The sequence below is a fragment of the Elgaria multicarinata genome, chromosome 11, assembly GCF_023053635.1.
Source record: "Elgaria multicarinata webbii isolate HBS135686 ecotype San Diego chromosome 11, rElgMul1.1.pri, whole genome shotgun sequence".
Classification (NCBI taxonomy): Eukaryota; Metazoa; Chordata; class Lepidosauria; order Squamata; family Anguidae; genus Elgaria; species Elgaria multicarinata.
In genome coordinates this window covers 44,835,140-44,896,702 of record NC_086181.1, presented here as the reverse complement: position 1 = coordinate 44,896,702, position 61,563 = coordinate 44,835,140, and the positions used below count along the sequence as shown (strand labels likewise).

Sequence of the window (61,563 nt, the reverse complement as noted above, 5' to 3'; positions counted from 1 at the left end):
CGGCGACGGCGGCAGAGCCCAGTAAGGGACCAAGGGAGAGGGGGGCCTTACCTGCCTCCGTCCGTGGTCCGTCGCCGTCTTCAATTGAGCCCGCGGTTCCACCAGGAAGTCTGGGCCGCAAGCGGCCCAGGCTTCCTGGTGGAACCGCGGGCTCAATTGAAGACGCCGACAGACCGCGGACGGAGGCAGGTAAGGGAGAGGAGGGCGAGGAGGGGGATTACCGGGCCCTGCCGCCGTCGCCGCATGGGCAACAGCGGCAGGGCCCGGTAAACCCCACTTACCTTTCCGGCGGAGCTCCGGATCGAGGCGAAGGATCCGCCTTCACCTCGATCCTCTTCGCCACGCTCCGCCGGCCCCCCAATCCTCTTTGCCTCCGCCTTAAGGGCAGGCGAAGCCCCCCGCTCCGCTCCTGCTTCTACGGTCCGATTAGAAGCGGAGCACATCCCTACTGATTAGCAGTTTGATTTCTATTTTCTTGTAAATTAGGAAGTTGCTAAGATAAATGAGATCATCATCGTCATCATCAAGACCAAAGGCAGAATCCAACGGGCGTTTATACCCTAGGTGATTTTCTTCTGCCCCACTGATCGTGAGTTCTGCTGACGTGCCTCCTTCCAGAAACGAGCATTTCTGCATGGTTCGAGGCTGCCCCTGAGCACTAAATCTGCCTTGCGTACGCAGTGGGTCATGCTCCTGCAACAGAATTGGCCAGACCCACCACTTGCAGAAGGGGATCAGTGGGGCAGAAAAAGGGAGACACGATAGCACTCTTCAAATACTTGAAAGGTTGTCACACAGAGGAGGGCCAGGATCTCTTCTCGATCATCCCAGAGTGCAGGACACGGAATAATGAGCTCAAAGACAGAAGTCGGCTGGACATCAGGAAAAACGTCCTGACTGTTAGAGCAGTACGACAATGGAACCGGTGACCTAGGGAGGTTGTGGGCTCTCCCACACTAGAGGCCTTCAAGAGGCAGCTGGACAACCATCTGTCAGGGATGCTTTAAGGTGGATTCCTACATGGAGCAGGGGGTTGGACGTGATGGCCTTATAGACCCCTTCCAACTCTACTATTCTATGAATCTCTGAGGATGTAAGCACCCTGTTGGAGTCTGCCCTAATAAAACAACACATTTTATCTCAGACTTTCTTGTAACACAGTCGTGGCCTCCTGCACTTCGCCATGCAGTGCACAGATACCGAGTGAAAAAGATCAAAGACGCCTTAGGCAAATGTAGAGGGAAACACATACTGCCCCATTTCACGTGCACGGAAATGGATGCACAACAGAAAATAAGAGTTCATCATGCATAGCTGGCAAAAGATTGCTAGTGCCCGGAAGCCAGTGTTCAGTCTCGTGGGGGAAAGGCTACATATTCTCAGAGCGCTTAAACCATGGTAGGCTACGAACAGTAGATGCTCAGAACGGACAAGTAAATGTCGGCCGATTGATGGCAGAAAACGGCTGCTACTTATTTTAGAGGCATTTTCTTTGCCTCCCCAGCCAGAAAACAGCAGGGCTCCAATCCAGCACACTCCGCGCAAGCGGAGCTGCAAAGGCATCTTTGGAATCATAGCTTTTCATTTGAAAATTCCCCAAAGGTAAAAAAAAAAAAGCTGTTTGGATTGAAATATTTACATTTTATATTTTTTGAAATAGCTTCTTTTTTTTTTAAAGTGCCTTCACCATGTCGTTTAAAAATCTCACATCTTGCCCCTCCCTGTAAATTTTAAGAAAATGTGGCTTTATAAACCACATGGCCGGTTTGTAACCTGGAGATCCGTAATTGTTTCTTCTCTGGTTTCATTTCACCCGCCACCCCGTTCCCACTCTCTTCAGAGCCTGTGGGAGAAGCAACAGATAAAATTACTGGGGTGGAGGGTGGGAAATATACAAGAGATGCTCCACTCCCTCATCTCCTACTTCGTGGGTGATTTTAAAACTGTTGTGTGAACCTTCCAGTTGCAACCTGGCAGTCTCTGTTGCCTTGATGCAGGTTCCGCTGTTGCGCTGTGCTGAATACAGATCATACATTGCTCTCGATATAGCTCTCTATAAAGGGATTTGCGTGGTGGGCCTACTCTTAAGGGCCTCCCTCTCAGAAGGAATAGGGCAGGGCAAGAAGCTCAGCGCACAATCACTGTGGTCCAGAAACATGCACTGGATGGCAAAACCGGGTTTCTATATTGCCGTGCTGTTCTCTATGTTGGGAGGATAGAGGTACGTGTAAGGCAACTTCAGCGACTCATTCCTCTTCAGAATTTCCTCAGAGATGTGTGCCAGTTGCTCTTGGAAAGCTGTTATGAGCCGCTTCGGGTCTTCCTCAACGTAATGCTCCTCGTCGTATTGGCCCAGCGGTTTCTGAAAAAGGGGAACAGAGAAAGTCAGAGTAAGCTTACACTAGACTTGGGTTCACCAGAGTTCAGCTCTGGAAATTGTGGTGTGGGCGTCTAACCCATGTACAAAGCATGTCTCTGTCCTACTCTGTCTCCTTCACTGCTGACATTTTCAGAAATTAACCACAGGAGAAGGCAATAGGCGGAGTTCCTTCTACTCTATGGCCATCCTGACCCTAGAGTGACAGAGGTATCCTCCTGTTATTACCTCCATGGTAGCTGCTATCCTTCGTAACCAAAACCTACCTATTGCCAGTCTGTGAGCCAACATCACCCTACTATTGGCTGTGCTGCTGTGATGTCACAGAATATTTGCAACATTCTAACTGCTGTGGGGCAAAGGTTGGTTGCAGCCACCCAGAAATCTAGGCTAATCGGACAGAGCGAACCATTTCACAGAGAACTTCGGAGTAAGAGCTGCCGAGTGCTCAGGAAACACAGGATTTTAGGAAAAGAGTCGTTGAGGTCATAGGTAGAAGGAGGCCCAGGAATCAGGATTCAGGAAGAAGACAAAATGGGGATCATGGACATGCAGGGCTGTGCAGTACTGCTATAAGAAGATGTGCAGAGGAATGAGAAAGGCTGACTTTCACATGAAGCGGCCGAATCTCCAATTCTTGCCACTAAAAGCTCCATCCGACGAGCGTTTTATTGCACGCTCGTTACTGGGCACTCACGGATTCCTCGGAGGTAGCTCACAAGACGTCGTTTGCCTCTCGCACCCCTTCTGCCCTTTCTGGTCTTCCTTGCACCGCAAGAAAAACCAGAAAAACTGCGAAATATTTTTTAAACCGAAATTGCTGATTTCTCCTGCTGTGTGTGGGAGAAGCAACAAGGGACTGAATGGCCCACGTGGACCTTGTTTACTTCCTGTTTGAAAACAGGAAGTAACAGTGTCCACGGAGAAGCAACGGTAGCCAGCGTTAGCCAGCATTTCTTCCAAGGTGTGATGGAGCTTAGACATTACTAAGAACTGTAGAGGAACTTTACTGTGGCTGTTCTCACCATGTCAAAATCCTCATTGCGCAAGACCCAGAGGACAGAAAGGACCTGGCTAGTGGTGTTCATCTCAGGAATGGTGTCCAGGAATTCTTCCAGTGTCACTGGGGCTTTGGCTTGGGGTGGAGGCTTCCTCATGGATGAAGGCAAGTTGGGCATGAAGGCCCCCAGTTCAAACTGCAGCCCAGAGAAGAGAGTACAAAATCATGTTAAGCAGAACCCATCTGGGAACTTCGTATGTACATACATATTTAAAAGTGAAGATCATATGCTGTCCTTTTATTCTAATTCACTCATGTGAATGTGTACACATCTGTATCCCCAAAGCTGAGGAGTGATTGCTAACAGGTTATACCAAACAGCTTCATCTCAAACAGCCCACCAGCAAATCTAGTTGCTGATAATGGGTCTAAATTAGAGTTGGACAGATCTGTCCCTTTCGGCTTCTCTCACTTTCTCCTTTTTCCAATCATAAAGTTGGTTCATCCCAAATTCTGAGAATGTTTTTGTTAAATTTGCATGAAAATCGCAGGTACTTTTGCTTGCATTTCTCCTAATACGTGCGTTTTGGTAGGCAATTTTGCTGAATATATGCGTTTTTGCAAGTAACTTACCTAATAGCATGCACTTTTGAACATAATTTTCACTAATATAGGCACGTTTGCGTATACTACCTCCTAATACATGCATTTTGTATTTGTGCATTACAATTCACATTGAAATGTGAACTGAACGAATTGCTCTCCCAACTCTAGTCTAAATACTGCCACCGAATCTACTCCTGTGTCAAAGGAAAAAGCCAAATGAAATTGCATGCTATTCAGTGTGCAAAAGCTCCCCCAAAAAACACTGGGCTTAAGAGGGATGATGACGTGCGTGCAGCACATCCACCCGCCAGGCACTCACCTGCCCACTATTTACTGCAGCATGGTGAGCTGAACAGGTAAATATCGCCATGGTCAGAAACTTGATGAGTTCTGGGACGGAATGGATGGAGGAAGGAATGCCTGTTGAGAAACAAGGGAAGAGGTCCTCCATAAAGTATGTCACGCATCAAGGGAAAGTCAAGGGGATCGCAAAGTTGTGGTAATTTACGATGTGGGAGGAAGGAAGTAGTAGTAAGCCTATGTGCACATGGGGAACATGGGTGGGAGGGTCCTGTTGCACCAAGTCCTGCTTGTTCATCCCTGACCGATGGCTGGTTGGCCACTGTGTGAACAGAGTGCTGGATTAGGTGGACCCTGGGTGTGATCCAGCAGGGCACTAACTTATGTTCTTATGTTCTTCAGGAGCTATCAGATGAAATTGCATGCTATTCAGTGTGTCCAGGAATCATACAGTGCATTGGCTTCAACACACTGCGATTACAGTTCTGGGCTCCACAATTCAAGAAGGATGCAGACAAGCTGGAGCGTGTTCAGAGGAGGGCAACCAGGATGATCAGGGGTCTGGAAACAAAGCCCTATGAAGAGAGACTGAAACAACTGGGCATGGTTAGCTTGGAGAAGGGAAGATTGAGGGGAGACATGAGAGCACTCTTCAAATACTTAAAAGGTTGTCACACAGAGGAGGGCCAGGATCTCTTCTTGATCCTCCAAGAGTGCAGGAGACGGAATAACGGGCTCAAGTTAAAGGAAGCCAGATTCCAGCTGGACATCAGGAAAAACTTCCTGACTGTTAGAGCAGTACGACAAAAGAACCAGTGACCTAGGGAGGTTGTGGGCTCTCCCACCCTAGAGGCCTTCAAGAGGCAGCTGGACAACCATCTGTCAGGGATGCTTTAGGGTGGATTCCTGCATTGAGCAGGGGGTTGGACTCGATGGCCTTGTAGGCCCCTTCCAACTCTGCTATTCTATGATTCTATGATTCTACCCGATTGGGGCTCAATTCAGTGGTTTTTACAACACTGTTGAGACATGTGTTGTTGGGCGGGGAAACTCCACCCCATGGTGGATTTTTTTTTGGTGGGGAAACACTACACTCTGTGCAGAGGAGAGTTCCTGCACAACCCTTCTGTAGTGTGGAGGGCTCCATGAAGTTTTCTATTGTGTTGAGTTGACTTTTCCCACTGGCTACAGAGTTCCTTGGCAAGAGTGGCGAAAAGAGGGAGTGCCGCTCTAGGAGAGCCGACGATTGTTCTTTTGCAGCAATGGCTGATGGGATTCCATTGGAAGGACCGGGGGAGGAGAGAGGGGGGAGGAACTGAAAATCAAATGTCATGATGGATTTTACTCCACTCCACGGTAGCCCACAGTCACACAATGGTGGAGTTAGAACATGTTGTGCGGGGAGTGCCCCCTACAAACTCAACCGTTGAGTGCAATTTTCACACTGCGTTGACTAATGTGTTGTCTGAACTGAGCCTGTTTCTTTGCTCTTCCTGGAACCTCCCTTGGACACAATTTATTTATTTATTTAAATACATTTATATACCGCCCCATAGCCGAAGCTCTCTGGACGGTTTAGAAAAGCTAAAAACAATGAACATTAAAACAGATATACAAGATTTAAAACTACTAAAAGTATAAAAACAACAATATCCATTTAAAACAACTATTCTCGGGTCAGTTATGAAATCAGCATACGCTGTTAAATGCTGTTAAATGCCTGGGAAAAGAGAAAGGTCTTGACCTGGCGCTGAAAAGATAACAATGTTGGTGCCAGGCGAGCCTCGTCGGAGAGATCGGTCCATAATTGGGGGGCCACCACTGAGAAGGCCCTCTCCTTTGTTCCCATCCTCCATCAGCAGCTCTTCAAGCTACCTGGAAGAGCCTGGAACATGGACACTGACATCTATCACCAGGGACCAGAAGACTCTTGACGCATATCCCACCCCTGTGCAGACTTTTACAATGGTCGCTTTTTGTGGGTTTTTAAAATGCTAAGTTGCTTTGGAAGCTGAACCTAGTTGAAGATTATAACAAAACAAACAAATATCCTGTGATGGGTTTAGATGTTGGTTTGGAGACGCTTTCAAACGCCCCTTATACCTCCGCGCCTGTGACTGCAGCGTTTCAAAATCCCTTTCAACTCGGTAATTCTTGACGCTAACATTTCTTGACTCTTAAGATTTGATGAAAGACCGTTGGTAGCCTGGCCTTCTCCAACGGGTGCCTTTCCAGATGTGTTGGACTGCAACTCCCATAATTCCCAGCCAGCTGGCTGGGAATTATGGGAGTTGCAGTCCAACACATCTGGAAAGGCACCCGTTGGAGAAGGCTGTGATAGCCAGTCACATTCTAGTGATGTCTTTCAATGGGTGATAGATAGATGATAGATAGATAAATAGATATAGATAGATAGATAACGGGCCAAGTTTACTTCTCTTTCTCTCCCCCCTTCCCCGCCATTATACAAACAGAAGAGCCGAGTGAAGTCTCGGTGTGTAGAAGGAAGTCGGTCTGTGGGAACTGGTCCCGAAAAAGGAGACAGAGTGCTGACTTTGCTCTCTGCAGGAAATCCTGTGGTTGACCTAGCAATCTAAAGGGGAACAGGAATTTGTCGGAGAGTTCATGTTGTGAGACCTGATCTTATGCCCTAAGTCTGTATAGGCGTAAATAAACATCCTCTCACAGAAAGGCTGTCAGACTCCAGTGCGCACCTTCTGAGGCACGGAGTCCCAACCTTTCTGGACCTGTGGGCACATTTAGGGATTTGAGGAACTGCTGTGGGCACTGCCACAAAATGGCTGCCATGGAGGAAGTGGCTGGTCACATAATTTCTGCTGTGGGGCCCTGGCTGGTCAAGAGGTATGTGGGTCGGTGGATAGGGCGAGAGAAATAGTGAGGCTAGAGCCGGAAAGGAGGGGAAAATGGAAAGAGTTGCTTCCTGGCCTGTCCAACCTTCTTCTGCCCACATAGACCTTTCCTCTTTGCTCTCTCTGGTTCAGTTCAGACAACAAGTTAGTCAACGCAGTGTGAACACTCCACTCTACAGTTGAGTTTTTAGGGGGTACTCCCCACCGTTTTAACTCCACCGTTGTGTGACTGTGGGCTACCTTTTCGGTGGTGGGCCCCAGACTATGGAACGATATCCCTGACGAGGCTCGCCTGGCGCCAACGCTGCTATCTTTCCGGCGCCAGGTTAAGACTTTCCTCTTTGCCCAGGCATATGGCGGCACATCTTAATCACCCACATGTTTAGTTTTTAACAGTTTTTAATGCTTTATGTGTATAGGTTCTGTGTTTTAGAATTTTAAATTTTGTATACTCGTTTTTATCTTAATTTTAGAATTTCTGTAAACCGCCCAGAGAGCCCTGGTTATGGGGGTGGTATATAAGTGTAATAAATAAATAAATAAATAAATAAATAAATAAATAGATTAAAATCCATTGCGATGTTTGAGTGACAGTTCCTCCGCTGTCCCTCCTCCCCCCAGTCCTCCCGACGGTATCCCATCAGCCATTGCTGCCAAAAGACCCAATCCCAGCAGCTCTCCTAGAGCGGCACTCCCTCCTTTCACCGCTCTTGCCAGGGAACTCTGTAGCCAGTGGGAAAAGTCAACGCAACGCAATGGAAAACTCCACGGAGCTCACCACACACCACACCACACCACCATTGTGCAGGAACTCTCCTCTGCACAGGGTGGATATTCTGCACGGAGTGTATTAAAAAACCAACAACTCCACTGTTGCATGGAGATTTCCCACCAGACAACACACTTCTTAATGGTGGTGCAAAAACTCCACCGTGGAGTTCCAAAATCACCATGGAGAAATGTGTTGTCTGAATTGAGACTCTCTCTCCGTTCCCAGCTTCTAGCCTCGCTCTTTCTCTCCTTTCTACCCCTTTGCCTTGCTTTCTCCTTCTGCCTGCTAAACAGCTGATCAGCAGCAGGTTCAGGAACAGGAAGGAGAACTTCCCACTCCAACGTTTTCCCACTTTTTAATTGGAATTTTTTTTTTAATGGGTCAGGGAGTGAAGAGCTGTGTGGACACCAGTGGAGATGCCTGCAAGTATCACGACGTCTGTCAGTACTGCACTGGGGTCCCCTGTTCTAAAGAAACTGTATTATTATTATTATTATTATTATTATTATTATTATTATTATTATTATTATTATTATCATTTATATACCGCCCCACAGCCGAAGCTCTCTGGGTGGTTTACAATAGTTAAAAATGGTAAACATTAAAAAGTATACAAAATTTAAAAACCATCAAAAACATAAAAACAACAGTATAAAAACAACAGAATCCATTTAAAAACAACAGTTCCGGGGTCCATTAGAAAACAAACTTAACGTTGTTAAATGCTGTTAAAATGCTGGGGAGAAGGGAAAAGTCTTGACCTGGCGCCGAAAAGATAACAATGCTGGTGCCAGGCGAGCCTCATCGGGGAGATCATTCCACAGTCGGGGGGCCACCACCGAGAAAGCCCTTTCCCTTGTTGCCATACTCCGAGCTTCCCTCGGAGTAGGCACTCAGAGGAGGACTTTAGATGTTGAGCACATTGTATGGGTAGGTTCATGTCGGGAGAGGCGTTCCATCAGCTATTGCGGTCCCAAGCCATGTAGGGCTTTATAGGTTAAAACCAGCACTTTGAATTGGGCTCAGAAACGTATAGCAGCCAATGCAAGCGGGCCAGAATCGCTGTTATATGCTCAGACCTCCCTGTTCCAGCTTTCAATCTGGCTGCCGCATTTTGCACAAGCTGCAGCTTCCGGACTGTCTTCAAAGGCTGCCCCATGTAGAGGGCATTGCAGTAATCTAATTTGGAAGTTAGGGGTCCCCTGTTCTAAAGAAACTGAACCCTCAGTAAACACGAAAACTCCTGAAAATTCTTGCCTCTGAGAGGTGGCGTGCACTCGCATAAAACAACGGAACAGAGAATTACAGTGGAACGAGCGCTGGAGGTATTCTGAGATGTGATATACTTTCTGGGGACTTTGGGGAGGACTTTACTACCACGATCACAAGCTGCGATCAGAGGGAAGGAGATATTCTAAAAAGGCTTTCGAAAGCGTGACAGATCGTATAAACAGTCCTGAAAGGAGGAAAGCAGCAATCGTAGGCTAGCTGGAATAAATTGTTTAATTTCTCGGGGTAGCAGAGTACCTGATGACCGCTTGGCCAGGAAACCCTTCGTGAAGATGTCAGAAACCCAGGCCTGCAGCTCGCAATCTCTCTGGACAGCTAAATTGTTTTTGTAGTAGACTTCAACAATGCCGGAGACGAAGCTACGGGGAGAGAGAAAGAAGTCAGGTCTGCCAAGACAAAATAACATCAACTCACAGGCAGAGCAGTTCCCTGTACCTAATTCTTGAACAAGGAATAAACCAGCTAGGTTCCTGCCTAGGAGCTGTGGGGCCCATTATGGGCTTTTCTACATGAGCTTTTTAACTTGCACCTTTGCCGAGGCTACTGCTTCCAGATTCTTTGCGGGACTATGATCTGCTCCTTTACATGTGTTTCCCCACTCCGCAGGCTTTTTCTTTCTCTGCCTTTCTATATATTCCGTTACACAACCACTAGGTGGCACTGTGGTATAGCAGAATTGCACAAAGACACTGGCGTTTCATGCTGCCGTTCACAGAAATAACAGACTTTCCTCGTTAGGAAGAAACACACACACACACTAAAATGATTGCAAAGCATGGGAGAGGCCCCGGAGGAGGAGGATGTTGCGTAAAGGCCCCACAAACTACCATGAGTGAGAGATTACAAGCACATAATAAAAGCTTTGTGTAGAAAGGTTCTGATTCTTTCCGCAATCAGACCTGGAAGTACTTTCTCCCTAGTCCCATCTACCTGTCAAACTCTGAATTCCCTGAGGGAAACTTGCAGGGATAGCCTGGGCAGGTGTGCGGGAAGAGATTTAGAAAGCCTTGCTGAGTCACACGGCCCAGATCCAAGGAACGATGTGACAGGCTTCATGTAGACTTTGTTATGGAAAAATAACAGATTTCCCACTACTCCCTTCGCCCATCTCTTTCTCTCCCGTCCTTCTTCCAAGACCCCTCATTTCCCTTTCCCAAAATGTCACCCTTGGGTGATTTCTAAGTGATTTGGATGAGTAGAATAGACCCCCTACTCCCAGGTAGGAGAGAAAAGTCCAATTATCTATTTGAGTAAGGTCGCTTACTCAGGGGTAAGGACGAGCCCTAGCCGCTGGTTGGATCGCCGGGTGCTTGACACCCCCCCCTCTTATTTCCTTTCCCCACAGCTCAGTGGGAAACCAGGGAGAGAAATAAGAGGTGGGCGGCTCGCCCATCGAAAAGAATGTCTTCTTCCCTGTGGGGAAGAAGAAGGACCGAGGGGACAGGAGCAGGCAGAAGTAACATCGGGGCCTGCTCCTGCTGGACTCTTCCCCCCCCCCACAGGGCAAACTGCCATCTTGGCCCTGTGGGGAAGAAGAAGGACCGAGGGGACAGGAGCAGGCAGAAGTAACATCGGGGCCTGCTCCTGCTGGACTCTTCCCCCCCACACACAGGGCAAACTGCCATCTTGGCCCTGTGGGGAAGAAGAAGGACTGAGGGGACAGGAGCAGGCAGAAGTAACATCGGGGCCTGCTCCTGCTGGACTCTTCCCCCCCCCCACAGGGCAAACTGCCATCTTGGCCCTGTGGGGAAGAAGAAGGACCGAGGGGACAGGAGCAGGCAGAAGTAACATCGGGGCCTGCTCCTGCTGGACTCTTCCCCCCCCCCACAGGGCAAACTGCCATCTTGGCCCTGTGGGGAAGAAGAAGGACCGAGGGGACAGGAGCAGGCAGAAGTAACATCGGAGCCTGCTCCTGCTGGACTCTTCCCCCCCCCACAGGGCAAACTGCCATCTTGGCCCTGTGGGGAAGAAGAAGGACCGAGGGGACAGGAGCAGGCAGAAGTAACATCGGGGCCTGCTCCTGCTGGACTCTTCCCCCCCCCCCACAGGGCAAACTGCCATCTTGGCCCTGTGGGGAAGAAGAAGGACCGAGGGGACAGGAGCAGGCAGAAGTAACATCGGGGCCTGCTCCTGCTGGACTCTTCCCCCCCCCCCCACAGGGCAAACTGCCATCTTGGCCCTGTGGGGAAGAAGAAGGACCGAGGGGACAGGAGCAGGCAGAAGTAACATCGGAGCCTGCTCCTGCTGGACTCTTCCCCCCCCCACAGGGCAAACTGCCATCTTGGCCCTGTGGGGAAGAAGAAGGACCGAGGGGACAGGAGCAGGCAGAAGTAACATCGGGGCCTGCTCCTGCTGGACTCTTCCCCCCCCCCCCACAGGGCAAACTGCCATCTTGGCCCTGTGGGGAAGAAGAAGGACCGAGGGGACAGGAGCAGGCAGAAGTAACATCGGGGCCTGCTCCTGCTGGACTCTTCCCCCCCCCCCCCCACAGGGCAAACTGCCATCTTGGCCCTGTGGGGAAGAAGAAGGACCGAGGGGACAGGAGCAGGCAGAAGTAACATCGGGGCCTGCTCCTGCTGGACTCTTCCCCCCCCCCACAGGGCAAACTGCCATCTTGGCCCTGTGGGGAAGAAGAAGGACCGAGGGGACAGGAGCAGGCAGAAGTAACATCGGGGCCTGCTCCTGCTGGACTCTTCCCCCCCCCCCCCACAGGGCAAACTGCCATCTTGGCCCTGTGGGGAAGAAGAAGGACCGAGGGGACAGGAGCAGGCAGAAGTAACATCGGGGCCTGCTCCTGCTGGACTCTTCCCCCGCCCCCCACAGGGCAAACTGCCATCTTGGCCCTGTGGGGAAGAAGAAGGACCGAGGGGACAGGAGCAGGCAGAAGTAACATCGGGGCCTGCTCCTGCTGGACTCTCTCTCTCTCTCTCTCTCCTCCCTCCCTCCCTCCTTGACTCCTTTTCCTTGTGTGTCATGTCTTTATTAGATTGTAAGCCTGAGGGCAGGGACTGTCTTTTTTGCTAAGTGTAAGCCGCTCCGAGAGCCTTTTTTGGCTGAGGAGCGGGGTATAAGTATGATAAATAAATAAATAAATAAATAAAATAAATGTCAGGCACCAAGGGAGGGTGAAGCAGGAAGGTTTCTGCCACGTAGGCAAGGTGGGACCGGAATGTCCCAGGGTGGGGAACCAGGGAGGGAGTGGTGAACAGGGATTAGTTAAAGACAATGGAATATGTGACAGGAAGGTCCCAGGATTCATCACTGAGGGAGTCATGTGATAACGGAGTTTGCAAAGTCAATAGGGTCTCTCACCCATCTGGGCATGTCAAGAGAACAGAGAGGAGGATCAGCTGGGACGATCTGAGCAAGCAACCAATTATTTGCAGACAATGTTTCCCCCCTGTATAAAATGAAACGTTCCGGGCCTTTTCCCTTACATTGACGAGGGAGAGGGATCTTTGTACAAAGAGATTTTTGGTACCTGAGGTGGAAATAAACTTTCCTTTTGAAACTGCATCTGGATGCCTTTTTATTTGATTTAATTGGGTTGTAATCCACAATTTTTCTAAGAACTTGAGCAAACCCCATCCCCACCATCTAGGGTAGCAAACTGAGGTCTGCTTCTGTGGTGGGACTCACACACACGCACACACACACGCACACGCACACACACACGTTGTTAAGTGCCCTCTCCAGGGCCGTCCCAAGATATTTTGCTGCCTGGGGCAAAGAACAAGATGGCACCCCATCCCATTCCATGTGTGAAAGCTGGCAGTTGAACTTTTCTTCAACACCGGTGACGGGACAGTGTCCCCCACTGCACCTGAAGGCAGCAGATTAGCGTGGGGAGCAGCTGCCAGGCCATGTGGCACACAGTTCTCTCCTCAGTCCAGCACCTTGCTGACACCTCCCAGCTCCTGCTGCGACTGCCTCACTCTGCCTCATGGTAGGACCGGCCCTGGATCTCCCCAAAGAGGCTCGCCTGGCATCTACGTTGTGATCTTTTTTGAGCCAGTCAAATACCATTTTTTTTAAAAAAAAAACCCCACAACCCCAGTGTTTTCAACCTTAAAACCTGTGTAGCGCTTTCTACATCATTTGCACGGTTATCTCCTGTTGCTGGTTTGATTTTGGTTTAAACTTTACATTTATATTTTATTTGTATTTGATTTTTGTGGTTTTAAATGGTTACTATAAAATCCCGAGAACCTTGATTATTGGGCCATATATAAATATTGTAAATAAATGAATAAAATAGAATAAACTGGGAGGACACAAGCCCTTAGCCTGGCATGGGCAATGATTGGGGATGATGGAAGTTGGAGTGCAACATGTGAAGGGCCACAGGTTTGCCACCCCTGCCCTATGTACACCTAAAGTCGTCTTTCTTTCTTTTCTTTAGATTCAAGCCAATATCTGGTTATACCTCCTTTTTTCTCTTCCCTCCCCATCCCTTTTTCCTTGTGTGTCATGTCATTTTAGTTTGTATGCCTCTGTCTCTCTCATTCTCTCTCTCTCTCTCTCTCTCTCTCTCTCTCTCTCTCTCTGTCTCTCTCTCTTTCTATTGATGTGAGCTGCTTTGGAAGAAAATAAGTGTCTGAAAAGCAAGCTAAAAATGCCACAAAGAAAGAAATATTTCCCTCACCTCTTAATGGCATCCCATATTTTCAGCCCATCATCTCTGTAGTAGTAATTCAGAAGAGAGCTGACGCCCCGGGCCTCGATATCATCTGGGAGGCAAAGATCAGTGTAGGTCAGGTTATTGAGGGCTTTGCTCAGAAGCACCGCTAGGCCTTTGCGTCCGATCGCGATGGCCTGCAGCCGAGAGGGGGGAAAACCACGCAGGACATTCTCATATTACACGTGTTGCTGACGTCAAGTTTCCCTCTTCCCTCCCCAACGCCTTTTCCTCGTGTGCCGTCACTGCCGTGTCTTTTTAGACTGGAAGTGTGTGGGCAGAGACCATATTTTCAGCTCAATGATTGCCATCCCCTCTTGGTTAAGAAGCAGGATAAAAAAAAAATAGATACCATATAACACCGGTCTTCAAGAAATTGCATTGGCTGCCAATACATCTCCAGTCGGAATTCAAGGTGCTGGTAATGACGTTTAAAGCCCTAAAGGTTTGGGACTTCGATACTTGAGGGAGCACCTCTCCTTATACCTGCCTGCCCGAGACCACCTGAGATCTGTTGGAGGAGCCCTTCTCTGTGCCCCACCAATGCAAGATATACACTATGGTGGGACGTGGGAGAGGGCCTTCTCTGTTGTGGCACCCCGGCTGTGGAATGCCCTCCCACTGGAGGCCCGGCTGGTGCCAGCACTGGCAACATTTTGGCACCAGGTTAAGACATGGCTTAACAAAGCCTTTGATGGCTAAATGGCTCAAGTTAAAGGAAGCCAGATTCCAGCTGGACATCAGGAAAAACTTCCTGACTGTTAGATAGCGAGGAGGAGTATTATGTATGCCACCTTGGATTCCTAAAGGAGGAAAAAAGGTGGGATATACATTTAATACATAATAAATGTAATGGCCATAATCATAAATAATACAAGGGTCTTTATATGACGTGCACGTGCCAAGACGCCACTGCAAATCCAACAGGCTGTTCTATTTCACCCCAAACAATTCTTTTCTGGGCTGGCAGTTCTCGTATTAGGCCGCCGTCCGTCCGATGTCAAACGGATCTGTGAGTGCAGAGAAATCAAATGCGTGTGCAAACTAACTAAGCCCTTGACCTTACGAGCTCCAGTGGAGAGAAGACAATTCAGAACGGATTCGCAGCATCCCTGCAAGGAAAATCCATGAGCGCCCCACTTACCCGGTCAAAGGTTCCTCCTTGGCTGATGAGGTACGTTCTAGCCAACACGTTGATATGGATCGAATACCGGAGGTGAGGGATCAAAAGCTGGAAAAGGGAACACACAAGCGTGAGGCTGGGGTGGTATCAAAGTATACTGACGGTTTCCCCAAACTGGTTGCTCTCCAGGTGTGCTGGACTGCAACTCCCATAATTCCCAGGCAGCAAGGCCAACACATCTGCAGAGTACCAGGATGGGAAAGGGTGGCGTAATGAGACAGTGTAATAATAAATGAAATAATCACACATTTTTATCCTGTTTACCTCTGTCTCCATCCTCCTCTGTTGCTTTCCTGCATCTGGTTTTAGATTTGTTTATATGGCATGAAGGTAGGGTGACCCTATGGAAAGGAGGACAGGGCTCCTGTATCTTTAACAGTTGTATAGAAAAGGGAATTTCAGCAGGGGTCAGTTGTATGCATGCAGCACCTGGTGAAATGCCCTCTTCATCACAACAGTTAAAGCTGCAGGAGCTATACTAGAGTGACCAGATACACAGGAGGGCAGGACTCCTGCAGCTTTACCTGTGGTGATGAAGAGGGCATTTTGCCAGGTGCTGCATGCCTATAAAGAACACCTGCTGAAATTCCCCTTTCATTATGGCAGTTAAAGACACAGGAGCCCTGACCTCCTTTCCCTATGGTCACCCTAACTAAGGGGCTTACAAACTAGGGTGACCATAGGGAAAGGAGGACCGGGCTCCTGTATCTTTAACAGTTGCATTGAAAAGGGCATTTCAGCAGGTGTCCTTTGTATGCATGCAGCACCTGGTGAAGTTCCCTTTTCATCACAACAGTTAAAGCTGCAGGAGCCCTGTCCTCTTTTGTATCTGGTCACTCTAGTATAGCTCCTGCAGCTTTAACTGTTGTGATGAAGAGAAGGGGCAGGAGGCGGGCGGGACGCAGACGTTGTCGTCATAGGAGCTGTGAAAATCTGTGAGTGCTCAGTTATGCCTGTGCAATAAAATGCTCATTTGATGGTGCCCTTGGTAGAAGGTAGTTTCCTGATTCACACAACCCACGTCTTTTTAACAGGAGTGCACCAATGCAGACACATCCGTGCATCCAGATGTGTTGCATGAAGAGGGTTTCTTTCCTCCATATTCAGGCAACTCCAAGGGACATTCCACAGGGGAGTGGACCATAACAGCTGGGAAGGTGCAGTTCGTTCGGCTGGGCAGATCTGGGCACGCTCGCACAGCTGCAAACAGTTGCCTCCAGCCTTGCCTCTGTGAACATCTGGACAGGTACATCGCACCTGCCGGCCACACAGAGAGAAAGGGCCATCTGCCGGCCACACACAGGAAGGCTTATTCAGGAATGCTCAGAGGTGGACACACCTGCTTGCAGGTGGGCTGCAATGCTGTGCTTCAGCGGGAGAAGGTTGGTTTTGGTTTGACGCTCCACTGACCGCACCTACTGTGTCTCCGTGAGGCACAACTTCTGGGTAGAGTAGGAGCCACATTTGCAACTTCTTTCAACAGCAACTTGCTAATCAGTTCTCCTTCTACATCTGCTCCCTTCACAAGACTACCGAAAACATAACCTGCGGCCCCCTGCTCAACTCCGTCGCGTTCTCTGCCCTCCAACTCTCACCTTGTACAACGGGTGACACATCGGCAGCTGCCTCAGGGTTGCCACGGTGAAGATTTCCGCCATCAGGTGGCCACGGAGGAGGTGGACAACCACCTCGTGGACGTGGAACTCAGAGTTCCGCACCCACGTCTTCGCTAAGATCCAGATCCACTCTTCATCGGTGGGCAAGAAAATGGGGTTTTGGGGGCCTGGATGCTGGTTGAGCTAGGAGCCAGGGTGATCAAAAGCAAAGAAATTAATATAGCTGCTGAGATGTAAGAGATATTTATTTATTTATTTATTTATTTATTTATTTATTTATTGCATTTCTATACCGCCCAATAGCCGGAGCTCTCTGGGCAGTTTGCAAAATTAAGACAATTCAAGTATAAAACAACAGTATAAAACCATAATATAAAATACAACCTAAAAGCACAAGCAAGATAAAAACAGCAGCAATGCAAAAATACAAATTTAAAATACAAATTTGAAACAGCAAGTTCAAATTAATTTATAGACTGTTAAAATGCTGGGAGAATAAAAAGGTCTTCACCTGGCGTCTAAAAGCATATAACGTAGGTGCCAAGCGAACCTCCTTAGGGAGCTCATTCCACAGCCGGGGTGCCACAGCAGAGAAGGCCCTCCTCCTGGTAGCCACCTGCCTCACTTCCTTTGGCAGGGGCTCACGGAGAAGGACCCCTGAGGATGACCTTAGGGTCCGGGCAGGTACATATGGGAGGAGGCGTTCCTTCAGATAGCCTGGCCCCAAGCCGTTTAGGGCTTTACATGTTAATACCAGCACTTTGAATCGGGCCTGGACCTGGACTGGCAGCCAATGAAGCTGGAAAAGGACTGGCGTGATAGGGGACATTGGGTAACAGTCTATAATTTACAGGCAAGATTACTAAGGGCTGTGCTGTCCACCCCGTCACCATGTCTTATCAAACGTCTTTGGCTTCCCTTAAACAAGGGAACCTCCAGATTTGTTTAGAGGAGAAGTGCTTTAAGAACATAAGAAGAGCCATGCCCGATTAGGCTAGAGATGCACCTAGTCCAGCGTTCTGTTCACACAGTGGTCAAGCAGAGGTTGATCGGGAACCCACAGCAAGACGCAGGTGCAACAGCACCCTCCCGCCCATGTTCCCCAGCAACTGACGTACGCAGGTTTACTGGAGGTGGCACATAGACATCAGGACCAGCAGCCACGGATCGCCTTCTCCTCTAGGAATTTATCCACCCTCCTTTTAAAGCCACCCAAATGGGTGGCCATCACCACATCTTTGGGTAGCGAATTCCAGAGTTCAACTCTGCGCTGTGTGAAGAAGTCCTTCCTCTGATCTGTCCTGAATCTCCCACCAATCAGCTTCGTGGGAGGACCCCGTTGGGGTTCTCGTATTATGGGAGAGGGAGAAAAAAAAAGTGAATTCTCCTTCTGATCAAATGTAACAATAACAAGAACAATGCATTTACCTGGATGGCGATAGGCATGATTTCTCCAGTGGGTTTTTCATGCAGCAAACACAGAGGAGCAGCAATATATTGTTTTTTACCATTCACCAGGATGGTGGGGATATCCTCTAGGATCTTGTAATCCACTAGGTAGATGGTCCCTTTCTGCAAAACAGAAGTTGAGGGTTTGGGGAGTTCAGCAGGAAGGGATGAAGGTACCGAAAGGGAAATTTCAGCAGGTGTCGTTGTTATGCATGCAGCTCCTGGTGAAATTCCCTCTTCATCATAACAGCTAAAGCCGCAGGAGCTATAGTAGAGTGACCAGATACGAAAGAGGGCAGGGCTCCTGCAGCTTTCACTGTTGCGATGAAAAGGGAATTTCACCAGGGGCTGCGTGCACACAAATGACACCTGCTGAAATCCCTTTTCAATACAACTGTTAAAAATGCAGTAGCCCTGTCCTCCTTTCCATAGGGTCACCTTAATTGAAATGAATGAGACTTCAGTTCAACTACCTTATGGAAGGATCTACACTACTGCTTTAAAACAGTTTATAACAGTAGTGACAACTGTTGGGGCCCAGGACACACTCCATATATAGCTTTCAAACCGTTTTCAAAGTGCCATATCCTTCTTAGTGTAGATCTAGCCTAAGTCTCATTCATTTCAATGGGTCTGCTGTATATAGGATTAACACTCATAGGCTAAGGTGACCATATGAAAAGGAGGACAGGGCTCCTATATCTTTAACAGTTGCATAGAAAAGGGAATTTCAGCAGGTGTCATTTGTATATATGGAGAACCTGGTAAAATTCCCTCTTCATCACAACAGTTAAAGCTGCAGGAGCTATACTAGAGTGACCAGATACAAAAGAGGGCAGGGCTCCTGCAGCTTTAACTGTTGTGATGAAGAGGAATTTTCCCCAGGTTCTCCATATATACAAATGACACCTGCTGAAATTCCCTTTTAAATACAACTGTTAAAGATGCAGGAGCCCTGTCCTTCTTTTCATAGGGTCACCCTATCATAGGCCTTATTCAGATGACCTCTTAAACTACAGTTGTTAACAACAACAAAAAAGCTTTAACCATCATGGTTTAAGGTGTCTTCTGAACCGGACCATGGTCGCATTAGCTGCCTTGGATAATTTTGGTGGAGGGGTGAAGAAACCAACCTTTTAAACAGGAAAATGGGCCAAAGGACACCCTCTGTGTGAGTGAGAGACTAAAAGCTCTGGTGCTTGCAAAATCAATTGTTTATTGTAATCCAAAGATAAACCAATAAATCTTCTTAGTAGAAAATTTGCCACAAAGGTTATAAAGCGCAAAGGCAAAAGAAGAGTCATAGTTACCTTCAGCTCTTCTGGGAGGGTGGTGGATTCCCCCAAAGGCCCAGCCACCATCTCCTGCGTCACTGGGAAGTTGTCTGGGATTTGAGTGCATTTCCGGATCATCACTGGGTTGATTCCGTTCAGGAACTGATAGCCAAAGAAATCGTCATCTTTCCAGTGATCAAACACATACTCTGGGGAGGTGGAGAAAGAAAGACCATCATGCTGAGCTTTGCAATTATCACAAGTGGGGCACTGCAGCAAAATGTTGCAGCATATCCTAACAGGAGTGCTGTTGTTCAAAGTTTAAACCATCCAGAATCTCCCCCAGGATGCTGTAAACTCAGAATGAAGAACCTCAAGCCCAGGGCCAAATTCATCCTTTTTGGGATGAACAGACCTGCTTTGGTTCCAATGCTGACAGCATTCAACCACCCAAGTTTGTTATTAGAGGGAATTATACTAGTGTGACCCTATGGAAAGGAGGACAGGGCTCCTGTATCTTTAACAGCAGTATAGAAAAAGGAATTTCAGAAGGTGTCCTTTGTATGCATGCAGCACCTGGTGAAATTCCCTCTTTATCACAACAGTAGGGTGACCATATGAAAAGGAGGACAGGGCTCCTGTCTCTTTAACAGTTGCATAGAAAAGGGAATTTCAGCAGGTGTCATTTGTATACAGAATGTATATTTAAAACTTTATAAGGCCGCCTTGAGGCCCAGCATTGGGCAAAAGGCGGGATACAAATATAATAATAATAATAATAATAATAATAATAATAATAATAATAAATTCCCTCTTCATCATAACAATTAAAGCTGCAGGAGCTATACTAGAGTGACCATTTTAAAAGAGGGCAAGGCACCTGCAGCTTTAACTGTTGTGATGAAGAGGAAATTTATTATTTATTATTATATATTATTAAGATATAGTAGCCCTGTCCTCCTTTTCATATGGTCACCCTGCACAACAGTGAAATCTGTAGGAGCTATGCTAGAGTGACCAGATACAAAAGAAGGGCAGGGCTCCTGCAGCTTCACCGTTGTGATGAAGAGGAAATTTCAGCAGGTTCTCCATATATACAAATGACACCTGCTGAACTTCCCTTTTCTATACAGCTGTTAAAGGTACAGGAGCCTGGTCCTCCTTTCCATATGGTCACCGTAATTATACCAGCCCCAAGAGGGCAGAAGTAAGGCTAAGGATTAGTTAGAGTACGTATTTCTCAAATGAGAATGCTTTCTCAAATGATGTTGAGAGACCCAGTCATTGTGTGTGTGTGAAAGGGGTGCAAGAAAATCGTGTGTGTGTGTGTGTGTAGGGTGCTAGGTAGTTGTTGTACTAGGCCAACTAGAATAAAATGCCCATGCATGCCCTGTTCTTTTTCTGCATTCCTCAGAGACAAGGGATTTGCTGCACACTGTGTACCCATTACCAGCAGAAATGGCACGTTTGTGTATGAAGCCTAAGATCATGTCACCAGTTCAAGATCCAAAGCTGTGGAAGTAGGTGGGTTTATTTCTGGGAGATGGGTCCCTTTCGGTCTTCCACCAGAACGAAAGGAAAGGAGTTGTCTTGGAGAGAGAGACAATGGGTGTCTTTAAATGAGCATTTTATAGCATCCTTGTGACTGGCCACACACGGATGTTTGCGGGTCATTCTGATGACACCGTCAGCCTCCTGTGCATCGCCTGCTCCATTTTCCGGTTTTAGCGCCAAAAATAAACCTCGGAAAACCCGACTCTTCTGGGATATACCGATATTTGTTGGTTTTCCTGCCAGGTACAGGCACAGTTGTGCTATAAAATGCCCACTAGAGGGCACCGTCCCATTCATCTGCGTTGCGCTGTACAAGCCACATGGTCGCTGCTCTCTTCCTGGTGGAATTACAGCTCATTGCAAATGCGGAAGAGAAGCAGGAAGCAAAGCCATAGTAAGGGAATGGGAGTTCCCCTCATCTGAAGGAATTCATTATCCTTGACCATCACTGACCTGTGAGGTGGGTGTGGTAGAACCAAAAGACCTTGCGGATGTCCTCTAGCTTCGCCCAGGAATAAGGCTTGTCTAGGAAGCCTTTCATTTTGGCTTCAAAGAGCCTGATAGGGAGACAGAGAGACAGAGAGACAGATGCTTTCAATGGAAGGGCACCATCAGGCAGCTCGATCTGCTTTTGCAGGCACAAAGTTTCCTTAAAAAGGCCATAGGTTCATCTAGATTAGCCTTCCCCAACCCAGTGCTCTCCAGATGTTTGGGACTACAACTCCCATCATCCTAGGCAATGGGCCAAGCTGTCCCCCTTCCCGATCTCCTGCCATCTTCACATTCCATCCACCTGCCTACCTGTGCAATACCTCCACAGACAAATCCCCTTGCAACTTCTTCCCTGGCGAAGCACCAGAATTATTTATTTATTTATTTATTTGTTTGTTTATTATTGCATTTTTATACCGCCCAATAGCTGAAGCTCTCTGGGCAGTTCACAAAAATTAAAACCAGAATGTGTTTTTAAGGCCAAGACTCAACCGTGCAATATGCTGAAGCCATGAATAACAGTGATGCTCATTTATAGGATCAACTGTGATTAGCAGTGCAGGGTAGCAAGCCTGCAAAAAGCCTGGCCTGCAGGCACGTGGATACAGCAACCTGGGAAATGCAAAAGAATGGGGCATCTTATGGATCACAAGCTGAACATGAGCCTGAAGTACGTTGCAACGGCTAAAAAGGCTAATACAATTTTAGGCAGCATTAACAGAAGCATAGTTCCAGAACACAGGAAGTATTCGTTTCACTCTATTCTGCATTAGTCAGGTTGCATTTGGAGTACTGTGCTCAGTTCTGCACGCCACGTTTTATTATTATTATTATTTATTATTATTATTATTATTATTATTATTTATTTATTTATATAGCATCATCAATGTACATGGTGCTGTACAGAGTAAAACAGTAAATAGCAAGACCCTGCCGCATAGGCTTACAATCTAATAATGTAAGTTTTGAAGTTTTGCCACTTTTGAAGACACTGGCAAACTGGAGCATGTCTAGAGAAGTGTAACCAAGATGGTGAGTGGTCTGGAGGATCAGTTGACTGTGCTGGGTATGATTAGCCTGGAGAAGAGAAGACTACAGGGAGAAGTGGATATTTCCTACACAAGGCATTTATTGTGCTCTTGTGATTCCTTACTCACAGTTTATTATTATTATTTAGACAACATTGCATTCCTCCAGTTTCACTTCTGATTTTTTAAAAGCACGTACCCATTTCTTCTTTTGTTAGAGCGGGGGAAATGGGGTATTACTTCTGAAAGTGAAAAAAAAGCTCTTTTTCTATTTGTATATTTGCAGTACAGCACCACCTAGAGGTTATGTAGCAGAAAAGCAGGAAAGGAAAAGCTCTTTGTGTAGAGCTCAGCTCTCAATTCTGCAATGAAACTGAAAGTAGCTACAGCGATTAACAGCCTCGTGTTAACATATGCCTTCCAACTCTATAATTCTATGGAAACAAAGGGCATGGGTTGAAATGCATTGGTCCCATCTGAGTGGCCGTTAGGAATGAACCAATGTCTTTCAATGGCCTTTCTCTGTCCTTCCTTTTCACTATGTCTCCAGCAGCTTTGCTGAAGCTAAGCAGGTTTCGTCTGGATGGGAGACCAGCTAGCAAACGCTGTACGTTGATTGCCTTGAATTCCGTTATGGGAGGAAGGTGGAATAAAAAAATAAAATAAAGATTGTGCAGGATGTGTTCTTCAGAGGAAGCAATGTCAACTGGACCAAAATAATTCTGCACAATCTTTTTTTTTTTTTTAATTCCACCTTCCTTCCCTAATGGAATTCAAGGCAACCAATGTACAGCGTTTGCTAGCTGGTTCATTGCATACACTTTTCCTCCTCCGAAATTATTTCCACCTGGCGAAGAGGTTGTGGAGCGGCCCGTACTTACGCCATGGTCCCACGCCCGAAAAAGGCGGAGGATTTGGGGAACGAGTACTGGATGTTATACTCGATTGACTCAGGCGTGTCGATATCAGCACACCACGGAGTTCCTGGGATATATTCCTTCCACCTGTGCGGAGAAATTGAGAGGGAAGAAGAGGGAAGGAAGGGGTTGAGGAATCTTAGTGTCGTGTTCTTGCCTGTTCGCTCTGGCAGTCACACGTGCTGGCAAGCTGACACGAGACACTCACATCAGTGAGACGTCTTTTATTGAGGAAATCCCACGGTAGACAAACTTAAGTCTCCAAAACACACTTTAAACTGAACGATGGTTAGACAGCTTTAAGCTCTCTTTTCTGAAACGATCCTTAAGGCAAACACTCGGAAGGGATGTGTGAATAGGGCACGCCAATAACAGCTTTGAGCTTCTCCAGATGCTGCATACGCTGGCACCTCAAAGGGACATGGCCAATCTCCTAAAATGAAGTCCCAGGAAAGGTTGCTCTGAGCCACTAGAGCCGGGCAGAGAGATCTGTCATGTGCTTGTCAGTCTCAGCCTACCACTACTGAGCTGACCCCGTTACCACGACTTCAGGAAAGGTTAAGCCTCAGGCCCAGGAGTTCCATCCTTCTGCTAAGGACTGGGGAACTCCCTGCCACCTGAGTCTGAGCACGAACACAGAATCCTCAGCATATGCAAGTTCAAGTCTATGAAAAGCCTCACTACTTTTCATGGCACGGTTCTTAGAAATCCAAAGTCCAAATAGCAAAGTGTCCATGTGCAGAGTGCTTTCAAAGTCCCAAGGCCAGGATGGAATCCAAAGCAGGAGGGAGGTCAGGCGTTGCGTCGACAGATGAAAACAAGAAAAGCCTTCTCAGCTTTGCACCAGCGTATAAGGCCTATTCAAAGCCACTTGACAGACAGGTCCTCTGACCTGTAAACCATGCCCACGTGCAAAGGGGGCGGGATGTTATAACCCACTTCGAAGAGCAGCCCCTACCTTTTCCAAAACACTCTGAAGTTCCCAGACAACCAGCAGCTTCAAGGCCGAGAGACAGGGAGTGGATCTACACAGAGTACTGAAGGTGCTTGCATGCGCCCCCAGTGCGCCCCCAAAGCAATTGTGTAGATTCCGCCCTGGAAGAGATGGAGGAAGAGGCGGAGGAGGAGGCAGCTGGGGAATCCGGCCACGTCCTTGCCGCCGCCGCCGCCCACCTCCCTGCCAACCGGGTCGGAGAGCTTGACGGAAGAAGGCGGGGCGGAGAGCGGAAGAAGCTCTCCGACCCAGCTGGCTCTTTCGCCGGCAGCAGGAGGCCGGCGGGGGAGGTGGGCGGCGGTGGCGGCAAGGACGCGGCCGGATTCCCCAGCCTCCTCCTTCTCCGCCTCTTCCTCCATCTCTTCCAGGGCGGAATCTACACAATCGCTTTGGGGGCGCACTGGGGGCGCATGCGAGCGCCTTCAGTACGCTGTGTAGATTTGCCCAGGGAGTGAACCAGCTACTCCCATGGGAACTTCTTACAGAGATACGCATGCAGCAAACATCCGACATTCTCAAACCATTTCCTAATAAATCTAGCCACTCGGTACAAGGATGGCCTTGTACCTATACCTGACACTTAGATAGCAGCGTCCCCCAACTTGGTGTCCTCTAGATGTGTTGGGCTGCAACTCCCATCATCCCCAGATAGATAAACAAAAAGCAGCAAAACAAAAAACCACTGTGCCGGGACCAGACATGTCCGTACGTTTGTTCCCGACTCACCCATATCTGATATGCCTCATCTCCAGCTCTTCTCGACGGTGCTTCCGCTCGAGGTAGTGAGCGTCATCCAAAGGCGTTTTGGCTTTCATTAAAAGAAAATTGGAAACTATGAAAACTGTGCATGCTCTACTTGCCTCTCCCCCAGAATACTTCTCTACTTTTTACTCTTGGCTTAAGAACGGCATGTAGAATCCCTGATCCAGAGCCCATTTACTCCAGCCAACAGCCCAATATAATAATAGTAGTAGTAGTAGTAGTAGTAGTAATAATAATAATAATAATAATAATAATAATAATAATAATAATAATAATAATTTCTTACCCGCCTTTCCCTTTGGATCAAGGCGGGGAACAACATTAGTACAATAATCAACACATCTTAAAAAAAACCTTGATTTAACATTGATCTGGATAGGCCTGCCGGAAAAGGCTAGTCTTTAAAGCTGCCTTAAAATCACACAGAGAGTTAATTTTACGAATCTCCTCCGGCAGGCCAAACTGATGTCAGCCTAGTTTTAGCTGACTGAAGTCAGTTCACCCCAGAGGACCTGAGTGTGCGGGGCGAACTATATGGGAGAAGGCGATCCCGCAGGTAACCTGGACCCAAACCATTTAGGGCTTTAAAGGTAATGACCAACACTTTGTACTTTGCCCGGAAACTAATCGGCAGCCAGTGGAGTGATTTTAATGTTGGGGTAATATGCTCACCCCTAGATGTACCGGTGACCAACCTGGCTGCCATATTTTCCGAACTAGGTACAATGGTAGCCCTATGTAGAGCGCATTGCAGAAGTCAAGCCTTGAGGTTACCAGCGCGTGCATAACTGTCTTTAGGTCTTCTGACTCTAAGAAGGGGCATGCGTTGTCTGACCATTGGGGTTCTGGCAGAGAGTCTGGTGAAAACATTGACCTCACGTCCAGCAGCTGCCAAAAAGGCAAATTCCATGCTAGGGAACGAAACCGTTGGGAAAAGAATTGAAAATAATACTGCCAATTTCACAACGCTCTTGTACAAATCTATGGCGCGGCCACACTCAGAATACTGTGGTCGCCCCAGAGCTCTGGGCATCTAAAGGATATGAAGAAAAGTGCAGAAAAGGACAACTTTACTGATCAAGGGTCTGGAGCAACTCCCCTATGAGGAATGGTTACAACTTCCCGCACACGGCACAGCTGAACTATGGGATTCTCTACCACACGATGGAATGGTGGCCACCAATCCTGATGGCTTTAAAAGGGATTAGACGAATTCTTGGAGGAGAAGGCTATCTGTGGCTAACTAGTCATGATGGGTATTTATTTATTTATTTATTTATTTATTTATCGCACTTATATACTGCTCCCATAGCCAGGGCTCTCTGGGCGGTTTACAGAAATTCTAAAATTAAGATAAAAACAAGTATACAAAATTTAAAATTCTAAAACACAGAACATACACACACATAAAGCATTAAAAACCGTTAAAAAACTAAACATGTGGGTGATTAAGATGTGCCGCCATATGCCTGGGCAAAGAGTCTTAACCTGGCGCTGGAAAGATAGCAGCGTTGGTGCCAAGCGAGCCTCGTCAGGGAGATCATTCCGTAGTCTGTGGGCCACCATCGAAAAGGCCCTGTCCCTCGTTGCCACACTCCGAGCCTCTCTCGGAGTAGGCACCCGGAGGAGGACCTTAGATGTTGAATGTAGTGACCGAGTATATTCACGTCGGGAGAGGCGTTCCATCAGGTATTGTGGTCCCAAGCCGTGTAAGGCTTTATAGGTCAAAACCAGCATCTTGAATTGGGCTCGGAAACATACAGGCAGCCAGTGCAAGCGGACCAGAGCAGGTGTTAATGGTCGAACCTTCTGGTTCCCGAAATCAATCTGGCCGCTGCATTTTGCACGAGCTGCAGCTTCCGAACCGTCATCAAAGGCAGCCCTACGTAGAGCGCATTGCAGTAATCTAACTTGGAGGTTACCAGAGCATGGACAACTGAAGCCAGGTTATCCCTGTCTAGATAGGGGTGTAGCTGGGCCACCAACCGGAGTTTGTAGAAGGCACTCCGTGCCAACGAGGTCACCTGAGCCTCAAGTGACAATGATGGATCTAAAAGAACCCCCAAGCTATGAACCTGCTCCTTCGGGGTGAGTGCAATCCCATCCAGAACCGGTAGAACACCCCCAATCCTGTCAGCGGAATCACCTACTAACAGCATCTCAGTCTTGTCTGGATTGAGTTTCAGTTTATTAGCCCTCATCCTGTCCATTGTCATAGCCAGGCACCTGTTGGTATTTCTCTGAATACCAGCTGCTTGGAACATGAGTGGGGGTGGGGGGATGTGCTTTTGCCCTCATGTCCTTCTAGTGGTCTTAAGAAGAACATCAGAAGAGCTTCTGCTGGAACAGACCAAGGGTCCATCCAATCCAGCCCTCCGTTCACACAGTTTCCAAGCAGCTGTCAACCACGGACCCACAAAGTAGGACATGTGGACAACCAGCCATCGACCTGGGATGAACAAGCAGGACATGGTGCAACAGCACTGTCCTGCCCATGTTCCATAGCAACTGGTGTACACAGGCATCATACTGCCTCTGGCAATGGAGGGAGCACCTAGCCATCAGGACTATTAGCCATTGATAGCCTTCTCCTCCGTAGGGGCATCTGATTACCTACTGTGGGAACAGAATGCTGGACTAGATGGGCTTTTGGTCTGATCCAGAAGGACACTTCTCATTGCATTCACTTTCTTGCAATAATTCCAACTGATGTTCTTCTCCTTCTCCGTAGATATTTCCCCCCCTGAGGGGGTGTAATTTTTTTAAAATTTGATGTGAAATGGAATTGGACAAGTTACTATTTAATGTAACTGCCTTAATATAGAAACAAAGCCCTATGAAGAGAGACGCAAGGAACTGCGCATGTTTAGCCTGGAGAAGAGAAGATGGAGGGGAGACATGAGAGCACTCTTCAAATACTGAAAAGGTTGTCACACATAGGAGGGACAGGATCTCTTCTTGATCCTCCCAGAGTGCAGGACACGGAATAACGGGCTCAAGTTACAGGAAGCCAGATTCCAGCTGGACATCAGGAAAAACTTCCTGACTGTTAGAGCAGTACGACAATGGAATCAGTTACCTCGTGAGGTTGTGGGCTCTCCCACACTCGAGGCCTTCAAGAGGCAGCTGGACAACCACCTGTCAGGGATGCTGTAGGGTGGATTCCTGCATTGAGCAGGAGGTTGGACTCGATGGCCTTGTAGGCCCCTTCCAACTCTGCTATTCTATGATTCTATGATTCCTCCCAGAGTGCAGGACACGGAATAACGGGCTCAAGTTAAAGGAAGCCAGATTCCGGCTGGACATCAGCAAAAACTTCCTGACTGTTAGAGCAGTACGACAATGGAACCAGTTACCTAGGAGGGTTGTGGGCTCTCCCACACTGGAGGCCTTCAAGAGGCAGCTGGACAACCATCTGTCAGGGATGCTTTAGGGTGGATTCCTGCATTGAGCAGGGGGTTGGACTGGATGGCCTTGTAGGCCCCTTCCAACTCTGCTATTCTATGATTCTATGATTCTATAAGGATAAAATGAAGCCCAGGTGGGGGGGAAAGCACCGTGCATAATGCTCTTCCTCATAGGAAGACCGCAATAGAAATATAATACATAAATAAAACTCATTGACAATTGCTTGGAGCTCAAATTCAAACAGCAAGCTTGACTTTTTTTTTTTTTTTGTATAAGTGTACAAAACCTCCCTCATTTTGAATTTTGAATCACATTTCAGCATGAATCACTGATATTATATGAGGATCTTGCCTGCGGCTTCTGCAGAGTGTGGTCTGCCAAACCCATCCCTGGGGGCCTCACCTGTGCCTTCCCTGAAGGAGACGGTGCAAAAACCCTCGATCCAGGTGTAACAGGGGAACTTATAGATCCGCCCGCTTGGCGACGTCACCCGGACGGCATCACAGAACCAGCTGCTCTCTGGGAAAAAGGAGTAGGGGTCCTTATGCAGACGAATCAGTAGGATTGAGCCCAACTCGTGGTCACAGGGAACTTCATGTTCATCTACCTGTTTGGGAAAAGCAACAAGAAAGATTATGAGTTCAGTTCCTTTGCACAGAATGGAATGAGGAACAGATCACTCTGCCCAGTTAAAGGTGTGTTCGCTGAGATAAGACAATAGCAAATTAAAGCGCTGCCTAAGATTTGTTTATCTCAATTTATTGCATCCTGTTCCTCTTTCAGAGACAAAAAGTGTTGTTTTAATGAACTGATTTATTACTATTATTATCATTATTATTATTATTATTATTCAGTAGTTTGTATAATGTTTTATTATGGATCATTTTATGCTGCGATTTTCTGTCACCCTGTTGCACCCTGCTCTACTCCTCCTTCCTCATCCTCATTCGGTGATCACCTGATGAGTTGCACTACAATTCCCATCGTTGCCAAGCAGCACCTGTACGACTTCCCCTGAAGTTGCGGAACATGAAGCGTACTCCCAAACGCTTAAGCCACACCTTCACGACCAAGCTGATGTTTGATCCACACGTGACCAAAGAAGCTACAATTATCAGGGCAGCCTGGAAATGGGACATTTCATCCTCTGTCAATCAGGTATGAAGAACCAAAGCTACCTTAAGGAATGGAATGTTGGGCCACAGGAGTCACGTTGCGATCTAACAAGGTTGTTTTTTTTTTTTTTACAAAATGATGACAACTAGAACGCAATGCAGTCACCTTCGGCGCTCGTGCCAAGTGATTCCTAGCCTAACTGCAACATTTGGAAGCACATCCTGCACAACCCACTTTGTATATTTCGTGTTTCCATGCTGTCCATCCTCCTTCCCTTGCAACCCCTTTGACTTGCAGTGTAACCTAACTGTAGGAGCATTTTAACAGGAGGTACTGGAAGGCGTGTTCTCAGGACATAAGAACATAAGAAGAGCCCTGCTGGATCAGACCAAGGGTCCATCTAGTCAGCACTCTGTTCACACAGGGGCCAACCAGCTGTCGACCAGGGACCAACTAAGCAGGACATGGTGCAACAGCACCCTCCCACCCATGTTCCCCAGCAACTGGGTCACACAGGCTTACTGCCTCAAATACTGGAGATAGCACACAACCATCAGGGCTAGTAGCCATGGATAGCCTTCGCCTCCAGGAATTTATCCAACCCTCTTTGAAAGCCATCCAAAACGGGTGGCCATCACTACATCCTGTGGTAGTGATTTCCATAATTTAACTATGCACTGTGTGAAGGACTTCCTTTTATCTGCTCTGAATCTCTCACCCATCAACTTCATAGGATGTCCCCTACGAAGGAGAGAAATGCCACAGACCAAAGGAAGTGAGGCAGATGGCTACTAGGAGGAGGGCTTTCTCCGCTGTGGCACCCCGGTTGTGGAATGAGCTCCCCAGAGAGGACCGCCTGGCGCCTACACTGTACTCCTTTCGTCGCCAGCTGAAGACCTTTTTATTCTCTCAGTATTTTAACACTTAATTTTAACTGTTTAAAATTTTAAATTTTACTGTTTTAACTCTGTATTTTAATTTTATATCAATTTTGCTGCGTGGTTTTTATCCTGGTTGTGCTTTTTATACTGTATTTTGTATTTGTGCTTTTAACCTGTTGGTTGTTATTATTATTATTATTATTATTATTATTATTATTTATATAGCACCATCAATGTACATGGTGCTGTACAGAGTAAAACAGTAAATAGCAAGACTCTGCCGCATAGGCTTTTAATTTTTGTGAACTGCCCAGAGAGCTTCGGCTATTGGGTAACAAATAAATAAATAAATAAAATAAAATAAAATAAAAAATAGGTTTGCTGATTCATTTTTAGGGTTTTTATTCTACCCTTCAATCATTTACCCAGGTCAGTTTCCAAAACACCAATAAAACAATTAAAACAATTGTGATAAAACAATTAAATGCAAAAACATTAACAATTAAAACAATTAAATGCGAAACAGCAATAATGACAACGCACCCAAGAATGTAAGACACAAAAAGCCACAAAATCATTAAAAAAAGTCAGCAGGATCGAAATTGTATCTAAATTGCAGTTTGTTTGTTTATTGCATTTGTATACCGCCTCATAGCTGAAGGCCTCTGGGTGTTTTGCAAAGATTAAAACCATTACATAAGAACATCAGAAGTGCCCTGAGGCAGGATCAGACCGAGAGCCCATCTAGTCCAGCACTCTGTTCACACAGTGGACAACCAGCCATCGACCTGGGATGAACAAGCAGGACATGGTGCAACAGCACCCTCCCACCCATGTTCCCCAGCAACTGGTGCACACAGGTTTACTCCCCCTATTTCTGGAGGTAGCACAGCCATCAGGACTAGTAGCCATGAATAGCCTTCTCCTCCAGGAATTTATCTAACCCCCTTTTCAAGCCATCCAAATTAGTGGCCACCACTAGTTCTTGTGGGAGTGAGTTCCATAGTTGAACTCTTCACTGTGTGAAGAAGGCCTTCCTTTTATCTGACCTGAATCTCCCACCCATCAACTTCATAGGATGACCCCTACGAAGGAGAGAAATGCCTCCCTATCCAGATTATGAGAGAGGGCAGAGAAAGGTCTCCCTGTCCACATTCTCCACACCAGGCATAATTTTGTACCCCTCTATCATGTCTCCCTTTAACCTCCTTTTCCCCAAGCTAAACAGTCCCAGCTGTTGTAACCTTCCCTCATAGGCCTTAGCTAGACCTAAGGTTTATCCCAGGATCGTCCCGGGGTCGTCCCTGCCTGCTCCTGGGATCCCCTGTGTGTCATTTACATGAACAGGGATGACCCCGGGACGATCCCGGGATAAACCTTAGGTCTAGCAAATGCCTGAGTTGCCCTTTTCTGGTCTGTTTAGTCCAGAGATAAAAAAAAAATCTGGCCCAGCCAAGAGATATGAATCAGTCCTGCTTGACCTCAAAATGAAACAGATCTCCTAGGATGTGTAAATCACTGTAGAGATATCACAGGATCAAGTCCCGTGATGCTGTTACATTACTCCTTAATAATCCTCGCATGTATATTAGCAAACCTCAGCTGAAGACGGGCATTTAAGTACAGCCCATGAGTCAAACGTAAGGAAGTATTTGGAATGCTCTCCTTCTGCCATTTCGTGGTTGCCTTATCTTCCCATCACATGCCAGACACTCTGGGTCAGACTACACCTGCCGCTGGGAATGGCATGAGGCACATGCATCAAAGGTCAAGAGACTCAGGTACGATACCTTTTGATTTCCTGTTGCAGAAGGAAGCAGCAGGGTGAACCCTCTTTCCCTAACCAGCAGTGGAGGCTGGTGGCTCTGATAACAGTGAGAGCCAGTGTGGTGTTGTGGCTAAGGCGTTGGCCTGGGAGTCGGGAGATCTGGGTTCTAGTCATGGAAACCTACTGGGTGACTTTGGGCCAGTCCCAGCCTCTTAGCCCAACCTACCTCACAGGGTTGTTGTTGTGAGGATAACATAGAGAAGAGGAGGAGGATTATGTATGCCACCTTGGGTTCCTTGGGAGGAAAAAAGGCGGTATATAAACGTAATTAAATAAATAAATAAGTGAAACTGCTCTGTGTTTCAGTCAGAACCAGAACCAGTCAAACCCTAAAGGAGCTGTCCAAAGCGTTGAGCCTATTTCGGGGGGTGGGGTGGGTTCTGCACCCTGGACAGTTCCTTTAGAGCTCTGAATGAAACCTGGAGCGGATTCACTGCCCCACTGACACCGGAGTCAAGTTAACACACACACACACAGAGGAGGGCCAGGGATCTCTTCTCGATCAACCCAGAGTGCAGGACACAGAATAAGGGGCTCAAATTACAGGAAGCTGGATTCCGGTTGGACATCAGGAAAAACTTCCTGACTGTTAGAGCAGTATGACAATGGAACCAATGACCTAGGGAGGTCGTGGGCTCTCCCACACTGGAGGCCTTCAAGAGGCAGCTGGACAACCATCTGTCAGGGATGCGTTAAGGTGGATTCCTGCATTGAGCAGAGGGTTGGACTCGGAGGCCTTAGATAGGGTGACCATATTTTGGAAACCAAAAAGGAGGACAACATGGTCGCCATGTTAAAATTATTTTTAAAAAAGAATTTTAAAACCTCAAACTTTAAAAAAAATCCTAAAACTCAATGGTTGGACAGATCTGTTTCAAACTTGGCATAGCTAAAGTCCTTGTTAAGAGCAATCATGGTGCCAAGTTTCATCTCTTTATCTTTAAAAATAACATTTTAAAAAAACATTAAATCCTCAAATTTTTAAAAAATCCTAAAAATCAATGGATGAACAGATCTGTTTCAAATTTGGTATGGCTAAAGCTCTACCTAAAAGCTATCATGGTGCCATCTTTCATCTCTTTATCTTTAAAAATGACGATTTTAAAAATAATAATTTTAAAGCCTCAATTTTTTAAAAAATCCTAAATAATCAATGGATGAACGGATCTGTTTCAAATTTGGTATGACAAAAGCCCTTCCTAAGAGCTACCATCGTGCCAAGTTTCATGACTTTAACTTTAAAAATGACGGAGTTATAAGCATTTTTGTTAATTCCCATTAGAGCTGCTCTTTGGAAAAAAATCCGGATTTTCCCTCCCCCTTCCGGATTTGTCATCAAAAACCCAGGCAAATCCGGGCAAACCTGGTCATCACCCTACCTTAGAGGCCCCTTCTTTCCAGCTCAACTATTCTAGGATTCTCTGATTTGTAATGCTTCTCTGCATTTAACAATTACACAAGCAGTTGAAACCCAACAGTTCCTGTTTTCCCAGAACGGAGGAATGGGTCCGATGAATTTCTTTGTGCCTTGAGGCAGCCACAAAGAGTGTGCATCCCTACTGCACCTGCGCAGCCAATCCCCAACGACGCAGGAGGCACAGAAGCAACGCTGACTCATGGGCAAAGTTCATCCATGGGCCAGCTCATCCTTAATCTCTGTCCATCAGTCCCATGAGGGCCGCGTGATGCCAAATTGGCTTTAATCTGCATTGTCACGTCAGCAATTTCCGCCAGCACGGAGGCACCGCTTTGCTTTTGCTGGAGTCATAGAGGGGGCATCAGTGCAAGTGAGATCCAGTAACTGGGTCAAATAGAAAGTCTACTGGGAAAGGCTGGAGAAGCACAGTAGTTGTGCCATCGCAGCTCAGTTGCTAGAGGGAGAGGTAGTGCCGGCTTCAGGTTTTGGAGTGCCTTGAAGTCAACTTTCTCTCTCCTCCACCTCTTTAAGCTTGATCCCACCTACACTTTTGTTCTGGTTCTCCTTTGAATTATCCCATAGCGTATGAAAGCTGCTGTTACTGTTGAGCTCCATCACACCAGCCTCCATGCCTCTGACCTGCTCCGGCATGTGCCCCGGGAGGGCTGGGCCAAGCTCCGTGGCGCTCACTCGGGGGCTGCCGTGGGAGGCCCTGCTCCTCGTCTTCCTGCTCCAATGTGCGACCCGGCTCCGCGGCGCTCACTTGGGGGCTGCCGAAAGAGGCGGCTCTGCGCCTTGTCATCCTTCTGCGTCCCCAGTGGCCGCTCAGAGTTCAAGAAGAATCACACTTTCCAAGGAGCAAAATACGTCACCAAGAGGGGTGTGTGTAGAGAACCGCAATCACAGCAGGACATAACCAACGTCATCTGAGTCCTTTGCTGCGATAGCAGACTAAAAGGTGGATGTCATGGGAGTCTTTTGCATGAAATTCACCGTGGAAGCACACTATCAGCCTGGTGTGATGGAGCTCTTTCTCATCATTGCTGCCACTTGCTTGCTTGTCAGGCAGAGAGCTGGGGAGCAAGCAGGCCGCGGCATCTCCTACACCTCCTTCTCACCACTACCGTGGTCCAGGCCAGAGCGAGAGACAGGTCAGCAAGCAGGTTGCAATGGGAAGAGGGTGAGGGTCTTTGGCTGGTGCTCAAAGTGGCCCACCCTGGATGCCAGCCATGACGAAGGCTACCAGGCCAAACACGACTTCTTCCCAAATCCAGGGTCAGGGGAGGCTGTACTTGTATTGTGCGTGTGAGCTATTTGCAGTTCCTTCAGTGGCGATGTCATGTGCCATGCAAAGATGACAGCCTTGCTCATTCCTTTGCTTGCTCATCTTTCGCTTCACTGTAACCACTTTTTCTCCGCCACCCCCCTCCACACACAATTTAAAACAGGTGTAGAAACCAGGGTCAGGTGCCGTAAACAGCCCTCCTGGAGGAGAAGGCTCTCAATGGCTGCGCCCTTAACTGGACAGAGATAGCCTAGCTCCAGTGATCCATCCTCTGATAACCTCTCGTTTGGATTACTGCAATGCGTTATACGTGGGGCTGCCTTTGGAAACATTCCGGAAACTTTAACTGGTACAAAACAGGGCAGCACGGTTACTAACAGGGACTGGCCGACGAGACCACATCACGCCAGTCCTTTTCCAGCTTCATTGGCTGCCAGTGCAGGTCCGGGCCCGATTCAAAGTGCCGGTATTAACATTTAAAGCCCTAAACGGCTTGGGACCAGGCTATCTGAAGGAACGCCTCCTCCCGTATGTACCTGCCCGGACCCTAAGGTCATCCTCAGGGGTCCTTCTCCACGAGCCCCTGCCAAAGGAAGTGAGGCAGGTGGCTACCAGGAGCCGGGCCTTCTCTGCTGTGGCACCCCAGCTGTGGAACGAGCTCCCTAAGGAGGTTCGCTTGGCACCTACATTATATGCTTTTAGACGCCAGGTGAAGACCTTTTTCTCCAAGCATTTTAACAGTCTATAAATAAATTTTAACTCGATGTTTTAAATTTGTAATTTTGCATTGTTGCTGTTTTTATCTAGTTGAGTTTTTATATTGTATTTTATATTATGGTTTTATACTGTTGTTTTATATTTTGGATGTTTTTAATTTTTGTGAACCGCCCAGAGAGCTCCGGCTATTGGTCGGTATAGAAATGTAATAAATAAATAAATAAATAAATGGCTACAAATCCTGATGGCTATGTGCTATGTCCAATATCAGAGGCAGTAAGCCTGTGTACACCAGTTGCTGGGGAACATGGGTGGGAGGGTGCTGTTGAACTATGTCCTGTTTGCTCATCCCCGACCGATGGCTCTTTGGCCACTGTGTGAACAGAGTGCTAGACTAGATGGACCCTTGGTCTGATCCAGCATCAGGGCTCTTCTGATGTTCTCTATGTTGGGCACTCAATTTACATTCCACTTGTCCCCAATGGTACATTACCAACTTTCTCCAAAGGAGGGTTGTTTTTTTAAAGAGACTGTGGAATGGATTCCCCATGGGTATTTGTGGCAAAGTTAAAATTCAATTTATAGACAGTTAAAATGTTGAGAGAATAAAAAAAGTCTTCACCTGGTGCCTGAAAGAATATAGTGTAGGTGCCAGGCGAACCTCCTTCAGGGGCTCATTCCACAGCAAGGGTGCCACAGCAAAGAAGGCCCTGCTCCTGGTAGCCACCTGCCTCACTTCCTTTGGCAGGGGCTCATGGAGAAGGACCCCTGAGGATGACCTCCTACACTCTTGCATGCATAAGGTGACTTCCTATGCTCTTGCATGCATTCAGCTGCTTGTTCTCAAATAATTGAGGGGTGAGAATAAAGTTGGGAACCAAGTTTCTAGATACAGTTGAGGTGCTGAATTCCCTTTCCTGGCCTTGGGTGCTCTCTCCCAAACACCCCATGCTGATGCTGGCCAGCCCCACTCTCGTAAAACAGCACTCCTGTTTCCACCCATCCTGAATACCCTTTTAGCGTACCGTCTCCCTCCATTCCTTCACCTGCCCATCCAATCCAGGTGGGCCAATGAGATGGGGCGTTACTCGAGCTATTAATTTTAGAGTTGGAACGGGCCTTGGAGCCCTACTTGTACACTGATCTTTGCTCAAGGCAGGGATATGCCATGCAGGACACAGCTACAGTATCCCTGCAACTATTGAATCCCATCCGACCTCTGCTGAAATACCTCCAGCGAAGAAGAGTAAAGCCTCCTCCCAGGGCTGGTGCCAGACTATTTTGCACCCTAGGCAGGTGAGCCTACTCACCCACCCACCCCCACCCCAGTGTACCTGGGCACAGGGTGCCATCTCGCTCGCCCAGCCGAAGTGAAGCCAGGACACTGGGGTGGGGTGGGTGGCTTCGGAACGGCGCGCCCAGCCAGAAGCCGCTGTAGGAGAGCGACTTCCGGGCGCGCCATTCTGAAACCGCCCCCCTACCCCAGCGTTCTGGCTTCGCTTCAGCGCCTACCCAGCCAAAGCAAAGCCAGGACGCTGGAGTGGGGTGGGCGGGCGTGGTTTCGCTTCAGCTGGGTGGGCGCCCAGCCGAAACAAAGCCAGGACGGCGGGCGGCTTCGGAACAATGTGCCCAGAAGCTGCCCTCTCAGAGCCACTGTGGGAGAGCAGCTTCCGGGTGCGGTATTCGGCGCTCCCCCTTACCTTGGCGCTCTAGGCAGCCGCCTGAGTGGCCTCTATGGTAGCACCAGCCCTGCCTCCTCCCACGGCAGCCTGTCCACCGCTGAACACCTGTTACCGTTACGTTTCACAATTCAGGAAGGCCTGACTCTTCTTCAGTCCTAAGGCTGGGTAAGCCCTATTCAACACAGCAGGACTTACTGTTGGGTAAATATGGATGTGTTCCAACACAGAGTGTTTTATTGATGGTATTGCAATAGGTTAGCTGGTAGATTTGCAATTCCTCTGCCTGTTATTGAATATTTTTCCATATTTGTTTTAGCGTACATCAATTTCTTTCAAACCATCCCTCTTTTCAGATTAACAATATACACACTGGTGAGAGAGTCCGAAAAGCACTTGTATGGTTTTGCATGGAAAGGTGCAAAGGGACCCGTCTGAAAGCCACTGGTTGGTGCCTCAGTAGCTAAAACCAAGGTGGAATCAATTTAGCCCCAAAGCCCACAAAATTTTGGTAGATTTCTGGCATTTGAAAAGGCAAATTCAAACAGGCCTAGAGAGATGGTTCCTCCTAGGGTGACCCTATGGAAAGGAGGACAGGGCTCCTGTATCTTTAACAGTTGCATAGAAAAGGGAACTTCAGCAGGTGGCATTTCTATGCATGCAGCACCTGGTGAAATCCCCTCTTCATCACAACAGTGAAACCTGCCCTAGCTATGCTAGAGTGACCAGCTACAAAAGATGCAGGAGCCCTCTCCTCCTTTCCATATGGTCACCCTAGTTCCTCCACACACCACTTTTCACCCCTAAAATTCAATGTTCGACATAAAAGCGCACTATAAAGTCAGTGACTTGGGTTTAAATCCAGTTTCTGAAGGCAAACATGACGTGTGGAATCAAAACAATGTTCGATGTTTATTTTGAGCTTTTGTTGCAAATTCATTTTCGTTCCAAAGCCATCATGACCTGTTGCTTCTCCATGGCAAAAGTTATAAAACTAATAGTAATATGCTATCGTCGCTGGTAATGGGTTAGATCCAGATTTAGTCACACTTAGAGCAGACTCATTGAAACAACTAACTTAAATCCCATTGGGTTCAATGGGTCTCCTCTAAGTATGATTAAATCAAGAACCAACCCATCACCATCATCATCATCATCATCATTTATACAGTCCTTCTCCTTGAACCCGGAAATAGAAGCCTTACCGACGCGCGAGAGCAGCTGGTTCCGATCCGGTTCAGTAGGTGCTTGGGACTTTCTCCACTGGTGCCCACCAGAGTGATGGAGATAGTGTCAAAGGTCCCCGTTAAGAGACCTTTTCCCGTGGCCACTTGGACCTTATAGATCACTGGTTTGCTGGGCTTCTTGGAGAAGATCTCAGACTGAGCCATTCTGCCCACGTTTGGGCTCCCAGGAGATCGGGCGAGATAGAGCCTGGAAGGAGTTGCAGGTAGAGCTGGAGAAGCTTCTTTAGACGTGTGAGGCAAGCATCTGCTTTAGGAACCGGCTCGTCTCCCTTCTGGTGAGCTACACCCAGGCGCCTCCAAGCAACAGAGCAACGTGTAAAGTTAAGGCCCCACCTACTCTGCCTCATCTCACGCGTGCCTCCTACAGCACGGTCTGCTATTTATACGCACGCCTTCCTCCACCCACCCACACAAAACATGGCAGAAAAAGGTGCAGGAAAGGAGGCGTGGCCCCCAAATCAGCCCTCCGTTTCTCCATCGTGGGTGGTGACCTCACAGAGAGATGATGGAGATAGCATGAATAGGGCGGAGAGAGCCTATAAAGACGATCAGACTGACTGACTGAATAAAGATGGGATAGATGGAGAGATAAAGAGAAAGGTGCAGTGGTTAATTTTCACCTGTGAAATTTGAGGGGACTTCAGGGCATCAAAAGTTTTTATGAAGCAAACCATCCCCTTCTCACCTGTTTCTTTCTCCCGATTAGCAGGTTTTATTTATTTATTTATTAGATTTTTATACCGCCCAAGAGCCGAAGCTCTCTGGGCGGTTTTGCAGCATTTATTTATTTAGAACCAAACCAGAAACAATAACTCCAACTGGGCCTCTTCTGGAAGCAACCCTCTGCAGTCCAATATTACATACAACTTTCCCAACTTGGGGCCCTACGCTCCTGCTGGACCAGCCTTCCTCAACCCGGGGCGCTCCAGATGTGTTGGACTACAACTCCCAGAATTGGGAGATGCAGTCCAACACATCTGGAGTGCCCCAGGTTGAGGAAGGCTGCGCTGGACCATAATTGGCCATTCTGGCTGGAGTTGGTTGGAGCTGCAATCCAGCACAGGTTCTGGAAGGCTGACGTTGGAAATGTGACAGTATCGCGTCATCACACCGTCAGATTTGGACATCACCATCATCTTCATCATCATCAACGGCCAATTTTCTTGTACTCGCCATTGGCCTTTGGAACTTCCAGCTAAACTTTCCATATAAAACGTCCATTACAAAAGTTACATTAAAATCTACCACACAGAACCATCTTTCTGCCTTAATAACTCTGTGTAAAATGTATTTTACCCCGTACACTAAAGATCCTAATTTAAACTAAAAATATATCTAATATTTCAAGGAGTCCCTCTCGAGACCAGCCTTCCCCAACCTGAGCCCCTCCAGACGTTTCGACTTCAACTTCCATCAGCCCCAACCAATGATCAGGGATGATGGGAGTTAAAGACTAAAACATCGAACCATTTGAGGGACAGCTGTTCTGGACTACCCTGATCCTTGTCATTTTGTTCATGGCTCTCCATCTACGCATCCATCCACCCGACTTTGCAGGTTCCCCTCTTCCATCCATCCAACCACCATTTCCTATGTCCGTCCGTTCTTCATTTCGCACATTTGTATTTCCCAACAAAATTATCCAAGTGGCGAATGCATAGACACACGAAGCCACAGTGGTGAAGTACTAGGGATGTGCACGGACCCCACTCCGCCCCACCTCGATCCGCCTAGGGGCCGCTCTGCTCCACTGCGGAGCTCCGGCTCCGAATCAGACCTCCGCAGTGGCGGGGAGTGGCTCCAGGTAAGGCCCCCCCTCCTTCCCCTTACCTGCGTCCGTCCCGGCCCATCCCAGCTTCACTAGAGCCCGTGGCTCCTGGTTGAGCCGTGGGCTCTAGTGAAGGTGGCGACAGGCCACGACGGACGCAGGTAAGACCCCCCTCCCCCTTACCTGGCTCTGCCACTGTCGCCGCACGGGCGGTGGTGGTGGCAGGGCCAAGTAAACCCCCCTCCCTCCTCTCCCTTACCTGCGTCCATCTGTGGACCCACGAGTCCTCGGGCTCAGTTGAAGCAGCCGCGGGACCGCGGACGGATGCAGGTAAGACCCCCCCCTCCACGTTACCTGGTTCTGCCACCGTCGCCGCATGGGCGGCAGCGACAGCGGCAGGGCCAAGTAAACCCCCCTTACCTTTTTTGTGGAGCTCCGGATCGAGGCGAAGGATCCGCCTTCACCTCGATCCGCTCCACAACGCTCCGCGGCTCCCCCAATCCTCTTCGCCTCCACCTTAAGCGGAGGCGAAGCCCCCTGATCCGCTCCTGCTTCTCCGATCCGAGGAGAAGCGGAGCACATCCCTATTAAGTACGTCGAGCTAAACAGTATGTGTGTCATGTGAACCATTGCTAACCATGGTGGTTAGATCATAGAATCATAGAATCATAGAATAGTAGAGTTGGAAGGGGCCTACAAGGCCATCCAGTCCAACCCCCTGCTCAATGCAGGAATCCACCCTAAAGCATCCCTGACAGAGGGTTGTCCAGCTGCCTCTTGAAGGCCTCTACCAAACCCATTCACTAACCATTTGCTGCAAAAGGGTTAGCGGCATAACCATGGCTTAGCATGTGGTCTGAACAGGACCAATAACGATTACAACACTCAAACATAACAATGAAACACCACACAAGTAATTGTGCTGTTAATCAATAATATATCAACATGGCTAAAACTGCAACTGTAACTGGTTGTGTCATGTAGTCCTTGGGCTCCAACCAGCCACCCTCGGGGCACCAGGAACTGCCACACAGGATGTGGCATAGTAGAGGTGAACATTCAAGATGACTCAGGGGATTAGTTCTGCTCACATTGAGGAGAGGTTCTGAGTAGCTGACATATTTGGAATAGAGAAGGCTTTTCCCCTAGTCATCAGGTTGGCCGGTCACTCTAAGTGCTTGGAGTTTTGTTGTTGCTGTTGTTGAAATTGTTGTCTACCCCCGAAGCATGCGGCTTGACTTTGCTGTGTGAATAGTACACATGTACAAACGTACAAAATTCTGCATGGTATGGAGAATGTGGACAGGGAGACCTTTTTCTCCCTCTCTCAAAATATTAGAACCCGGGGTCATCCCATGAAGCTGATGGGTGGGAGATCCGAGACAAATAAAAGGAAGGCCTTCTTCACACAACGCATAGTTAAATTATGGAACTCACTACCACAAGATATAGTGATGGCCGCCAATCTGGATGGCTTTAAAAGGAATTTTGGATAAATTCCTGGAGGCAAAGGCTATCAATGGCTACTAGCCCTGATGGTTGTGTGCTAACTCCAGTATCCAAGGCAAGTCTATATACACCAGCTGCTGGGGAACATGGGCGGGAGGCTGCTGTTGCACCATGTTCCTGCTTGTTGATCCCTGGCTGATGGCTGGTTGGCCACTGTGTGGACAGAGTGCTGGACTAGATGGACGCTTGGTTTGATCCAGCATCAGGGCACTTGACTTGGATGGCGTGGCTCGATCGCCAATGGTTCTGTCGTCTCATAGTAGCAAGCTGGTCAAAATGGCCGACTGGCCCCTACCAGCCTTTTGATCTTCGTATTCAGAGGAGGGTGTGTTAGCTCCGTTGTCAATGGGGCAATGAATCCGCTCCGGGTTTCAGTCAGAACCAGTCAGAATTCTAAAGCAGCTAGCCAAGGTGCCTTGCCAGGGCCTCTACCATCTGCATTTCTTTTTTGCCATGACCCAGGCCCTGCCTCACCACTGTGCAAGAGAAAGTGGCCTATCCCATGGCAGCTGATCTTAGGGTACCGTCAAGCAGAAGCAACCTGTGTAGTTGAGCCCCTCGTTCCTAAGGGCTAAACTACAAGGTACATTGAATGTATAGCAAATAGCTCGGGGATAGAACTTCTTTCAGCCTGAATTCCATTTCAGAGAAGCGCTTGGGGGGGGGGGCACCTTCCAGTGGTGATGGTGATGCGGTGGGTGGGTGTTAGATCAACGTTCTTTACCCAGGGACGAGATCCAATTAGCCCCTAAGCATGACTCTCCACACTTCCAGCGACAGAGGGTTCAAAAGCGCTTTATTGATTAGTAATCAAGGTCTGGTCTCTTGAAGGCGAGCAGTCAGACAGAGAATAGGGAATTCAGCACAGCATTTGAAGCATGCAAGGAGCAGTTCCCAGTAGCAGCATGAGCCAATCAGAATGTAACACTGGAGCATAGCTAATTTATGTTAAACAATCCCCTTTGCTCTACTCTAAGCAAAGTTACTGTAAGCTAACTTTTGCACTGGAGCCGAGGCTCTCTGTTTTCATTAGATCAGACAGACACAAGGAGACATCCAAGGAGACATTCTCGCGTACGTGACATTTCGCCTGCTGTATAATGGCTACTTCATAGCTTCCTTTAGAAAATGGAGGCACCTATGCTAATAGGAGTGTTAATAAAAAAAACAGGGCACAGCCAAAACGTCAGCATATTGTAGCTGCAAACTCAGCCTTTGGAGAGACATTTTAGAATGGGGTGTGTGGGAACTCCACAAAATCCAGGGAACAGAGTGGTCCTTTGGGGGAACTCCAGAGGGCCACACTGAGACCCCAGCCAGGCTGGATTTGACCCACAATTCTGAGGTTCTGCACTGCTGGGGCAGCTGAGACTATTTTTCTTTTCTTTAGTGTAAGCTCCAATTCATTGTGCACAAGGTTATATGTGAGGTTTAAACAGGGTGACCAAACGTCCGGATTCGGCCGGACAAGACAGGAAATCCCGCCCCCAAATGGCGTCCGGCGGGAGATTTCAAATTCCCCCCAAATGCCCGGGAAAATCGGGGCCCTGGCCCAGCCCTGCATCCCCCAGGGACGCTCTCCCCTTCTGCTCTATGGTGGGACAAGCGCACCAGCACAGAGCAGAAGGGCGGCGGCGCTGGGAGGAAGGAACTGGGAAGCCCGTCCTTTCCCCTCCACACCCGCCCGGTAACCCTTTGTTCTCCTTCAATCAACCCCCATCTGAGATTAAGGCAGCAAAGGCTTCCAGGTTAAAGAGGGCGTGGTGGTGGTGGATTCCAAGGAGTGGGGCTCTCACACACGCGTGCACGCACACGCACACGCACACACACACACACACACACACAAGCGCTCTCTCTCCCTCGCTCTCTTTCAACGAGGTGCAGCAGGGATGTTCAGATCTCCATCCAGCGCCCAAAGAGTTAAAGGCATACAGCAGGAGAGTAACGCGCGCACACACACTCGCTCACTCACTCTCACACACACACACATTCACCATACGTTGGGGGTGTGCAGCCAACAGCCACCCTCCACTACAGCCAGCCTCTGCGTGTATGTGTGTTTGTGTGAAAGCGGGAGGCGCGCACGCACGCACTCCTGGGAGAGAAGGACGACCCGTCAGGGGCTGGACGCGAGGAGGTAAACAAACAATAAGAGCGCCCCACGCGTGCAGCAAGGGCTTCCAGGTTAAAGAGGGCGTGGTGGTCGTGGTGGATTCCAAGGAGTGGGGCTCTCACACTCTCTCTCTCACACGTGCGCGCGCACACACACACAGGCGCTCTCTCTCCCTCGCTCTCTTTCAAGGAGGTGCAGCAGGGATGTTCAGATCTCCATCCAGCGCCCGTTAAAGGCATACAGCAGGAGAGTAACGCGCGCGCACACACTCACTCTCTCTCACACACACACATTCACCATACATTGGGGGTGTGCAGCCAACAGCCACCCTCCACTACAGCCAGCGTGTATGTGTGTTTGTGTGAAAGCAGGAGGCGCGCGCGCACGCACTCCTGGGAGAGAAGGACGACCCGTCAGGGGCTGGACGTGAGGAGGTAAACAAACAATAAGAGCGCCCCGTGTGCGCAGCTCTCCTGCCTGTGTCCTGGGCTCGCCCCCCCCCCCCGCGCTATATCATCCACCTGTTCAAAATCTTGGAAAGGGTGAATTTCCAGCTCCTTCCCCGCAGCCCAGGGACGCTCTCCCTTTCTGCTCTATGGTGAAGAGATTCCCACCCCCCACCCCCCAAAAACAAATATTAGCTTCAGAAGAGGGATTTTCTTCAGGCCCACATAAGGGAGGAACGGGCTAAATAACCCCACCACACCAGCTCTGATACTGATAATTACCAGTCTCCTCTCTCCATCTGGTATTATTTCCATTTAAAAAAATTTCACTTTAAATGCAAAGCCACATTTAGTCACGTCTGGTTTGGCTCATAAAAGAAAATGCAAGGTGAGATTGTTTCTGGAAGCACTTAGGGCTCTTTTGTTCTGTTTGATTTCTATATAGCTCCTTCAATACAAAGATTACCAGGGTGTTTACTGTAAAACATATGTTATATTAATTATTATTACTAATATTATTATTGGCCATCTTTCAGGGCAGAAGCCCAATTAAAACAACAACATAAAACAACAAATTAGTCAGCTGAGTAAAAGCAGTAATAAAACTAGATAATAAAACACCTCAGACAGTAAAAGCTCAGAAAAATAAGATCTTTACCTGGTGCTGGAAAGATATTAATGTAGGTGTCAGGCAATTGTCTTGGGGAGGGTGTGGATTTTTTCCATGCTGGGTGAGTGTGTAGGGATGTGTGGATTTTAATTTTTATCACCTTTCATAGAATCATAGAATAGCAGAGTTGGAAGGGGCCTACAAGGCCATCTAGTCCAACCCCCTGCTCAATGCAAGAATCCACCCTAAAGCATCCCTGACAGATGGTTTGATGAGCCCTTTGATGAGGCTCATCAAACCATCTCCCTTTGATGAGCATATGTGAGCTGTGTATTGCTGTTGTTATTTTACCTTGAGTGTGTGTGTGAATGAATTTTTATTTTTGACTTAAGGCTCATCTACACCAAGCAGGATATTCCACTATGAAAGCGGTATATAACATGCAGGATGTACACTGCTGCATTATAGTGGTATTGAAGTGCACTGACAACTGTTGGGGCCCATTGACATGTACCATATACTGCTTTCATAACCGCTTTTATAATGTAATATCCTGCTTGGCATAGATGTGTCATGGGCCCCAACAGTTGTCAGTGCACTTCAGTACCACTATAAAGCAGTAGTGTGGCTCCTGCCTTTTATACACCACTTCCATACCACTTTCATAGTGTTATATCCTGCTTGGTGTAGATGAGCCCTATGTCTTTGAGATTATGGTAATTTTACAGTATGGCTTTCTTTTTATTGTACTAGATTTTTCTGCTTCATTTGTTAATATGAATTTTCTGCTTCATTTGTTAATAATGCTCCTTCTCTTGCTGGTGATGGTGATAATGGATGCTGATTCTAATAATAATGCTCCTCCTTCAGTTGCTGGTGATGATGATAATGGATACTGATTCTAATATTAATAATGCTCCTTCTCTTGCTGGTGATGATTGCTGGTGGTAGTTGTTTATTATGTTATAAAAATAAAGAAATGGTTTTATATAAGTGTTAATTCTTTTTTTAGTATTTAGCATATTATTATAGTAGTTGTGTGCCTTTGGCACTCATTGGTTGCTATCATTTACTTTTTGTGAACCACCCAGAGAGCTTCGGCTAATGGGCAGTATAAAAATGTAATAAATAAATAAACGACCGAGGCCATGCCCCCTTGGGGGCCGGACATGTTGAGTTGGCTCCGCCTTGGGGTGGGCATGTTGGGGTGGCCACGCCTCCTGAGGGCGGCCATTTTGTCCTCCTTTTTGGTTTCCAAAATATGGTCACCCTAGTTTAAACCTTCCCTCCCAGCCACTTCCACCCTAAATCCATCCCCACTTCCATACAGGGGCTAAAGAAAAGACAGGGTGACCCTATGGAAAGGAGGACAGGGCTCCTGAACTTTTAACAGTTGTATTGAAAAGGGAATTTCAGCAGGTGTCATTTGTATGCATGCAGCACCTGATGAAATCCCCCCTTCATCACAACTGTTAAAGCTGCAGGATCCCTGCCCTCTTTTGTACTTGGTCATTCTACAAAAGGGAGCAGGGCTCCTGCAGCCTTAACTGTTGTGATGAAGAGGGAATTTCACCAGGTGCTGCATGCACACAAATGACACCGGCTGAAACCCCTTTTCTATGCAACTGTTAAAGATACAGGAGCCCTGTCCTCCTTTCCATAGGGTCACCCTGGCACCAATGGAGGGTGGAAATTGAGGTGGCAGAAACGTTTCCGCTCCCTATCCATTAGCAGTGGCCCTAATCTGGATCATGGCCCTGTGTGCTTACACTAAAGTAACAATAAGTTAGGATCGGCTACTTGCTACGCATTTAACCTAGCATTTAGTTTAGCCCTGAGTGGTGATGTGTTCCAGGGGTTCAGGACTTACCTGGGTTTAAAGCAGGTCACTGGAGGCTTGTTAGCATTGGTAATATTTGACTTTATTTACAAAAATGCAGGCTGAGACAGCGGACCGAGCAGGCAAACAGGCCCCTTATTCACAGCTTCTATGGCCTTTTTATTTAAATGACATTATTATCCAAATGTGCATCCATACATATAAATTAGCCCATGCAAATATTATGCAAATCGGTGTCCTTGTTTATCTTCTTTTGGCACCCTTAGCTTAGGTGGAGGCAGACAGCTTAAAACATGCTGACAGATAGTCAAATCTACTGCTCCCATATCTGATCTTCAGAGAAAGAGACAGAGAGAGACAGAGAGAGAGACAGAGATACTGATTTACAGATGTCTGTCACCAGGAAATCCATCCCTTTTTGGGTAGGGTGACCCTATGAAAAGGAGGACAGGGCTCCTGTATCTTTAACAGTTGTATTGAAAAGGAAGTTTCAGCAGGTGTCATTTGTAGATATGGAGAACCTGGTGAAATCTCTTCTTCATCACCACAGTTAAACCTGCAGGTGCCCTGCCCTCTTTTAAATCTGGTCGCTCTAGTATAGCTCCTGCACCTTTAACTGTTGTGATGAAGAGGGACTTTCACCAGGTGCTGCATGCATACAAATGACACCTGCTGAAATTCCCTTTTCTACGCAAGTGTTAAAGATACAGGAGCCCTGTCCTCCTTTTCATAGGGTCATCCTACTTTTGGGCTCACTAGAGTTCTCCACTGTGCCCAACTCAGCTTGCCATGCAAGTGGAGCTGCTGGTTTTCTCCAAACTCAGGGACTTTTTGCGTATTTTGTGGGTGACGGCTGCAATTTGCGCAAACTAAAAAAATCCACCCCAAATCTGCTAGCTGGCTCGACTCACTGCATACCGGGAGGTGAACCGACATCTGGGGGGTTAGTCAATGAACGCTCACTGAGTTCCATGCCCAACTGGATTCCTCCAAAATCCCTGCTCTGATACAAAAAGCTCTCTTCAGTGCCTTGCCTACTCCTGCCCTCTCTGTGTGTCTGTCTCCAAAAACTGCAGTCTGTCTCCAAAAACACTTTTCTCATTTTTCCACTCACACTTTGCTTGTCCCCTCAGTTTGGCTTGGGGCAGAGGCAAGAAGAAGGATGAAGCCTATTCCCCAGCCATTTCTGAGCTTCCTTTGTTTCGTAGGCTGTTTTCCTGTAATTTCCCTAATTTCCAGAAGTTGTGCCTGGCATCTTTGTCACTGACAGCACCGTTAATAAGTGAGAAGGGACGGTAGCTCAGCAATAGAGCACCAAGTCCTACTAGGGTGAGCCTATGGAAAGGCGGACAGGGCTCCTGTATCTTTAACAGTTGTATAGAAAAGGACATTTCAGCAGGTGTCATTTGTAGGCATGGTAAAATTCCCCCTTCATCACAACAGTGAAAGCTGCAGGAGCCCTGCCCTTTTTTGTATCTGGTCTCTCTAGTATAGCTCCTGCAGCTTTCGCTGTTGTGATGAAGGGGGAATTTTACCATGCCTCCAAATGACACCTGCTGAAATCCCCTTTTCTACCCAACTGTTAAAGATACAGGAGCCATGTCCTCTTTTCCGTATGGTCACCCTACGAGCATCTCCAGGTAGGGCTAGAAAACCCAAGAGAGCTGTCAGGAGTCAGTGTTGACAATACCGGACTAGATGGACCAAGGACCTGCTCCGATTATATTTTCACCACCGTGCTGTGCCTCTGTCCTCAAAGTCTCTGAGGCCATCATCTCTGCCTCTGTGCTTGCTTTTATCTGCCTGTACATGAATTCTTCCACGTTTCATACCCTTCTCATAGTTACCTCCATCTCACACCCCTTGAGCATTGGATGTCCTTTTGATATGTGGAGGTCAGTACAGCTCCACCCCAGGACCATCACAGGAATATCTTGCCAAGGTAGCGTGGGATGGTTTTTGCATCTCGTTTCCACCGGGAGTGTTAATTAAGGGATTTCCCTCTCCTGAATCCTGTTCTCCTCATGGTTTCTTTCCCATGTGCTGTGGGGTACAAAACACAAACTCATTTGAACTGAATTAGATTTTCACACTGCCTCAACAATGAGCTACAAGTTGCATATAGCTTTCACACACCCAGGGGGAAAAATGCTTCGTGTAGAACAGATTTGTCTTAAATGTGTGCTGTAAAATCAGACATGTGACCAAGGCTATGTTCAGCTGGGCACGCCCCCTTGGTGCTGGACACGCCCCCTTGGGGGCTGACCATGTTGTCCTCCTTTTTGGTTTCCAAAATATGGTCACCCTATCGTAGGTGAGAGACCACTAGGAGGAGAGCGGCCTTGGGTGCCATTTTTGGTAGAAAGATGGGGTATAAACCAAATCAATCAATCAATCAATCAATAAAAATAACATATCAATATTGATGGACCAACAACACTCATTGTATTCAGTGCCAGTTTTAGGTTTTGGAGGGCCCACGAGCAAGACAACCTCAGTGGCCCTGTTCAGACGACACCTTAAACCACAGCTTTAACCACGGTGAATAAGGCAAAAAGCCTTGTCCACCATGGTTGAAGCCTTGGTTTAAGGCAGCCTTCCTCAACCTGGGGCGCTCCAGATGTGTTGGACTACAACTCCCAGATGCAGTCCAACACATCTGGAGCGCCCCAGGTTGAGGAAGGCTGGTTTAAGGTGTCTTCTGAAGAAGGCCAGTGAGTCTGCCTTATACCCTGTCAGTGTCACCGGCTGGCTGCTCTTGTTTCTCACCCTCTTCCTCATCATGGCTTCCTCTGGCTCGCTTGGCAGGCAGAGAGCCAGGGAGCAGGTAGGTTGTGGTAGCACCTCCTGCTCCTCCTCCTCCTCACTCCTGCCGTTGTTCTGGGCCAGAGCGAGAGGCAGGTGAACAAGCAGATCCCAGTGGTGAAGAGGAGGAGGGGATCTAGTCAGGGGACCCCTTCATGCCTACCCTTGACGCCGGCCCTGACTGTACCACACTGGTTGGCGTTGGTCCCTGAAATCTCATGGGATTCCTAGGTGTGGAATGATTAACTTTTGTGAACCGCCCAGAGAGCTCCGGCTATTGGGCGATATAAAAATGTAATAAATAAATAAATAAATAAACTTAGCGATGGATGGTATTATGCCTTAAAATTAGCATTTCCGTAAAATTAGCTCAACTCTTTTCGTAAAACGAATATTAGCAAATTCAGAAATTATGTTCCTGGTTTCCTAGTTGGTGGTAAAAAAACCAAGTAGGGCCTTTTTGGTATTAAAATCACCTCTACATCTTCAAGACAATCCAAATCCTGCATCCATGGCTTTTAGGGGAGCAGGGCAGTGGAAGGGTCAGGGGTGAGATCTCGGCTTATAAATTCTCACCGTCCTAAAAACAACAACACCCTACAGTTCCCAAGTTTCCCCGGGGGCAGCCATGACAATTTAACCAGGTTACTATGCTAAAAGTCCCATCAGCCCCAGTCAGCATGGCCAATTGCTGGGGATTATGGGAGATGTACTCCAAAACTTTCAGAGGCCACCAAATTGGGGGAAGGGTGTTTCAGATCTGTGGTACTGATGTGTTCTGGGTAGTAAAGGAGAGGAACATATTTTCCCTCTGCTCCCCTGCCCACCTGTACTGGATGGTTCCTACTAGGGCTGTGCTCCGCTTCGCATCAGAGTGTAGAAGCAATAGCGAGGTGGCCTGATTCGCCTCCGACAAAGGTGGAGACAAAGCGGATCGGGGGGGCTGTGGATCGAGGTGAAGAGAATTGAGACCAAGCGGATCCTTCGCCTCGATCTGGAGCTCCGGAAAAAAAGGTAAGTGGGGGCTTACCTGGCACTGCCGCAGTCCGTGTGGCGATGGTGGCAAAGCCAGGTAAGGGGGCAGCGGAAGGGGGGCTTACCTGCCTCTGTCGCAGTCCGGAGGCGGCTTCACCTGAGGCAGAGGCTCAAACCGGAAGACCAGGCCGCAACTGCGGCCTGGTCTTCCTGTTTGAGTCCTCGGCCTCAGGTGAAGCCGCTGCCGGAACACAATGGACGCAGGTAAGGGGGGATGAGGGAGGGGGCCTAACCTGGTGCCGCCCCCACCGGTGCAGTCCATGCGGCGATGGCAGTGGATCCAGGTAAGGGGGCAGGAGGGAAGGGTCTTACCTGAGTCCGTCGCATTCCAGAAGCAGCCACCGGACCGCGACAGACGCAGGTAAGGGGGGAGGATGGGGGCCTTACCTGGCGCCGCCCCCACTGCTGCGGAGCTCCGATTTGGAGTCAGAGCTCCGCAGCGGAGCGGAGCGGACCATAGGCGGATCGAAGCAGGGCGGAGCGGGCCCGATCCGGAATTTGCAGATCGGGTGCGGAGCAGATCGGGGGGTCCGTGCACAGCCCTAGTTCCTACTTTCAGAAGCTTCCATAAGGGAAGAAGATTGTGGCCAAGATTACGATATCCCTTTCAGTCCATGGATTTTATTCATAGGGTTATTTGACTTCAGCAAAAGAATTTTGCAGCAATATGGCATAGATCCCATTAGATGCAGCCATGGAGGCATATAAAGTCTCTTGCTAAATTCCTTCTCGGCAGCGGAGAAACAAAGAGTTGCCCACGTTGACACGTGAAACACAGCCACCTCCTGGCATTGCCTCACTCTCCACCTGCTTCTAATGAGCGTTAACCCAATTAGGCATCCTTGCAGACTGTCAGAGACGAAAGGCTAATAATGTTATCACCCTGCACAATGGCGGAGTTGCATGACTCATCAGCTCGGAATAAAGAGAATAAAGTGTGAATCAGCAGAAAGGCCTGGCATCAGGGATATGGACCGCTTCCTCGTCCCTGTCCTCAATAATCCTTTGGGAACATCAGGTGGAGAATGTTTCACTCAGCCCTGCCGTACTCTTGGTCAGGTTCAAGGCTGGATTTGGGTTTGCTGGGATACCTGACGTGGGGATTGTCTACTCAACAATCCACTCAATTCACTACTAGTTGCTGGTGAAGATGGCCAGTGTTGCATTAACCTCATTATAGTTTTTAAGTCACAGGGAAATTTGCAACAAAATGTGTACAAAAGCAGGCCTGGTATCTAGAATGTGGATAAGGAGGTTTTTTTAGGGGTGTGCATGGACCCCCCGATCCACTTCTCTTCCAGATTCGCAACTTCTGGATCGGGTCCGCTTCCGGATCGGAGCTCTGCTTCCCCCCCCACATAGATTTGCATTGAAATCCAAAAATGCCTACAACTTTTTTTCTGTTAACATTAGAAATGTCAAATTAGGAACCATGACAGCTGATCCATGTATACACATGCATGCCAAGCCTCAAGCAAATCCAAGCATCCCCTAATTTTGGGGGGATTTTTGAAAATCGGACACCCCATTTTCAGAAATGGGATTTACTCTGACATTTTTACAGATAAAAACTTTGAAGCGGGCACCCTCACAGATGCCATCTAGATCCACATTCATGGCAAGTTTCAAGCAAATCCCATCATCCCCTGATTTTTGGCGGGGGTTTAACCTTTTAACTCACCCCAATTCAAGTCCCATGCTAGAACTCCATCAATTTTCACGTTAGAAATGTCAAATTAGGCACCATGACACCTGATCCATGTATACACATGCATGCCAAGCCTCAAGCAAATCCAAGCCTCCCCTGATTATTGGGGGATTTTTGAAAATCTGACACCCCACTATCTCAGGGATTTTTAAAGCTGCAGACAGCTTAATGGGCTTTATTCATGGCCATTTCAAAGGAAATCCCAACATGCCATGAATTGGGGAGTAGATAAACCTAAATATGAATCTTCTTCCACACTTGAAAAATTTATTTAGAACTTCCAAAAGTCTAAGTGAGCGCAGGAAGGACTTATTCCCTGAGTCAAAGCAAGACACACACAAACCATCCCTGCGAGGCGGGCACAGAGGAGGACAGGCAACACTGGGAGCAAGCATGCTGGAGGCTTGTGGAGTTGAACCACAAAGCCCATCATGTAGTACAGCTCCTGTTTAAAAAAAACACTGGGAAAAGTCCATTCAGAGACTAAGAAAGAAAAGTTTCCCAGTATCCCAAGTTACTAAGTATCCCATTTTGCTTACCTCCCCCTTCCAACTTTGGGATTGGAGGGTGCTTCATCAGGTGATCATGATTGGGAGTTGAATCTGCCTTTCAGCACTTCAAAAAGGTACCTCTCCCGCTTTTTTTACCCTATTTTTTTAAAAAATATATAGCAAGCAAACCGCAGCACGCAAAGTGCTGAAAAGAGGCTCAAAATGACCCCCACCCACGACTCTCTAAGCACAGTGAGTTTCAAATAGATAGCTTGAAAAACAAAAAAGTTATCCACTAATCTTTTCTGCAATGCAATCCTATGGGCGAAAAAATCCAAAAGTGGTGGGTGGAGCGCTACATGAAAAGAGAAGCGATTCGCTTATGGTTGCTTCTCTTTGTCATGCTTCTCCAGCCCCCCCCCCCGATTCGCTTCTCCTCCGCCTAAGGCGGAGGCGGATCACCCCGGTTCGCTGTTGCTTCTCCGATTTTAAGCGAAGCGGATCACACCCCTAGTATTTCTCTCCCTCTCGCATAATACAAGAACCCAACAGGGTCCTCCCATGAAGCTGATTGGTGGGAGATTCAGGACAGATCAAAGGAAGGACTTCTTCACACAGCTCAGAGTTAAACTATGGAATCCACTACCACAAGATGTAGCGATGGACCCTGCAACGCCACCACCTCATACACAAGGCTTTGATGTGCACACCTCCCTCAGGCTAAGCACCACCACTTAAATACCTGAGGAAGGGTAAAAAGAAAAGTATAACCTTTCCCTTATTGCAGAGGGGTAAAGTAAGGAGATTTGGAAAAAGGCTTTTCTGTGAATATAGCAGGCTGAAGGTTTAATGTAATGTGTTTATTTATGAGCCTATAGAGCAGGAGACACAGCCAAACTGACACGTGGTTTTATGGTAGCAAAATAAAGAAAATGTTTATTGTTGTTTACAGTTCTGAATTCCTTCGAATTCTATTCAACTCCTGCCTATTCTTAAGAATACTGGTAGTAACAAATCTAATAATAACAATCCCTAATTCCTAGGTTCTTATTTTCACTCACTCCTCACATGACTCCTGACAAGAAATCACTCAGCTAAACACATCCGAACCCCTCAGACCACTCCGCTCCCCCATATATATACTCCTTCCCCCTTTCCACAGCATCACCAGCCACACCCAGGCCGTAGCTAGACCTAAGGTTTATCCCAGGATTGTCCTGGGGTCAAACCTGTTCATCTAAGTGCCACACAGGGCATCCAGCGCTCAGGCAGGGACGAACCCGAGATGATCCTGGGATAAACCTTAGGTCTAGCTATGGCCCCACTCAGTCCAACATTCCGCACTCTCTAGACATACTTAAGGGAATAGAAATGTGGGTAACGCCACAGACCCCAATTGAGGTGGCTTTCAAAAGGGGGTTGGATAAATTCCAAAGGAGAAGGCTATCAATGGCTGCTAGCCCTGATGGCTATGTGGTACCTTCAGTGTCAGAGGCAGTAAGTCTATATACACTGATTGCTGGGGAACATGGATGGTAAGAGTGCTGTTGCACCTGGGTCCTGTTTGTAAGTTCCTGGTCAACAGCTGGTTGTCCGCTGTGTGAACAGAATGCTGGACTAGATGGACTCTTGAACTGATCCATTATTATTATTATTATTATTATTATTATTATTATTATTATTTATTATTATTATTATCCCGCCTTTTGCCCAATACTGGACCTCAAGGCAGCCTTACAAAATTTAAACATATACATTTAAAAACCTATGAAAAGAAATATACAGAAGTTAAAAATATATCAAATATATTACAATATTAAAACATTAAACATTTAAAATACATGACAATTTTAAAAGTCCTTAGCATAGTCGGAGGCCCAGATTATTCGCCAAAGGCCTGCTGGAACAAAGAAGGTTTGCCTGCTTCCAAAAGCCCATCAAGGAGAGAGCCAGTCTAGCTTTTCTGGGAAGAGAGTTCCAGAGCACTGGAGCAGCCACCAAGAAGGCCCTCTCCCGCGTTCCCACCAGGCTGTGAAGATGGTGGGACTGAAAGAAGGCCTTCTCAAGAAGATCTTAAAGCGCAGGCAGGCTCATAAGGGAGAAAACAGTCTTTCAGATAACCTGGACCCGAGCCATATAGGGCTTTATAGGTCATAACCAGCACTTTGAATTGTGCCCGGAAACAGACTGGAAGCCAGTGGAGTTGTTTTAACAGGGGAATTTTATGCTCCCTGTAACCAGCCCCGGTCAACACTCTGGCTGCAGCCCTTTGAACCAGCTGAAGTTTTGAACACTCTTTAAAGGCAGTCCCATGTAGAGCACATTACAGTAATCCAATCGGGATGTAACTAAGGCATGTGTCACCGTGGCCAGGTCTGACATCTCTAGGAACGGGCGCAGCTGGCGCACTAGCTTGAACAGTGCAAATGCACTCCTGGCCACCGCCAAAACCTGGGCATCCAGGCTCAGGGCTGAATCCAGAAGTACACCCAAGCTGCGGACCTGTGTCTTCAGGGGGAGTGTAACCCCATCCAGCACAAGCTGAATCCCTATTCCCTGATCTGCCTTTCGACTGACCAGGAGCACCTCTGTCTTGTCTGGATTAAGCTTCAATTTGTTTGCCCTCATCCAGTCCATTACTGCCAACAGACACCGGTTTAGCACAGAAACCGCTTCCTTGGAATTGGGTGGAAAGGAGTAGTAGAGTTGGGTGTCATCAGCGTACTGGTGGCACCGCACCCCACAACTCCGGATAACCCCTCCCAACGGTTTCATGTATATGTTAAATAGCATGGGGGACAAAACAGAGCCCTGAGGGACTCCACGGGCCAACGGCCAAGGAGTTGAACAGGAGTCCCCCAGTACCACCTTCTGGGTCCGTCCATCCAGGAAGGAATGGAGCCACTGTAAAACAGTGCCTCCAAGTCCCAGCCCAGCAAGGCGGCCCAGAAGGATACCATGGTCGATGGTATCGAATGCTGCTGAAAGATCCAGCAGAACCAACAGGGACAGACTCCCCCGGTCTAGTTTCCGGCGTAGCAAGGCTCTTATGCTCTTATGTAACATCAGCCACACCCCTTCAACAATTGAGAGATCGTGGTGAGAACTATGTGCGCAAATATATCCTCTTGCATGGCACAGATAAACTGTGCATGCACATTATGCATCATAGAATCATAGAATAGCAGAGTTGGAAGGGGCCTACAAGGCCATCGAGTCCAACCCCCTGCTCAAGGCAGGAATCCACCCTAAAACATCCCTGACAGATGCTTGTCCAGCTGCCTCTTGAAGGCCTCTAGTGTGGGAGAGCCCACAACCTCCCTAGGTAACTGATTCCATTGTCGTACTGCTCTAACAGTCAGGAAGTTTTTCCTGATGTCCAGCTGGAATCTGGCTTCCTTTAACTTGAGCCCCTTATTCCGTGTCCTGCACTCTGGGAGGATTGAGAAGAGATCCTGGCCCTCCTCTGTGTGACAACCTTACAAGTCTTTGAAGAGTGCTATCATGTCTCCCCTCAATCTTCTCTTCTCCAGGCTAAACATGCCCAGTTCTTTCAGTCTCTCTTCATAGGGCTTTGTTTCCAGACCCCTGATCATCCTCGTTGCCCTCCTCTGAACACGCTCCAGCTTGTCTGCATCCTTCTTGAATTGTGGAGCCCAGAACTGGACGCAATACTCTAGATGAGGCCTAACAGGGCCGAATAGAGAGGAACCAGGACCTCACGCGATTTGGAAGCTATACTTCTATTAATGCAGCCCAAAATAGCATTTGCCTTTCTTGCAGCCCTATCACACTGTTGGCTCATATTCAGGTTGTGATCTTCAACAATTCCAAGAGCCTTCTCGTTTGTAGTATTGCTGAGCCAAGTATCCCCCATCCTGTAACTGTGCCTTTTCCTAGATGTAGAACTTATTTTTCCCTATTAAATTTCATTCTGTTGTTTTCAGCCCAGCACTCCAGCCTATCAAGATCACTGGTGCATTGTAGCAGCCGTGGGAACCTCTGGCTCATGAGGTCACCCAATTTGTACCACGAGTTGCTCCCAGCTTCCTGCTTCCTGTGACCCTGTGCCCTTGTTGATCATGGCATGTTGTGGGTGGAGACTGGGGAATCTCTGAGCTTCATCTGAACTGCAGAGAGATTTTGATCAAGAAAATAAACAAACACAATCTTGTACTAGAAATATAGTTGAAGCAGTACTACTTGGATGTCATTACCAGCACTTGACTGTATCTTAAAACTGTGACTGTGATCTATGTATATTGTGTATTACTAGAAAGTATTTATTGTAAAAAGATGATTGTCTTATGAGCAAATTGTATGCACAGTTTGCCATCTATGATCATGCAGGTGATGCATCAGGTATATTTGTAAATAAATATTACTATCTATCCCTGTGTATATATATTGTGTAGTAGCAATTCTTCACTGTGGCATGTTGATTGGGGGATTTAAACCTGCATGGGTCAGCAGCGGTGTGTGTGTGTGTGTCTACCTGTGAAAATGAGTGCTGTGTGTGTGAAGTGGAATGTTCATCTCAGGAATATAATCGCTTGTTTACCGCTGCCTTAATGGCTAGATGTCCCCAGGGATGGAGAGGAGGAAGGGCAAGAGAAATGAGTGGAGATAATTTAAGATAAGGAGAGATAAAACTAGGCCAGTGGTTCAGGCGGCAACTTCTAACCTGTAGCTAGGATCTCTGTTTTAACTTGTCCTGAACATGCAAGCGAGTCAAATGATTGGGGAACATCTGTAGATTGGGACAGCCTCTGTGAGCTCCATCAGACGCGTGTTTCATTGCACGCTTGTTACTTGGGCACTCATGGATTTTCATGGGTCCCTCTCATGGCATCGTCTGCCTCCCGCCCCTTCTAGCCTTCTTTGAGCCACAAAAAACCCACCCAGGTAAGTCTGGCTTATTTTTAAAGATGGAAGTTGCCTCTATCGACTGCTGTGTGCTGGAGAAGCAGCAGGATCAAAACGGCCCACTGAATGGGCCACGTGCACGTTGTTTACTTCCTCTTTCGAAAGAGGAAGTAATGAGAGACAAAAGCGTGGGTGGGGAAGCGACGGTGAGCGAACGCAATTTCTCCCTGTGTGATGATGTGTTGTCGGAGATGTTTGCCGCCCGAGAAAGGGGGTGGCTCAAGGTTTGAGGGGCCACCATGGAGACAGTGCTTTCTCGTGGGCCCCATCCTCTGCAACGGGTGGCTTGGGGCAGATGTCCAGAGCCCCACAGCTCAGCTCCTCCCCCTGGGAAGGATCGCCCAGAGAGTGGCAGGTGATGCAGGTGTCAAAGCAAAGTCTATGCTTCCAGGTTCCATTCAAAACACACCGCAAAATCCATTGTCTACCACCAAGACCTACGACACGGTCGTATCCGCTCAGGTTCGTTGGACAGAGACTCTCAACGTGTAGATGGAAACCAGACATTTCCCAGATGACAATACACACCCAACGAAGAGAAAATAACAGACCGACAAGGAGATTCAGGACAGATAAAAGGCAGGGCTTCTTCACACAGACCATAGTTAAACTGTGGAATTCGCTGCCACAAGACACAGCGATGGCCACCCATTTGGATGGCTTTCAAAGGGAATTAGACAGATTCCTGAAGGCGAAGGCTATATCCATGGTACTAGACCTGATGGCTCTATGCTCCCTCCAGTATCAGAGGCACTATGCCTCTGTACACCAGTTGCTGGGGAACATGGGCGGGAGGGTGCTGTTGGACTCATGTCCTGTTTGTGGGTTGGCCCCTGTGTGAACAGGATGCTGGAATAGACGGACCCTTGGTCTGATCCAGCTTGGCTCTTCTTATGTCAGACTTGTACCTGGGAATAACTCGCTACCAGACAACTGTAGAAGAGAAAATGAAAGAACACCACTTGCTACCTGTAGTTGCTAATGAAAACCAGCCAAATATATCTTTCATAGTCTACTTCTCTCACACAGGCCTTTTCTTGCTTACCGACAACCCCACTCTTCCCAATCAAAAACAGTTACTCACTAGCAACAACAGGCCACAGAACATGTAGATAAACACGGGGAACGCACCCTGTGACAAACCAAGGTGCCAGCAATATCCCCAAAACTGCTCTGGGCACACTATTACAGATCCAAATATTTTCAATACCAGGGTTTTGTTCACTTGCTGATCTTTCAATAGTCTGTCATCTGCACCAGTGGCCTACTGCAGCTCTCCCCAACGCAGCGCCCTCCACATGTGTTGGACTACAAGTCCCATTACCCCCAGCCAGCACAACCTCCCCTTGTTGAAGGTTATGCGTTTTTATCCTGCTGTTTCTGATCTGATGTGGCTTTCATTTCTTTTTTCTTGCCTTTTTAAGGGCACCAAATCCTATGCCTGTTTAGACTGCAAAAAGTCCTAGAACTCCCATTATCCCTGAGCCAGTATGGCTGGCTGGAAATTGTAAGACTTTTTTCTGCCTAAACATGCACAGGTCTGCATGCACAGGACTGCATGCCAAGCAGCAAATAACTGTAGCTGTCAGGATGGTATACAAATAAGTTAAAAGTAATAAAATACATGTTAAAAAAAATAAAATGACACAGACAGCATTTTTAACTAGACGCAAAAGCTATTTTCTCTTTTGCTTCTGGCTGCCTTACTTTTTAACATCCGTCTTTGGCTGTTAATGTTGTAGTGTTTTAATATTTTAATTAGGATGAGTTATTATTATTATGATGATGATGATTATTTATTTATTTATTTATATAGCACCGTCAATGTACATGGTGCTGTACAGAGTAAAACAGTAAATAGCAAGACCCTGCCGCATAGGCTTACAATCTAATAAAATCATAGTAAAACAATAAGGAGGGGAAGAGAATGAGTGTGGTTGTAAATTGATTGTTTTAATTTCAAGCTGCCCTAGGAACTCTTTGCAATTTAAGAAAGGGATAGAGATCCTTTGGGATTAAGACAGGGAAATTAAATATATTACATCAATCAGAAATCAAATATATTACATCAATCTGTAATATAGCTACTGTTATAAACAAAAGCCAATGGTGTTGACCATAACTGAATTTCCGAAACCCATATTAATGTGATACCTTTATTAGGCCAACCCAAAGATCACAAGAAATGTGCAGGCTTGTGGGATGAAGAGATCTGGGGACCACAAAAGCTTGCATAGTTATTCTCCCAGGGGAATTCAGCATCTTGTTTACAAGACCTGTGGTAGGAAGAGTCATGTTGGACCAATCTAAACGTCCATCGAATTCAGCATTTTGCTTGCGTGAGGTACTGGTTCCTCTCTATTCGGCCCTGGTTAGGCCTCATGTAGAGTATTGTGTCCAGTTCTGGGCTCTACAATTCAAGAAGGACGCAGACAAGCTGGAGCGTGTTCAGAGGAGGGCAACCAGGATGATCAGGGGTCTGGAAACAAAGCCCTGTGAAGAGAGACTGAAAGAACTGGGCATGTTTAGCCTGGAGAAGAGAAGATGGAGGGGAGACATGATAGCACTCTTCAAATACTTGAAAGGTTGTCACACAGAGGAGGGCCAGGATCTCTTCTCAATCCTCCCAGAGTGTAGGACACGGAATAACGGGCTCAAGTTAAAGGAAGCCGGATTCCAGCTGGACATCAGGAAAAACTGGGACGTACTAAAACAAAGGACAATGCTTGCCCATAGGGAAACCATACTTGCCCATAGAGAAACCATACTTGCCCATAGGGATGCATTGAAAAGGGCTTGTCCATACGGAAACATAGGACAGAATTCTCCATAGAGAAACCATACTTGCCCATAGGGATTCATTGCAAATCCCTTGCCCATAGAAAACAATGGGCCAGAATTCTCCATAGAAAAACCATACTTGCCCATAGGGATTCATTGCAAATCGCTTGCCCATAGGGAAACATAGGAAAGAATTCTCCATAGAAAAACCATACTTGCCCATAGGGATTCATTGCAAATCCCTTGCCCATAGGGATCCATGGGACAGACTTCTCCATAGAAAAACCATACTTGCCCATAGGGATTCATTGCAAATCCCTTGCCCATAGGGATCCATGGGACAGACTTCTCCATAGAAAAACCATACTTGCCCATAGGGATTCATTGCAAATCCCTTGCCCATAGGGATCCATGGGACAGACTTCTCCATAGAAAAACCATACTTGCCCATAGGGATTCATTGCAAATCCCTTGCCCATAGAAAACAATGGGCCAGAATTCTCCATAGAAAAACCATACTTGCCCATAGGGATTCATTGCAAACCGCTTGCCCATAGGGAAACATAGGAAAGAATTCTCCATAGAAAAACCATACTTGCCCATAGGGATTCATTGCAAATCCCTTGCCCCTAGGGATCCATGGGACAGACTTCTCCATAGAAAAACCATACTTGCCCATAGGGATTCATTGCAAATCCCTTGCCCATAGGGAAACATAGGAAAGAATTCTCCATAGAAAAACCATACTTGCCCATAGGGATTCATTGCAAATTGCTTGCCCATAGGGATCC

At 47.6% G+C, this 61,563-nt stretch overlaps 1 protein-coding gene across 1 annotated transcript; it reads right to left on the bottom strand.

The window, feature by feature from the left end:
• Nucleotides 1-1,685: 1,685 nt before the first annotated feature.
• Nucleotides 1,686-38,937, bottom strand: LOC134405992 (hydroperoxide isomerase ALOXE3-like). Its single transcript, XM_063137218.1, has 14 exons — nucleotides 38,699-38,937; nucleotides 28,973-29,177; nucleotides 25,127-25,208; nucleotides 23,371-23,493; nucleotides 21,423-21,526; nucleotides 19,452-19,624; nucleotides 18,121-18,264; nucleotides 16,672-16,875; nucleotides 15,038-15,124; nucleotides 13,861-14,030; nucleotides 9,453-9,574; nucleotides 4,303-4,403; nucleotides 3,403-3,573; nucleotides 1,686-2,362 (listed from the first exon to the last, which is right to left on the bottom strand). Exons 1-14 carry the CDS (start codon nucleotides 38,882-38,884, stop codon nucleotides 2,183-2,185), a joined length of 2,052 nt encoding a protein of 683 aa, XP_062993288.1. The 5' UTR covers nucleotides 38,885-38,937; the 3' UTR covers nucleotides 1,686-2,182.
• Nucleotides 38,938-61,563: the final 22,626 nt, after the last annotated feature.

Bases quoted from the DNA above. Each gene is read 5' to 3' on its own strand.
- LOC134405992 (XM_063137218.1), bottom strand. From the start codon at position 38,884: ATGGCTCAGTCTGAGATCTTCTCCAAGAAGCCCAGCAAACCAGTGATC. The intron at 15,125-16,671 runs GTGAGAGTTGGA...TCCCTTTTCCAG, and splicing joins TGTGTCACCCGTTGTACAAG to CTTTTGATCCCTCACCTCCG. The intron at 3,574-4,302 runs GTGAGTGCCTGG...TCTGGGCTGCAG, and splicing joins CTGCAGTAAATAGTGGGCAG to TTTGAACTGGGGGCCTTCAT.